General features: G+C 39.6%; 1 protein-coding gene and 1 long non-coding RNA gene across 5 annotated transcripts; one reads left to right on the top strand and one right to left on the bottom strand.

Moving 5' to 3' along the window:
- Positions 1–11,641: 11,641 nt before the first annotated feature.
- LOC5568816 (protein son of sevenless) lies at positions 11,642–56,499 on the bottom strand. Of its 4 annotated transcripts, XM_021845636.1 has the most exons (20): positions 55,563–56,498; positions 45,799–45,918; positions 45,594–45,734; positions 45,370–45,534; positions 35,979–36,179; positions 35,787–35,916; positions 35,611–35,714; positions 35,321–35,547; positions 34,235–35,258; positions 33,995–34,168; positions 33,834–33,929; positions 25,032–25,499; positions 24,853–24,969; positions 24,103–24,787; positions 23,583–23,988; positions 13,625–14,042; positions 13,403–13,549; positions 12,958–13,331; positions 12,491–12,579; positions 11,642–12,432 (listed from the first exon to the last, which is right to left on the bottom strand). In XM_021845636.1, exons 1-20 carry the CDS (start codon positions 55,671–55,673, stop codon positions 12,398–12,400), a joined length of 5,232 nt encoding a protein of 1,743 aa, XP_021701328.1. In that variant the 5' UTR covers positions 55,674–56,498; the 3' UTR covers positions 11,642–12,397. The 4 variants fall into 4 exon arrangements, with proteins under 4 accessions (XP_021701328.1, XP_021701327.1, XP_021701326.1 ...); XM_021845635.1 differs by having other exon boundaries at positions 35,321–35,714; XM_021845634.1 differs by having other exon boundaries at positions 23,583–24,787.
- Positions 56,500–64,464: 7,965 nt separating this feature from the next.
- Positions 64,465–65,201, top strand: LOC110676712. The gene is made up of 2 exons (XR_002500645.1): positions 64,465–64,834; positions 64,894–65,201. It is a non-coding gene; the product is annotated as an uncharacterized LOC110676712 (long non-coding RNA).
- Positions 65,202–71,122: the final 5,921 nt, after the last annotated feature.

Raw genomic sequence — 71,122 nt, 5'->3', positions numbered from 1 at the left:
CAGGACAGTTTGGTTTTGCGTCGTCCGATTGATTTTGCTGACGGATTCGCGTGTTTTCGTCGCCGGAGATTTTTTTCCCCTGTTTTGGAGCGTCTTGCTGGGTACGTATTTGGGAAGGCCCAAGCAAGACGGTTTATTTTCGGGATGCCAAGAAGTTTTGCTGTCAGTGTCAGTTTTGTGTTCAGTCGAGAATGGATTACCAACTGGTGAGTTCGTTTCATGCTTATGATAACACATATTTTCTTGAACGCGTAACTTTTATGTAATATTAAAACAAACTTTGTATGGTTTGTCCACAGACAAACAGACGTCACACTCTCATCATTGTCCATCGACCACCTTTTCAACGGTCAATTCAAAAATATTGTAGGTGGCTTATCCACCACCTGCAGCGCTCGCGTCGTTTTTGTTCGTGTTTGACGTTTACACACTACCGCCATCTGTTGGCCTGTCGGCCAAACACACCGATTTTAGCATTGGGCGTATATGTCTTCGTGACTATGATTTTGATCGAGATTTGTTCTAAGTGTTACGTCTGTTTGTCTGTGGTTTGTCACTATAGGTGTCGGCATTATGCTTTTTCTTATACAATTTGAATATACATATATTTTTCTCTTTTTGACATTATTAAAAATTATCTTTTGAATTGTTCGACATTGTGAATGTTGACGTATTTTCTAAAACTTCTACCATATCGAGACAAAATGCACAGTAATACTCATATGTAATTTTCAAACAAACTATGTATGGTTCGTCACTACCAGACATCGTGTATACGCGCTTCACATCAAGAGCTTGAGATCAGCTTGCCATGAGCGCATAAAAATAACCGCGCGCTTGAGCACGTGCTATGGTGAGACACATTTTTTTAGATCTCATGTAGCAATGTACTAGCTCAAACGATCACATCTGCACTGGCTCATGCGCCGTCTCATGAGAAAATCTCAATGTGACAGTGCATTTGATCCTCGCAGGAGAAGGTTTCAGAAGCAAGGAAAAGGGATTAAAGTATGGATCAAACTGCCCGTAGGCAGTTTCAAAGGACTGACGTGATTCAACGCGGTTAAGATTCTAGAATCTGAATTGAAAAACTTGGGCTGGCCACCGAAGAAGCATAGGCATAGACCGAATTCGTATGCTTCCGTGGGGTCATTGCATGAAAGTACTCCTAGTAACCGCATGTGACGAGCCTCACGAGATGTCTCATGAGACTCGCTCACTAGGATATATTTTGTACGTATCTGCATCTCGTGTCTCACATTATCTGTGAGCTGCGATATGGAATATCGCATGGCACACTAGCTCATTCAGGTATACATGAGAAATACGACACTCTGGTCACTACAAGTGTCGGCATTATTCCTGTTTCATATAAGTTAAAATATATACATGTAATTTTCAGTTTTACTGTTTGCTGGATTTCCTATTCACATGGGACAATTATGCGTTTATGGGCAGTATACTGCCGTGAATCGCCAGTCAGTCCCATCTGTAAAAAGTAGAAATTGAGCAAATGGGCTGTGAAGTTTTCAAACTCGTTTTCCATGCGAATATTTAAAAAAAAAATGTATGAAAAATTTAAAATTTTTGTGAGCCGTAACGCTTGAGCATACTCTCCCCTCCCCCTAGAGCGTTACGTAATTTGTGGATGGCGCCTAAACAAATTTGACAAAAATAGAACAAACTGCTTGCCTTTACTCTCAATGAGATTGTACCAATCTAGATAACAAATGGATAAACAGCAAAAATCTGTGAATTTGTGAAGTTTTTTAGCACCTAAGCAACCCGACCAATCGCAACAGTTCTTTCAGAAAATTTTCATAATCTGCTTTTGATATTTCTATTTGATGAAATCATTTTTTAGGAACTAACTAAGAACTACCTACTTCCAAAAATTCCTACGGCAATTCTGAATCAGCCAAGAACTTCAAGAGAGTCTGATGTGGGCAGTGCTGTTAAATGTCAAAATTTTGGAAATATTTAAATGCTTTTAGCTCACTTGCATGCGATATATCGCATCAGCAAATATTAGCAACCGATGGTAATTCGGAAAAAGTCACCAGGAAAAATATTTTCCGATGACTTTATCCACTAGGAGCGTTGATATGAGCAATATTCAAATGTCAAAGTCACGTGAAATTCATGACATTTAACAGCTCTGGATGTGGGAGTTCTAAATAAATTGCACTAAAAATCGTCAAGAAGTTCAGCAATGCTTAAGGGAAGTATGCACTTTAACAGAAAAGTAATCGCCTATCTCGATGTGTAAGAAATTTCTTGCAAGAAATGCTCAAGAAAAGCATTTTTCTTTGATCGCAGTACGCAGTTGAAAAGAAATGTAAATTCACTGTAGAAAATTTCTTGACCATTTCTTCCCGCAGAAATTTTTACTTTTCTTGAGCGGAACAGCATACCTAGCTTTAGTAGATTATATCGAGAGTAATCGCACGTTCAGAAATCGCTAGCACCACCACATTTTACTGCTTCCAAAGATTCTACAAGTATTTTCGGATAATTGCTGTGACTGTTCTATCCAGGTGTTTTTGTGTGTAGTACATGTTCTATCCACTTCCCGCGCCACTGCCTCAAGCAGTCATCAATATGAGGTATTTTTAACTGCTTTAAACATTTTCCACTACCAAATTGAGATAATGACTGCTGAACAACACCTAATTATGATATGAATCAAAGTATACTATCAACTCGCATCTATCTATGCATACCATGTTTTAGTATCATACCATAATTAGATATTATTCTGTAGTCAATACCTAAAATTGGTATTATTATGGTATTGGAAAAATTGTTTAAAACAGGCCAGCTCAACGTACGGCCCGCGGGCCACATCCGGCCCGCGAGCTCATTTTGTGCGGCCCGCGGAGGGTTTGAAGATTATTTTAGTATTTGGCCCGTTAACTCCATCAACTTGAAATTTGAATATAAATATTAAGGCTAACTATTTGAATTCTCTGTTTGGCTTGGAACTAATATTTCAACTTGGTAATTATTTAAATAACATTTTTAAATCTTCTCGGATATGATATATGATTTCAGGAATCATTCAAAATCTTCGTCTTGTCTTGGATATTTTGCAGCTAAATTTCAGACACTTTCCGATTGGAGTTTTAATAACGGGTAAAATTGTGCGGAGATCAATTTGAAGTGAATTATGAGAAAAAATCAAATTGCAAGATTAATCTTGTTCGGACTCCTATCCATATCACAGTGCAACAAAAATGACATGTTTGCGTGTCTCAAGGATCAAATTATGTGTCTCTAGTAGATTTGGGGTTGCTGATTCTGATGCCATTCTCAGAAATGTTCCAGCACGTCACAATTTTTAGCCACAGGTCGCCAAAGTTGCATAAAACACTGGTTTTATTGATGTTTACATAAATTTTAAGGTTTATCAAACTTTTTTATGATCTTATCCACCAAACATGCATAATAGGACTCATACTTTCATTTTAGATGTAATTTGGTTGAAATTGCCCGATTAAATTTAGATTAAACCATTTTTTTTCGACATGCTTGCTGTCTCCATACAAAAATTTTCGTTTCTCTTATATGGGAAACTACAATACCTATTAAAATCACCAAAAAATAACTTTTCCGCATAGAAAGTATTGTAAACTTTGTTGATAGGTATTGTTACATACATAAAGTTTGAATTCTGTGACAAATTAAGCAGATAAATTGCCTTACAAGCTGGCAAACTTGCATGCAAGTTGGCTAAAATAGTCAATTTAGGCATTTTCAACAGCCAATTGGGTTTATTCTACGACTGGCGTGAGGTGACAATTGTCGGTGTCGTATGGCTAAGTGACAATTCTCGACTCGAGTGAAGTGACTCTCCATTTGATTTGCACGGCGAGTCACTTCACTCGAGTCGAGAATTGTCACCTCGCTATACGACACCGACAATTCTCACCTCACGCCAGTCGTAGAATAAACCCAAATATCTCCAAAACTAGACGTGCTATGATATTTTTGAAAACGGCATTGGATTCAGCAACCCTTAATTGAGTGTATAGCGGTATTTGGGTGCTTGAGACAAAAACGTGTTCCGCAGTGTATTCGATGAATAAAGCCTAAACAAAAGTCATTGCTGAAAGGCTAACATAATTTTACAGATTCAAAGAGTTGTATTCTCCCAGAATTCTGGAGAAATTAATTTTACCAACTCCTGGGAGTAGAAACGCAGTATCCTTGACAGGATTATAAACAAATAAACAACTTTTCACAAAATATTGGACAGGATTTGCTATGAATTCTGGACGCAATTTCCACGGATAACATGGGCAAGATTCTAATAAAATGTTCAATAGGATTCCACAGGATTGTTCAGGATTTTCATCGATTTCAATACGTTGTTTTTCTAATCCTGGCCAATGTTGAAATGAGTTCCTGGACAGCATTTCTTCAGATTTCAAGATTTCGAAATGAATATGCGACGCGATTCTGAAGGAATTCTGTTCTCGTAAAATTCTGGACATAATTCTCACTTAATTCTGACCAAGATTTTCGCAACTTTTTTTAATTTCAAATGATACTAGGTGGTATGGTGGCAGAATTCTAAGTATGATTATTAGAACATTTTCGCAAGGTGCAAAATTTATGAATACTCTTCTAAATATCATGTGTAAGATTATTGCATAATTTTGAAATAGACTCTCTATATATCCCTCAGAAAGCTTAGCATTATTTATCTGTTTTTTTTTTTTTTATTTTAAAAACCATTTGCTTCATTTACTGACTTTTGTCAAATTTCATGCGAATATATGGGCATTTGAAGAAAATGACTAAAAATGATTCGGCGATTTGTCCCGCGATTCAAAAAGGTTGGGCAGGCCTGGTTTAAAACAATAAAAATAATTGAAGGAGTTGGCACGTCTCTCTCATCCGCCGTACCGATGAAATTTCTCCCGCTGCCTTGGTCCTCCTCCTCTGCACCATTCAGGTGTTCATCGTACTGCTGCTTCCACCTTTCAATCACCTCACGTTCGTCCGTCAAAATACCCTCCTTCTTCTTCTTCTTTCTAGCGTTACGTCACCACTGGGATTGAGCCTGCTTCTCAGCTTAGTGTTCTTATGAGCACTTCCACAGTTATTAACTGAGAGCTTACTATGCCAATGACCATTTTTGCATGTGTATATCGTGTGGCAGGTACGAAGATACTCTATGCCCTGGGAAGTCGAGAAAATTTTCAACCCGCAAAGATCCTCGACCGGCGGGATTCGAACCCACGACCCTCAGCTTGATCATGCTGAATAGCTGCGCGTTTACCGCTACGGCTATCTGGGCCCCTATCCTTACCATTCTTATCACGGCTCATTTCGACTCGCGGCACAAAGCCTTTGCAGGATGCATTGAGTTTCTTGTAGAACTTACGCGTTTTTTGAGAACGATATTGTACACCCAAAATAATCTACACGTCATTGTTACGTGGAAACATACGTGTTTTTTTCATCGCTCTTTTCACGTAGCAGCTACGTGAATCTCGACGTGAATCATGGGTAGTACAGAATGAACACATGAACTCGTGTACTTCGTTTGATCCACCAGAGTTTCACGTAACTGCACGATTTCTCTCATTCTTTCTTTAACACTCTCGTCCCCACGGTAGCTCCAGAGCTCCATTGATTAATACAAAAGTAAACTAATTGGTTCAATAGTGAAACTATTGATAAACAATCAATTTATTATTGAAAGACAACTTAAAAAATAAATTGATTTCGAATGTTTAATGTTGCAAAACCACGCGTGATTCAATAGTAAATATCTCTGATCGAGACAAACATAAACAAGATCTCCAAACTGAATTCGGAAGGAAAGATATTTTGAAAATTTATATAGAAAAATAACAAATATGTTATTTTTGTATCTCAAAAATACATAGAAAAACATTCAAAGGTTTCTCAGTAAACTATCAAAAAATGTTTATATATTGCCCCAGACACTTTCCCATGGAATAATTTAAGGTATCAACGAGAGTTCCAAAAAATCCCTTTGAAAAACTTTTTACTGATTTTTTTGTACTTTACTCAATAATAATATCGTAAAGAGGATTTATCGGAATGACTTTCAATTTAAATACATTGGATCGTTAAAGACTAAAAAATTCCAACGGAAAATCGGTAAAAATTTGAGTATAATTTCTAGAGATTTTTGTGCCAAAGTAATGGCTTTTAAAAATTTCAGACGAAATTCGAAAAATAAACATAGTTGTCGATATGATTTTATTAGTTTGGATGCCATGTGTCACATGTGTATGAATATTTAGACCTTCCTTTCTATCTTATTTTTCTTTGTAGTTACAGAGCGAACAAGGCGATCTCACTACTGTTAAAAAGCACGTAATGAAACATCATGATCAGATCGAGAAAGCCTAAGACGCAAGAACTAGGGTGTGTAAGTAAAAAAAAATGCGGGACTAAAATCTCTAAAAAAATCAAATGTTGACGACGTAGTTAAAAAATCTCACTGTCAAGCACATTTTCCGCATAATTAAAGCAGTATTTTTATGCACTTGATGTAGAGCAAAACTCCAAATAGGCCTGTTGCAAAATCAGATTACTGCAAAACACGTGTGAGGGTTTGGGCGAACCTATTGCCCGAATGATTGAGGTACTGAACCCCAGATTTCTGTCAGTGTCATTTGTAGAATTATTGCATCAATATCGACATAGGGGAAGATGCTCATAAATTTCTATCGCTACCCGTTTCTTCGTATCGTTGTTTAAACATATTGTTAAGTGAAAGGAAAAAAATACAATGATGACTGCAATTTCCATGTTATGATCGAAATAAAACCACCCTTGCATGGGAACTGATTTCGGAAAAATGAAAATACGACTGTTGTTTCTTTTCACAATTGTTTAAACATTTATGTTTTTTCTGCTGTTTTGAATTTATTATTTCTGTCCCGCTTTTTTTACATAAATCCATATATGCATCATACAACGATGATAAAGGTAATCCTTCGACTCATTTACTCACTTGTATATTATCTGCATCTAACTTTTACTCTTGCTCATGTTTGTTCTCACAGCTTTACGTTTGCATTCTTTCTTTCTGTCTTGTTGTTTCCCTATTAAGTTTGCACTCTTCCTGTTCTGTCTTGCTTGGCTAACAACATAGTTTTTTTTTCTTCAAACACTGGTTTTGATATATGTACATTGTTACATTCACGTTTTTTTTGTTTAATTTTTGCAGTTATAATAATATATAATTTCCTCTGATTTCTTCTATGCTTTATCGCTTCTCTGTTTATACTTATCTCTGCTTTAAATCAATCACATTTCTTTTCTATATATATTGTATCAATCTATTTTTTCATTATTTTTTTTGCGCTTTGTTGTATTATATACTTACAGTAACATTTATTGTTTATGCTCTTTACTTGCATTTGTATTATACCTGCGTGTACATTCGCTGCAAAACGTTCTACATTTCTTGCTTTTATCTATACTTTTTCGTTTTGTTTCATTTATCACTCTCTCTCTCTCTCACCATCTGCACACGCTACTATTCGAATCTTCGGAAAATATATCACACTGAATCTCTCTTTCTCACCGTCCTCCGCGCACACAACTTTGAACGACTTCGACCTATGCCCACTTATAACGAGTTGTGTGTATGCTTATTCGTTTTGATTACCAAAACATAAACTAAGTGGTCGGAGCTTCCAGCAGCCCCGTGAAACACGCATTACAGTTGGTTTCATCAATATTTAACGATTAGTTCTGTTTTTTTTATTCTGTCGCATTATTTAACGATGGTTGCGGTTAACAATTTGCATTTCCTGTCTTCGGTGTTGTGCGAACTTTGAATACTGACAATTGCTTCCGACGGCTATCTGATCTTGCCTATTTGCCTACCATTCTGATCCTGATCCCATTAGTGGATTTATGAATGTGGGTAGTTTTCGGAAATTATAGCGATTTTGTATTGATGGAAGGGATAGGGCTAGTTTTTAATCGAAATTTGAACTTAAACTTTGTATAAAGTATGTCAGTCCAATTTCAACTTGTTAGGAAGGGTTTTTGAAGTAATTATTCGATTACTTTTTCAAATCGACGTAAGTAACTTTCATACGGTTTTGAGAAAATTAATTAGGAAGAATTACAGCATGTCTCCTAAAACTGTTTTAAAATAATTCTTTTCACCATTTTTTCGCCCTGTAGATCGCTTATATTTTGCGTATAACTAGCTCGCGTTCAATAACTAAGTAGTTTCTATTATTTCCCACAAAATGATAAGCCGTTTCAATCAGTTACTTACGACGTTTTTGTACCAAAGTAAAATCGTGTTTTGTTTTGATTCGTGGTTAAGCGGTACATACAAAGGAGCGGTGAAAGTATCGGTTAGGTTGCGAATGTTGAGAATCTTACTTACGCCGTTTTATAATTCCGGAAATTAAACATTCTAAAAGTAAAATATTGAGTTGGTTTAGAGCGGAACGTGTAGAATTTCGTCTGCGAAACACGTAGGACCGATAAAGTAAATTTATCTACTTTTCTGACTTGAGACTGTTTGAATAAGTTTTCGATATTAGGCTTTTAATTTGAAACAATGTGCTTTGTAAAGTAGTGCTACTTATTGCAAAGTTTAAGTCAATTTTACCGAGGAAAACCTTCATACCAAAGTAAACCGTGGAGATGCCCAAGTAGTACTTTATTATATCTAAGGGCTTCCAAATAAGGGTCGTTTATGGTCAAATATAAGGAATCTATTAACTTGCTTGTGTTGCAAAAAATCATTGGTTCAGATGTTTTTGAAATTGTATCCAAAGAAAATTCCTTGTATAATTTTGGCTTGCTCCTTAAAAGATATTGCCAGATTTTTTCTTGGTAATTCTGTGGCGAAATATCAAGGGGAATTCTAACGTCAATATTTCGACGAGAAATTCGGAATTCTTCATTGTTTTTACTCAAACTATTGGCGGAATCTAATCAGCATGTTTTTTATGAGAATTTTGACTGATAGTGTTAATTGAGTTTATGAACAGCATCATTGACCTATCATTGGCATCCAAAGGCTGTATATCGTATAAATGTAATTAGTCAAACTAATAATTCGTCTTCGTATGTCAAGATATAATTTCAAGAGAAGCGCAGCATTGGCTTAGACTGCCGATAAATCGTGAATTTTTGGCGAAATGTTTAACGAATTCTTTTAACGGTCGTTAGTCTACTCCTAAGATGTTCATCTGCAAGTCTCTTGAAACATTCAAACCATATGATGCTTAGTGGATACTTATCATATATTTGGACAATTTGCTGGTGAGAACTTCACTGGTTTCGGTGTACGTCATGCGGATACCCGAAGAAATCTTTCAAATTTATTAAAATATTTTGCAATCATTCTTTAAGAAGTCATCGTACTCCAGGGAATACACGCGACAAGCTATTTTATTGACAAATTCGAACAGAGTCGTGGCCTCAAAAAGGTTAGGAACCACTTCCCTGTTCTGCATTCTGCAGTTTGAACTCTGTAACGTTGCTCTTGAATGATCGTGCACACACAATTCCATAGAAAAATTCAAAAATTATAAAACTCGCCATACGTTTTTTAGCGTTGCTGAAGATGCCCTAAGAGCTCTGCAGATGTCCTTTCTTCTGGTACAAAATGGCTCCAGATATATCAGCTGTTCAGACATCGACTCTTGTAATTTGGTAGGTGAAACGGAATTTTCCATCTCCAGAGTAGTCTTTATTATTATTATTATTATTTGTATTTGATCCATCTGACATAAAATTTGTCTTCATGAATATAAGTAAAACTAACAAACAAAACGAGCAACAAACGACAACATTACACGAAATGCGCACTTAACTATGTCTAAAGCGTTCAGCCAATCGATTACGAAGCGTTGTCATAGTGATGTTAAAATCGAAGAGATGGTAAATTTCGTTGCCATACATCTAGTTGGGTCATGCTATCCGTATAGTATTCTGCCGAGACTGACAAAATTCCATCTCTCGAAACGATGTCATTGAAGTGGTAGTTGAACGTGAGTTCCTCGTCTAACCTAACGCCCAAATCACGGACACGTTGTAGTCGTTCAAGCGCTGCACCAAATACAGTGAAACCTCCATGAGTCGATATTGAAGGGACCATCGACTCATGGAACAGCAATCCTTTGGAAAGCTGTTTGAAGGGACCATCATAGTAACCATGAAATTTTGTTTCCAGTATGGTTCCATGAGTCGATATCGAGTCATGGAACATCGACTCATGGAGGGATCATTGTAGCGTGTATTGGAAACGAATTTTGTTCCGCTTTCGGTTAAACGATATAACTTGGCATTTTTCAATGCTCAACGTCATGCAGTTTCATATTGGCAGTCATCCAAGGAGTTGACGATCGTGTAGACTTTGGTATCCCAAGGCCCAAAGGCCCAAGATTGCTCCCTTGTAGCACTCCGGATAAATTCGTGAATGAGCTCGACTCACTAGAGTCTATTTTTACGCATAACGTTCGGTTGGTCAGATATCATTTGAACCATTCGATGAAGCTATCGGATATGCCACATTTGCGAAGTTTTTGTAGAAGGATTCCGTGGTCAACACGATCAAACGCATCCACCTGTTTACCAGCATCGATCGCTCGTATACATTGCGTTGAAAACTCAACGAGGTTAGCAGCGATCGACCTTTTCGGGAAGTAACCATGCTGATCACTGGAGATGTAATGTTTGCAGCTATTGAATAAGGAGTCGTTGATGATAACATCGAATACCTTTGAGCAGACACATAGAGAAGTAATTGTGCTTATTCTGCGCGGCGTGTGAGGTGACACGAGTCGAATGAGGTGACAATTGTCGACTCGCTCCCATTTGATTAGCATTAGTAGTTTCACGTCACCCGAGGTGAGAGCGACTTTTCTCGACTCACACGCCGCGCAGAATAAGCACAAATACCACGGTAGTTACTCACGCAACGTTTGTCAATTTTTTAAGAATTTCGAACGACATTTTCCAATTTCGTGGAAATAATCGGCATCCAAGTGGACGATTGAACAGCTTCACCAAAGGTTCAAGCAACGCTGAGCATCTTTTAAGTAGCGCTGGTGGAATTTTGTCTGGTCCAGGAGTGTAGGAAGACTTCAGCTTGGTTATCGCTCTTGCTACTTCTCGTTCAGAGATTTTAAACATTTCATAGCTGAAGACATCACGAGTAGTATCATCCAATGCAACATGAACTTGCGATATCGCAGCAACGAAATTGTTGAAAGCAAGTTGGAACTGTGCCGCAAAGAGTTCGCATTTATCGCTGGCGCAGTCGGCTGACTGTTCGTCTAGGTACATAGATGTCGGTAGGCCGTTTTCTTTCCTTTTCGAATTTATGAACGACCAACATTGTTTTGGGTTCGTACGGAGGTTCTATTCAGTCCTTCGTTTATAGCGAGCATACAGTAAAGCATTATAATGCCTATTGTAATAGCACCGAAGTGCAGCAGAACGTCGGCGCCTAAGCAGATGTAATTGACTGTTAGAAAAAGTCTTGTTTTTAACGCAAACTGATCAAAATTTTTAAATTGGTCAACCAAATTTTAAATAGGCAACTATTTTGGAGTTTTTCATGTATGTACGAACCAGAGATTGTGGTTTTCAGTAAAGATTGAACCCACTAAGATACATGTGGAAAAGGCGCTATATTCATATTTTCAATTAATCGCAACGCTTTACTCCCATGGATAAATTACTTTGTTACGTTTGGCGGCGAATTGATACAACAGTTGAAAAAAAGGTACACGAATGGTTAATAGGTAGGCGAAGGCTAACTCAGATCATATCCTGACTATGTCCAATCTACGTCATTCCAGCTAAATAGTAATTTAAGCAAATATAGGAACACGATACAGTTGCGTCAAATTTTTTTTTTTTTCGTTTCGGTACTGGAGATGGCCTCATATGTGTAAGAAAATTACGGAATCTATATGTTTTTCTTTATGTTTTCAACGCGAGAAGCTGAAAAAAATCTCAATCTACCCTCTAACTATGGCACTTTATTATTTGTTTTGTATACTTTCCTCCTCGCTATCGGCTCTGCTCTAACATAAAGCGTAACAAGACCTACGCACTCTGTTTTGAAATAAAATGATAAAATTCGTCAAACTTGTAAAATATAACCGTTATAATAATTATAACATATCTAGGTGCTTGCAGTTGCAGGTTTACTTTTGTGTTGTCCTTCACGTCTCCCACTTAGAATCAAGCATTTCAACAACAAACCCATGCCCTAGCTTCTCATTCGCGATCGCAGATGTCGTCCATCCGTTTGGCTGTGACGAATGCCGGATGTTCAAGTTTACATTGATCACCACCCCAACGCACACATCGATTTACCATTTTACCGTAAGAAATGCCGCCCGCAACCTTTCCCGTTTGGTCAGTTTGTGCTCGGATAGGGGAACATTGTTCGATCTGTTGACGAGAGAAGTAGAGTTAACATGATCGCTGCAGTTTCAACTGAATAACTCACCTGAATGTGATGACAGATTGGTTTGCTTTGGCTTCGGAGGTAATTTAGGTGTGGTTTCTCCGGGTGAAAATCTCGGCGATATATTCGTACTGTAATGGCAGAAGAGTGAAGAAGGAAAGCTTTACTAAGAGGTTCAACATTCTGGTTCTTCAATTTGGTGAGATATCCACAGTCATTATCTGAATGTTTTAATTACCAAATGATACGCATTTTTGCATTCGAGCACAAAGCACAGAGCAGAATTTTCAAAAAAGAAGGAGAGGAGACACTTCTACTATATCGAAATTCGCACTCTACTGCTTTCGGTACATGGGTTTGCTTTAAATTCCGTGCCCTTATCATACTACCAGATGTAAATGTTATATGAATCGAATGATATAGGTATCTGTTTGTTGTCTGCCCGCTGAAGTACCATTGCAATGGTTCTCCATTTCCAGCAAAAAACAGTTGAACAAGTTCAAACTTACCTAGGCCGTCGACCGCAAACTGCGGGTTGTTGCTGCTGCTGTTGCGATACGGGTGAGTTTTGAACTGATTTGTTCTTCGCTCCACATGGCGGTGGTGGTGCGCTAGATGAGGATAAGCTGACTGGTCCACTACTCGCCGTACTTCCACCGCCGACCACACCCCCCACTGTACTGGAAAGTCCGGATAGCGACGGCGATGCGGTAATGTTGGACACTTTCTCCTTCGATGCCCGATCCATGGCGGAGTTTCGTCGCATCATGATCGTGCTGGTATGCGGTAGCATGAGTAGCCGCTGTTCGCTCATGTTGTGCTGGTTCAAGTTGTCGCGGGTCAGCGTCGACGACGAGGATGATGAAGACGGAGATTCGTCCTTCTGTTTTGGGAAGAAATAGAGATACAGTTAGATGTTGGGGAAATATTTTGACGCAGGGCCAAATTACTCACCGGTAATACATTAACGAGGTTGCAGCTGTCACAAGCTCCTACGCTGTGTAACAGCTGATGCTGTTGCTGGACATTCCCGCATATCTGATGCGACGGATTGTGGATACGTGGTGGTACCGGAGGTGGACTAATATCTCTCGGAGGAAGCTGAAACCAGGGAGAGAATGTCAATTAGAATAGGTAAAATATGATGAAGTCTGTAATCAGTGAAAGAATGCTTACCTTGGGTGCATCCGGTGCTTGCCGCACCTGCGAAGATTGTGACGACTCCCCGGAGGACTCTTTTCGTTTAACCCTAGGAGGTAGAGGAGGTGGCATAGGAGGAGGAATATTGTGTGTATTTGGTACGTTAACGTGCGGTGAGTGGGGCGGGCCCAAGTCGTTGCTCGCCGCCGTAGTGTTGAGGATCATCGAATCGGCCGTCGTCGATGAGTTATTGTACGTCGTCTGGTACACCGAGGACGTCGACGAAACCGAGGTGGACAGCGTCGGCGAGATGGCACAGTTGTTGAAATCCATCGTAGACGCCGTGCCACCGTGAATGGGATGCATCTGCGGGCTCGAGGGGAAAATCGGCGAATTGTCACACGACGAGCGGTTGCCCGCGCTGCTCGCCGTCGTAAAATCACAGTTTTGATTCCTGAGGGAGAAGAGATTTGATAATCACATATAACATAATTATGTCATTTATGGGTCTTTTATGTGAATTTGTGATGGACTCTAATTAGTTCTAGTTCTTCTAACAATTATAATTTACGGGGCTGGAAGCGACTGAATGTTCTAGAAATAGGTACTTTTAAGACCTCATGCCTGAACCAACAAATCAAACAGGAACCAAGAAAACAAAAAAAAAAAATCAAACGGAATCATGAGGATATATCAAAGAATGGGACAAAGCATTTCACTAAGGATTAGGAGTTCGCTCAAAATTTATTTCAGGTATCATTCTTCAAGATTCGTTTCATGAAACTCTGCAGAGATTTTTTACAAACTTCCTAAGTAATTGATACCTACAGAATTTAGAAGGATTCAACCTATTTTTTTCTGCCAGAAATTAATCCAGAGATCCCATCAGATTCTTTTTTCAAATATTTCAAAAGAACGTCGTATGTTTTTCAGGAATCCAACCAGTATTATTCCACCGATTTCTCTAGGGTCTATGATTTTACAAAGATTTTCTTGGACATCTTTAAGAATTCAACCAACAATTTCACCACAGATGCCTCTAGGAATACAACAGAAATTAATTAGGATTGCTGTGAAATTTAATTTAGGGGAATTTACATATTTCCGTCAGTCTAAGAGAATGCCGCGCTTCTATTGCAATGGATCATTGAAGATAGTTTTTGTCAGTGCTCACCGTATCAAAACAAAGGCGCCACTGTATATGGGATTTAACATTCTGTCAAACACACAAGGCTACGGTGGCGCTATCTATGCTTTCCATAGCGGCCATTTTGGTTAGCGGGATTTGGGGCAAGTGTGCCACCTTAAGCAAATTGTTCTCTAACTTTGTCTAAAGCTTAAAAAACCCACCAATTCAGCCTCGTGGTGTTAGTTTCACGCCTTCCCATAAGCAATATGCCATTTAAAAAGAAAATAATTTCAAAAAGTATTAGTTTTGGAGCTCCTCAAATATCATCCAAAATAACCTGATTTTCAACGCTATGAGGGCAAGTTATCCACCCTTATGGAGCAAGACGGCCACCGAATGAACATTCATGTAATTCTACTTGCAATGAAATTTTCTTTGTTTCCTGTTAATATTGCCAACAAAGCAGAGCCTAATTGATAATTTAAAAAATATTTTTATGTTTACCGTCATGAGCGGATGCTTTATAACAAGGTTCCTTACACGCGGAACTCTCTACTAGTCAATTCGAAAAACTATAACACAGTTCGACAAAAAAAGTCGTTCTGAATGCACAGAGATCGGACACCATGGGCTTGAAAGTATAAAAATAAACAAAAATAATGGCGTTTTCAGAATTCTCGTGTCTGCCCCAGGTCATTTTTGCATTTTTTATTAAAATATCTAATTTCATCAATAACCGGACACAGTGTTTGGAAGACTCATACAAAAAACGTGACAAAGGGGTGGGAGGTAAAAAAACGTTGAAATTTAGCGTGACATAATTTGTGTACCATCCCATACTTTGAAGCCGTCCATAAATTGCGTTTTCATTTTAGGGGGAGGGGGGGGGGGGCAGGGTGTCTGTTCAAAGGTTACGGTTCATATAAATAAAAATAAAAATTTGAAGAGTTGACCACAAGGGAAAGCGGGATGAAATTACCTTTACGAACTTTTCACTTATTTCTATCAAATTATTTGCTAGTGTGATGGGGCTATATCATCTTCGCTTCATTTCTCATATATGAACAGATCAATATCATTACATCATTTGGTTATAATTGTTGTAATGTCTTCTTCTTCTTCTTTCTGGCACTACGTCCCAACTTCTCAGCTTAGTGTTCTTATGAGCACTTCCACAGTTATTAACTGAGAGCTTCCTGTGCCAAATGACCATTTTTGCATGTGTATATCGTGTGGCAGGTACGAAGATACTCTATGCCCTGGGAAGTCGAGAAAATTTACTTTACGAAAAAATCCTCGACCGGTGGGATTCGAACCCACGACCCTCAGCTTGGTATTTCTGAATAGCTGCGCGTTTACCGCTACGGCTATCTGGGCCCCTATGTTGTAATGTCATTGTGGCCTTTTAATTGTTATTGAGCATTTAAGCATTTTTACATATATAAAATATATACATTTTAAAAACGAATTCATTTATTGTTCACGGAGATCTACAATTCCTTGAGATAACATTAGAGTTTGTTTGCAGTTACATTATCTTCTGCTTAATTTTTTATACTCTTGCTACAATTAAATCAGAATTTCAGATTGAGAAAAATAAAATGGCATATATGTTTTATGATACTTTTGCTTAACTTTTTTTTTACATGTATTGAACAACAAAATATCTAGTTTTGATTGGTGATTGACTTTAATGTTCTTCTGGATCTTTTTGTCGGACTGATCCCCAACAATATGGGAATATGCATTGCATTGACGTTATTTTTCCCTTCAAACCGTTGTTCGAAGTCATTAAAATCTTGATGTGCTCGCTCGCCCTGCTCGTCTGAAAAACTTCCAAGGTTTGAAGAAAATCTTTCAAGTTGACAAATCAGAGAATGCATTCTCAATGTAACATTAATGTTAAGCTTATTATAGCTAGCCATCATGTTATTTCTAAGTTTTTTTGTAATTGTTAGCTCTATAGTTCCCCTGAAAACCAGCAAAAACATGATTCAAATTTTAGTTAGCAGATTTTCCATCAATTGTCAATATATTATCAAAAACAGTGCTTTTGAATATATCTCGAATTTCAGGCCCATCGAATACGCTCATCCCCTGTCCTTTGGTTCAGAAAGGGGTATGGGCGCGTTCTGCCAACTCGGTCGAGGCAGATTTCTTGTGTGAACAAGTTACAACATGGACGTTCTAAAGTGCCAGAATGAAGTGTAGTGCTTGTGAGGAGCACTTGAAGATGGGATGGAAGGTCATTACTTCGCGTTCAAGGTGCTTTACTTCTGCTTATCTAAACAGTTATATACAATAACCGACCCTTAGCTTAACTATCTAAATTAACAGTTGCAAATACAATAATCGTTCTGAGCTTACTAACATGTCGTCGCGTTAATTTCATTATGATGATCTTTCATCTACATCCGTCGAACCATTCTGAATGGCCGTTGTGAGAATATCACCAAGAACTTCTCACATGCAATAAAGCTGAATTGTCCTACATTGAAACTTCAAGGTTTTCGCTCCTTCGGATTCATTTTTTATTGTTTATCATTAGTTTCAGGGATTGTTATCGTGGGAATCCAAAGAGCGAATTTTGTTTGACTTCAATGTAGGCCAATACTGCAATAAAGCATGTAACAATCACTAACATTCCTTTTCTCTTTATCCTTGTTTTCATATCTAACCCGTCATAATATGAGGAACAATTTAACGGAGACGACGAACATCCCTTATCATGGCAGCGTAATGGCCGAAAAAAAGATGAGTATAAAGTTTTTATAATCATTCTTATTACTAATTGAAAGGTAAATCAGATTATCGTATTATTTAACTAATAACACATTTGTTCCACAGAGCGATTTACAAAACACCACACAAAATCCCTCCATCCCCAAATCCTTGGGCAAAACACTTCACTACCGCTATATGTATGACTGATTCATTTTCTTTCGATCTTGCATAATTCATACGTGTAGTGGAAGTCTAGAGTAGAAGCAAAACTTAAAGAACCTTCTGGTCAAAGATGTTGCGTTGCCTACTTCCCATACTTCAAAATCCCCGGTGTATTATGGAAGGTATGAGTTTTTAAACTTGTGCTGGAGACTTGGACCCTGACCCCCTTGTACATCAATAAAATAAAATTTCAGGCCCATCGAATACGCTCATCTTAACTTTAGAATTTTGAGTTTTTTTCTCCCTCAATCTGGAACCCAACAATTCAGATAAGTTTGAAGACAAATTTAGATCCCGGGTTAAATCATCAAAGGTAGCTTGATTAACCAAGTCGGGATCATCAGCATGATCCGCCGTCGTAGACGGTTGTGGATGATATGATAAACTTGTTGTAGGCGTCGAGTCTATTAGCGGTAACTCATCCTCGTGGATATCAGGACAAGCAGTTTCCTCATCCTCAGCATCAATCTCGTCAGATTTCATTACAAATTGATCATAAGTATTGTTTGTTTGAAATAGCTCCAATTTCAGCATTTTTTATCGTTCAGTGTTTAATACCCAGAACAAAGCAGTTTACGGGCACCATATCGAAAGGATATTCATAAGAAGGTATAGTTATCACACAAGCATAGGATTAATTAAATCTAGTTAAAAGTCCGTTGATCTGTCAGGGAACATTCATAAACCACTGTATATGCACTTTTTTTGGAAATCAAGATCCTTCTCCTCCGTTGTGGCCTTTTGCTCATATATAAATTAAAAACCGGCCACGTGATTTATGGAGAGTCCCTTGATCTAAAAAAATCTATATTTTAAACATGAAACATAATAGCCTGCAAGAACCCTCCATAAACCACGTGGTTAAATTTTTGGTATTTTTCATTCCCTTCCCCTTGTGGTCAACTCTTAAAATTTTTATTTTTATTTATATGAACCGTAACCTGTTCAAAGATCCTGCCCCCTAAAATGAACACGTAATTTATGGACGGCTTCAGAATATGGTCAAAGGGTTATTCATAAACCACGATATATAGCTGGTGGATTGTAATATCACTAAAATCGCTTATTACAACCATTTATAACAAATTTTCCATAATTTGCCATACGTTTAAAATGGGGTGGGTACAAATAAAGGGGGAGGGGGGGTCCATGCAAATCATAGTACAACTCTTCATATTGAATTTCAAGTTTAAAACATAATATGGCTCCTGAATTCTGCTGTCCTGAAAATAAAACACTGTGTCGGGTTATTCATTAAATTACATATTTTAATAAAAAATGCAAAATGTTCAAGTATATTTTAAAAATAACCTGGGGCAGACACGAGAATTCTAAAAACGCCATTATTTTTATACTTTCAAGCCCGGGGTGTCCGGTCTCTGTGCATTCAGAACGACTTTTTTTTTGTTGAACTGTGTAATCTTTATTTTAGTCTCCATTCAATACGATATATTAATTACTCTTTCATTACGGGGGATCTGTATAATATTACACTAGATCAGCACTAAATAACAGTAACATATTGATGAAAATAAGTAAAATGGTTCTTAAAACGCACGTGAAAAATAGATCATTTTTCGTCATATTTTGACTATTGTATTATGAACTAAAAGGGAACATATTGTTAAGTTCAAATAAAAAATATAGTTTGTAGTTTTTATAAAAATCAGGGGTGACACACTTGCCCCAAATCCCGCTATTTTAATGATCCGTTGTCTCTGGCATACGCAGATATTATTTGTTTGCCTGTTTACAAATTGTGCGCTAGCTAATCCTTTATCGATTCACATCGACAGAATTGTCTTGGAATTGTGTCAGGGTGATGCTAACAGTGCAAAGAATCATCTGAATGTATTCGTTGGACTATTTTGATAGAAACATATAGTGAATGGATCATTGAAGGTAGTTTTTGTCAGTGCTCACCGCATCAAAACAAAGGCGCCACTGTATATGGGATTTAACATTGTGACAGTATTGCTGTTATGTCAAACACACAAGGCTACGGTGGCGCTATCTAAGCTTTCCATAGCGGCCGTTTTGGTTATTTTAATGATCCATTGAACGTTTAATTTTTGGTTGCCAATAATAGTCAAATGGTGCTAAAGCCGTAAATCACCCTATTAAAGATTTCAACAAGCGATTTCTGTAGGAATACCTTCAGGAAATACTTCGAAGATTCCTCATAAGGTTTCTTCAGGAATTTCTCCAGAGACGGTGCAAAACCACTTGGGCACTTCCATGTTTCACTTTGGTATGTTTTTTTTTCGGCCGAATCGTCTAAAACTTAAGAGAAGCGCTTCAGTACGACGCATATTGTGGCCAAATGTGAGCTCTGTAACTTTCAAAAAAACCACTGTCCTAGTGAATCAAAAATTCCAAGAATAGGATCCGGCTCCCTATGTCTGCACGAAATTTTCAAATGCATTTCTCATAAATTCCAGGAAACATCCAGAAAGTATTTCAAAAGGAAACCCTAGAGTAAAATCTGATGAATTTGTATAAAAAAAATCCTGATGAACCTCGTATCCCTGGAATAAATGCTTGAGGGATTTTCTAGAACAATATCTCTGGTAATTATAAGAAAAAAAAAAAAAAAATTCGCCTAATATACTGCAGCATTTTCTGAAAGAATTCCTTGTAAAACATAGGGCGAAACCCGCGAATAATTTGAGATCGGAGGATAAATTAGAACAATTAATTTCGTATTTCCTGGTTTTGAAAACCTTAACCCTCTAATACCCAGGCGGGACGGGGTACACTTTGGAATTTTGTGTATTTTTTCGTAGCTCGGAAATAAAAATGATTTCATTTTTGGCCTAAACCTTGACTCATAACACGCATATAAGAAAAGTTTTTTATGATTTTTGAAACTTTTTTGTATTATTAAAAATTGTTTGAAAAATTGTATTCTTGTATAACCTACAAATGCCTGGGATTCATTTAACGTGTATTATAAAAAATCGTACCTTTTAAATTTTTCTACGATCAACCTATCACAGAAGAAGAGCCTGATGGTATTGAAATGATTTCAAATCTGTTTTTCCGTTAGTTACACGGAAAATAAAAAATGTTCCAGAAAAAAATTAAAAAATTCATATTTTCAAAAGTATAGTAAAAACTCAAATTTTTATTATTGTCAAAAATCAGTAACCAGAAGAGGCATCAAGAAAAAATTAAAAAGGATAGGGGTGTTCAAAAATAAAAATATTAAAAATCAAAAACCAAAATTCATGAATTTGCGAGAAAAAATAAATCATTGCCCAAACCGTGTTTAGAATGATTTTTGATAACGAAAAATAATATTTAGATCGAAAACAAAAATTTGGGTATTAGAGGGTTAAATGTATACTAATCTATGGATATTTTACTTGATAAATTGGAAGTACTGCATCAGAAATTCCTGAATGAATATATTCTTCACGAATACTTAAAAAGTTTATTGGTTTTACAGTCTCTTCCTGAAGGATGTTTTCAAAAAGATTCTTTCAGAATTTATTCGAGAAAGTCCTAATATCATCATCAATTTACCTTTTACTTCCTTTAAGATTCCTTTGTAGAACATAATAAAGGATAAAACCAGAAATTTCTCAGAGATACATACAAATTTTTTCTTAAAATTGTAGTTTAGGATTTCAACCAGGAATATTTCCAAGATATCTCTAAGGATACTTTCAAAAAGTACACCAGAGATTCTTTACTCCAGGAATTCGTCCAGAAATTTCCCAAGAAAGTCTTCGAAAAATGTCTCCATGCGTTCTCACAGGGAAATATAAAGGCGATTGTGTTGTAGAAATTTCACTAAAATCCGGGTATTCCTAAGAAAAAATCTGAAGTAAAGTCTGATAAAACTTGTGTATGTTTAAAAGTCACTCTAAGATAGTTGATATAAAATCAAATGAATTTCTCGATAATATCTAGCATGATTTTATAAAGGAATTTATTGAAAAACATTGAACTCTACAATATTATGTCAAATAGCTGTTGTAGTGCTCTAAATTTGCAGTTGTAGCGAGAACTTCTGCAGGAATGTTTGCAAGATTTCCTAGAGTAACAACTGAAATAAATGATAGAATAATAAGTGGGACAATATCTGAAGAAATTCTTGGGATGATGATCTCTGAGAATTTTCAGAGTAATCCCTATGGAAATTACTGGAGGCAGTACCCAGACAACCAGAAATCGCATGAAAGTTCACGTTAAAACTCGTTTATTCATACTAATTACATCAAACCCGCAAAGCACCGTGGATAAACTCGTCAGATTGATGAGTTTCCTCGCATAAAACACTTTTTTTCTGAGTTCATTTGTACATTTTGTTTCATCCCGTACACTTGTACAAAGTAAGTCGAATCAATTCGTAGCAGCTGTCAAATCAACATTTGTTATCATAAGTTAAGTCGCATAAGATAACAGGTTAGTTCGAGAGAATATTTATACACTCGCATTGTATGTTATTAATCATCACATAATATATGCACGCATTTCGCCTCCACTTTTGTACGTAGAAGGCCTTTTCGCGACATCTTATGAGTGAAATTTTGCACGTACAAAGCCTCCAGGTGATTTCGTTATGCGTACCTTTTGGTTGTATGGGTAGCGTTGGTTCCGGAAGGAGCTTGAGCTTGATTGGCCGCCTGTGGTTGCTACTCCAGTATCGCCAGATCAGCAGCACTTACACAAGGAATCAAGCAGAAGATCGCTTGGGATTAACAGACACCCTCAGTGAATAATTGCTAGTTTAGGCAACAATGGCGGCTGCCACGTCAGAATGCTGACCAATGAGGGGAAGGGGGAGGAATGTTGCATTTGAAAACTGTCCCAAAATAGACCGGATATATCCCTGTATCTACGCCAGCTCATGCAAGAAGGTATAGGGGTAAGCTGTATTTTTTTGCTTTTGATTAGCAGTGTGATAAATTAAGAGTGGAAGATAGAAGCAAGTGGGAGATACAACTACATAGTGCGCAAAAGGGGACGGACCAGGGATGGAACCCACGACCTTCTACGTAAGAAGCAGAAGCGGTAGCCATTAGACCATAAATCCCATATTCTGGAAGGATCTCCGGAAGGAGTCTAATTGTATTCCAGAAAAATCTCTGAAGAATAGAAGCACTCTTAAAGCAATTATCTCTGAAGAATAAAACCATTCCTCAAGCTTTTTTTTTTATAAATCTGAAAAGAAATAGAATAATCCCGTAGGACCCTGTAGAACTATATAGTAATCTCTGAGGTTTTCTCAGGAGTCTTTAGAATTTTGCATTAGATTTCACTGCAAGCAGAATAAGGAAAAAAGTGACTTAAGTTGCCATTTTGGTTAAAATAAAAACTTTAGGAATCTTTCATTAAAAATAGACATGCTAAGGCTCTAAGATCAAAGACCTACCAAACCTCTTCCTGGAATTCCTGGACGAATTTTTAGAGCAATTCCTCGGATAAACTGTAGATTAATTCTAATAACAAATAAAATCGGGATAGAAACTCCTGCAAGTATTTTTGTAGGGTTTTCTGGAAAAACACCTTACATTTTTTGAAGTCCTGGAAAAAAACCTTTGTGAATTTTCTTAGAAGTCCTGTAAGAATCTTTGGAAGATTTCAGTAACTGGAGAAATTGGTGGAAGAGTTCTTGGGCCATCCAAAAGCAATCTTTTGAGAAATCATTTAACAATTCGTGACCTTTTGCTAGAGTAATCTGAAAATAAATTGCAGAAGAACCTGTGAAAAGTTTTTCTGAATCCTCTAAAATTTTACAGTAGGATTCACTGGAAGCAGAATGATGAAGAACATGACCTATAAGCATTTTAATTAAAAAGAGACGTTAGACAGCATCTATCAGAAATAAAGACATGGATAACAAAAGTGATCAAGTCTCTAAAAATAAAACCCACTTCCAGTCCTGTCTGAATTAAACCACATACTTACTTTCCAATGTTGGATGAACTAATCCTAAAGTTACAGCTAGTTGCTAGCGGTGATGTCGGTAGTCCGGAAGTGTTGTAGCAAAACTCGGTTGCCCCACCTCCATGGTTCCGTAAGGGTGGCGGTCCCGGCGGGTATACCGGCTTGTCAGTGCGTGGACTAATCGCAGGTGGAATGTCGGCAGCACCGGACGATGCTGGTGCTGGTGATGCAGTAACCGTTGTTCCCACGGCAGTCACGGTCGAGGACGAGCTGGCCGATGGCGAAGACATCGTCGTACACGGCGAGATGGCTGTACCGGTGTTGGGTTGAGGAACGGCTGAACCCTCACTTAGCGAAACAATACTAGCGGCGTTGGTTGCAGACGAGCTGCTCATGCTGAGACTTCCTCCGCCCCCTACACCAGACGCTGAAAGAATCGAATGGGGACTGTCTTCAGCACACGTATTGGCAACTACTTTGTTCTGACTAAGCAATGGCGTATGTTTAAAGCTAGCAGTAGTAGGATTATTGTTGCTGTTACCATCACTGTTCGATGCGCTCATGATTCCATAGAACGAAGAAACACTTATGCCGGAGGACGAAGACGAAAGCGCACTCATTGATGACGATGGATAGCGAGGGCTTGGAACGAGTTTACTGCCACCACCGGTATTACTGCTGGATTCGGATAAGCTACTATTGTTTAGGTTGTACTGTACTTGGGACGATAGTGAAGGGGTAAGGATAATACTATCGGAACGTCGTGGAATCTCCGGCGCCATCTGATGGTCTGCCGTTGATGCGAGATTGACCACTGACTGGGACAAGTTGTGCTGATGCCCGTGATGATTATAATGGTGATGGTTTTGCTGCTGGCCACCACCCGACTGATGGTGGCCCGGATAATATTGCATCGATCCCTGCGAATGATGCTGATAGTTGTACATTTGTTGCTGATGGTGATGGTATTGATGGTGTTGTGATGACGACGAAGAGTGAATGTTCACAGGAGCAAATATCGAATAGTCGAGCACGGAAGACGACGATGAACTGGCTGTTGGTGACTGCTGTTCCGCACCGGTATCGTTGCTGTTCCCAAGCGGCGCTTTGTTCGTAAATGGCAACGTACCCGTTAGATTCAATGACGAGTTGGCCGAACTGTTGTGTCGTCTCGAAGAAGGCTTGATGCCGGGAGACTTTAGTGAAATATCTGGCCACTTGCGTGCCTGGAACAGAAAGGTGAAAGTGAAGATCTGATAGAATTCTACAAGATTGATCATGCGATGCTTACGAATTTTAACGGTTGGCGACAATTTTTCGGCTCTATCCTTTTACTTTCCTCGTAGAGATAGTTTTGGATCTCGGTTACACTCATGCCTGTAAAAGGATCTAAATTTTCTAGAAAATGCTGCAAAATTTTAAACAATTGATTAGTATTTAAAGTAATTTTATATTGCGATCTTCACTTACCCTAATGCTAGGGTCAACTTTCAAACAGTATGGTTGATTTTGATATTGCTGTATTTCACCAGTGATTTCAGCTACACGTCTTCTCTTAGAGAAGTTAATTAGTTTCGTCTTTGGTAAAAAATCTGGATTCCCTTCCTCTATATGTAAAATATTGGTTAAATACATTCCAAAAAATGGCACACAAGGTGGATTTATTGAACGCAGCTTTTCCTGATACTTTTTGAAGTGCGAATTGTTCAGCTCCCGACACTCTGCCAGCACCCGCTGGTAGCTCTTGGGGATTTCCTCCAGCGTTAGCTTGAGCCGGTGGACGGCCGCCCCCTGGAAGGCCGACACGATCGACAGCACACCGTTGAAGTTGTTTAGATCCTGCAGAACCATCATCACCTCTATTGCACGTGATGCCATTGCCACACGTTCGTCGAAATTCTCCGCCTCGATAATTGATTTCTCAATCCAGCGGGTGAACTGAAATTATTGCAAATTATTGATTACCTAGCAACATAATATGGAAACGAGTCATTTGGCATAATGTTACTTAGCATAATGAACATTTGGCATAATTTCTAACTATGTGAAAAGTAAGGATCATTCCTAACTGCAAAAACTCCAAAAACTTGTTCCCAAAAGTCAGTGTGGCATTTGAAAAATTTCAGCTTCAATATTTCACTTGATTTTTGGAATATGTCGTCTATTATTAATTTCACCTTGATAAAACTTGGCTAGCAGTATTTCACCAATCCACTCGGACCATGGGCGCATTTCTTTCTCTACTGATGCATTTGGTTACTACACGTACCTCGCTGTACGCGTACGCACGCCTTCTTGTTCCGACCTAATTTAAAATGATCATTGTTTCAGGGTTATTATCTGAAAGTCTTACAACATGTCTTGCTCAGACCTTTCCAGGCAGGTTTACTGTTTCAGTCTGTATTGCTTCACGTTTTGCCGCGTGCCGTAATGCAGCATGGCAGCCCGGGCTTGTTTTTCTCGTTGAACTAATTGGTCCTGAAGCTTCGTTCCTCGTATCCGATAATTCTGGACAAACGTTTCAAAAGGGCACATCGACATTGGTAAACATTGGCTTTGCAAGACGCTGTTGAGCCCAATTCAACTCGATCACGCTCACCAATACCACTACCAGGAACAGCTAACGCCAATCTTTCTGAAAGTGGTGTTAGTTTGCGTAGGCGGGCTAAGAAGGGCTCAACAGCAACGTTTCTAAAAAAAGACTCAAGACCTCTTGGGCCCTTTTCAAATGTTTGTCCAGAATTATTCCGGCAGTTACATGGCCTCAGCAGTTCTCAAGAGGAACACCATTGAGCTCGTCTTCACCCTGTCCCTCAACAATCTGATTGTTTCAGTCGCGTTATATTGTTCCGAAGCGAACATACCGTACATCGTTGATGATGGATGTTGAGGTGGAGTTTGATTTGCGATTTACGATTCTGTCTGCTGTGGTGATCTTCGAATGTACCGATACGGGATTTTGTGCAGAAAATAGGTGCTACGAATGGCCAAATTATTGGAGGCGGTGAAATCTATCAGTCGTAGTTCATTCTCGTACGCCGACCGGTGAAAACTGAATCGTCCAATCGTCGGTCTAAATTCCTCCTTCTGGCAAATTGAGCGTTTAGATTATGCTTCCTTGCCATAATCAGTGTTTCCAGAGTGTGTACGTTAATTGTACTAAAGATGAAGAATCGGCCTTTAATCAACATGCAAATTCTGTCGTTGATCGGCCAACACTCGATCGCGCGCCTCTGCATATAGCCCATCAGCTTAGCTTATCTTAACTTAGACTGACTACACTATCGATGGTTGCTATTCCGTGACTGACCGAAGTCAGTGAAGTTGCACAAAGAATCAACTAGAAATTTGGCTGGGATTGATGAATTTTTAAAATATTCAATCATTATGATAATGCCTGGAATAAATGAAAAATCGGCGTAGGAGTTGTTGTAAGGTTCTTGGAAAAATGCAGAAAAGATGTTTTTTTCGAAGACTCCAGAATTAACCTTTGTAAGAGAACTCGTGTAGGATCTGTGGGAAATCATTTAGAAGTAACAACTGAAAAAAACCTCTGAAAGAGCCAGTGAAAACGCATATGGAGGGAATCCTGGGATATTTGCTAGAATTTCTTCAGAGTAATCTCTGGGAAATTAAGTGGAGGTAGTAGCGTTGGAGTGCTCTAGGATTTCCTGGACCAAATTCTGAACAAATTCTTCTAAACATCAGGTGCTTTAAAAAGGTGAAAGTATTCCAAAAGGAATATTCAAGGGCTTTTCTGAAGATTCTAAAATTTTGCACCAGGATTCACTGCAATCAGATTAAGACAAAAAAGTGAGTTGGGGACCATTTTTATAAAAATATAGGCTTTAGAGACCTTAGGTACGTCAAAAATAGACTTTTCGGAGACTTTGCATTGAAATAGCGATTTTTCATACCTGTTGTAATTTTTGCTCTTTCCCTATAAAGTTTTTTTTTTGTAGAATAAACGAAAACACATTCTTGTAAAAAACACATTGGAATGTTCTCAACCATGATTCATATGCTCATGAATGACATTCAATTGCAACTGGGAACTATTGACTTTACCAACTTGGCAATCTTCTATACAGCTCTTTGGTAATATCTACAATGTATACCGCTGTGATCGCAGCACCAGAAATAGACATAAGACATGTTTCGGTGGCTGTCTCATTGCTGTTGGTCAGCAGTATCCTAGCTCATTGACTGAACTAAGTCACTCTCCGTTAGATATTTCCGTGGCTGCTTCATCAACGCAACGTAGCATTTCTAGTCATCGAGAATCCAGAGCTAAACTATCGTCGGCTCGATTTTGTTGCGCTTACCGAGTACTTGTCAAACGTAAATTGGAACGAGTTGTTGAATGTACAGGATGTGAACGAAATGACGGAGCGTTTCTGTCGCGCTATTTGCTCTTGGCTTAATGACAACCTCCCTGTAAAAAGGCCACCAGTTCAACCAGTATGGAGCACTTCAGAACTGCGTAGGTTGAAGCGTGATCGGAATACCAAACAAAGAAAGCTTCGTAGACATCGGTCTGCCGAAAATCAACGAGCCTTCAAAACAGCTGCTGACTCTTATCATCGGTTGAATACTATCTTGTATAAGTCACACGTTTCGCGTGTTCAAGCTGGCATTCGTAGATACCCGAAAAATTTCTGGGGATTTGTGAATTCAAAACGAAATAGTCCGTCCATCCCGTCCAACGTTTATCTCGACGAAACTGAATCGGCTTCAGTGAAAGAATTTTGCGAGTTAGGGGAACTTACGTATTCTCGGCAGCTTAAGCCGATGCCGTGCTTCTTTTGTAATTTTCTCGGACATCATCAGATAAATTCCGTGTTTGTCTATTTACATTTATGCGTTGCTCAATCCTCTATCGATTCACACCGACTGACTTGTCAAAATGCTTTTGGAAACGTTTTTACAACGCTGCGAACATCCCTTGTCAGTGTGACTATTGTCGGCAGCCTCATTCTCTTCGGCAACATTCCCATAACAACTGCAGGTGAATCACTTCGGCAGCTCCAAATCAGTCGCATTTTGAGGCGTGCTCATTTGAATTGATGGTATCTCCGGCGATATCGTTTGTTTAGTCTCGAAAATCTCTCCAGCGGGAAGCGGGCAGAATAAAGAATCATCTGAATGTTTCCACTGATGTGTTTTGATAAAAAATACGGTGTATTTGGCGTTTGAAATTTGGTTGCCGATAATAGTCGAATGGTGCCGAAGCCGTAAGTCTCCCTATTTGCCGAGTTTTTTGCATCCGTTTTCTCACCAGGTAGTACTTCTCAACAGGAAGCCGATAATAAATCTTCGAGCTGCAGCGTCGAATCTTCCTACTGACGCTGTCGACATATTACGTCAGATATGATTATCACCGCCTCCAGGAAATTAAAAAGTTCGTACTCACCAGGTCCAGATGGTGTGCCTGCAGTAATTTTTCGTCGCTGTATTGCCTCTCTAGCCGTTCCCTTAAGTCGTATATTCAATACGTCTTTTGAGCAGAAAACCTTTCCTGATATGTGGAAACAATCTTTCATGTTTCCCGTTTTTATAAAGAAAGGTGATAAAAGAAATGTGAAGAACTACAGAGGAATAACAAGCCTTTCTGCCGAATCGAAGCTGTTTGAAATTATTGTCAGCAGTGTCATTCTCAACTACAGCAAGAGCTACATCTCAGTGAATCAGCACGGATTTATGCCAGGGAGATCTGTCACATCAAACTTGCTCGATTTCACCAGCGCATGTATCTCACAGATTGAAACTAAAGTGCAGGTTGACGCTGTGTATACGGACTTGAAGGCCGCCTTCGACGTTATAGATCACCGTATTCGTCTGTGTAAACTTTCTCGCATTGGCATATCTGATCGACTTTTGTCATGGTTGGAAAGCTATTTATCTAACCGAATTCTGCGAGTTAAGCTTGAATCCGCTGTTTCGCGTGCATTCAGTAATAGTTCAGGTGTCCCTCAAGGAAGCAATCTTGGCCCTCTGCTTTTCGCATTGTTCTTTGACGATGTTACACTTCCTTTGGGTTCCGAATACGTACTTCTTCTTCTTTCTGGCGTTACGTCCCCACTGGGACAGAGCCTGCTTCTCAGCTTAGTGTTCTAATGAGCACTTCCACAGTTATTAACTGAGAGCTTACTATGCCTATGACCATTTTTGCATGCGTAGATCGTGTGGCAGGTACGAAGATACTCTATGCCCTGGGAAGTCGAGAAAATTTCCAACCCGAAAAGATCCTCGACTGGTGGGATTCGAACCCACGACCCTCAGCTTGGTCTTGCTGAATAGCTGCGCGTTTACCGCTACCTTAAAAATACGTACTTATATATGCCGATGACCTGAAAATTTTCTTACTGTCAAATCTGTTGAGGACTGTAGGCGGCTTCAAGGTCTGATAAATACTTTTGCAGACTAGTGTAGATTGAACAAGCTTTTAATAAGCGTTTCTAAATGCATGGTTATAACATTCCATCGATCAAAAAATCCCATCATCTTTGATTATCGCATTGAAGGGAACGTACTTGAACGAGTCGATCAGATAAGTGATTTAGGTATCATCCTGGATGCTAAACTCAGCTTCAATCAACATATTTCGAGCATGATCTCAAAAGCATCTCGTCAACTTGGCTTTGTTACAAAAGTTTCTCGTGAGTTCACTGACCCGCACTGCCTCAAAACTCTCTACTGTGCATTAGTACGTCCAATACTCGAAAATGCTTCGATTATATGGACTCCTTATCATCTGTCATGGAAAATCAGAATCGAGCGTATTCAGCGCAGATTTATCCGTATTGCGCTACGAAGTCTGCCTTGGCGAGATCCACAAAACCTACCACCGTATCATGAGCGATGCCGGCTTCTAGGACTTGATTCACTGCAGCGACGGCGAAGTATCCAACAATCTATTTTCGTTGCTAAACTGCTGAATGGAGAGATCGATGCACCTGCGCTTCTAACTCGTGTCAACTTCCGTACAATGGGCAGGCAAATGAGGTCTTCAACTATGTTGACAACAAGATTTCACCGCATTTCTTATGGCTGTAACGAACCACTGAACGCATGTTTGCGAACCTTTTCTTTAGTTGAAGAGCTGTTTGACTTCGGAGAGACTACTGGATGTTTTAAAAGGAGGGTGACTAGTTTAAGGATGCTACAATAACTATTAAGTATATTCATGTAGACAACTGTCAGATGAATTAATCAAATAAATAAATAAATCTTAAGTTCTGGCTCATTGTTTAAACATGTTTAATACTAAATAAATAAAAATGACTGAAAAATTGAAGGACTGAACATCGCAAGTAGCGTTATGATATGCGTCACTGAAAACTTTTTTGATTGAAAAGATTTTGTGTCGCAAAAAGAACATATTCTAGCAGGTATTACTAATTCAAAATAATTTCCCTGATTGTGGAAGAAATTTCTTGAGAATTCCAGTTTTTCCCAGGTTGAATAAAATTCCCTGATAATTCCAGATTTTCCAGGTTTTTTCCAGGTAGTAGACACTCTGAGCAGGGCCTTCGTTAGCCGAGTGGTTAGAGTCCGCGGATACAAAGCAAAGCCATGCTGAAGGTGTCTGGGTTCGATTCCCGGTCGGTCCAGGATCTTTTCGTAATGGAAATTTCCTTGACTTCCCTGAGCATAAAGTATCATCGTACCTGCCACGCGAGATACGAATGCAAAAATGGCAACATTGGCAAAGAAAGCTCTCAGTTTATAACTGTGGAAGTGCTCTTAAAACACTAAGCTGAGTAGCCAGCGCTGTCCCAGTGGTTAATGTCAAGAAGAAGAAGAAAACACACTGAGTGATGAACCATTCAAAGTTAACACACAAAAAAATTCAAAGTTTGTTTAACGAATAGTTAAACGCACCATTCCTACAGCTGTCAATCATTTTTTTCTGATATGAAAAGTAAAAAAAAACTCGATTGGCTGGACCATCACAGAACACTCTTATGCCGACACTTACAATGGCAAACCATTCAAGCTGTTGAATAAAGTAAAGCTTTTGCAAATCTACACTCATAGTGTCGAATCATTCAAAGTATTTCTTTAATGGATCATTGAAGGTAGCTTTTTCGGCACTCACCGCATCAAAACAGCGGCACTACCGTATATGGTATTTACCATTGTGACAGCATCGCTGTTATGTCAAACACACAAGAATATGGTGGCGCTATCTGTGCTTTTCACATCGGCTGTTTTGGTTATTTTAGTGATCCATTACAAAACCAGAAGGAAAAAGAAAAGGGACGTTTTGAAAAAAAAAAAAAAAATGTGTTAAGTAAATAGTTTATGAATAGGAGTTTATGCCGACACTCATAGTGACGAATCGTTCATAGTTTGTTGAAAAATCATATTTACGTCTCACCGCTGAACTATCAAACGAGGAGTCATAGAAATTTCAAAGATTTGAAATAAAAGCATAAAACGAGCTCACCAATTAATCCTTCATCCTTGACTGAGCAGCCACAATCCACTTTCAGCTTCAATCCGGCGACGCAACGAAAAAAAACCATTCTTGGTCGGGCTCTTCAAACAGCACTGTCCGGCAAACGCGAAAAACTCCGTGCCTATGCATATTTATAGCCCATCACTATAAAACCAATTCCCAGCTTACGAGTGCGGCTGCAGCTCTGGTAGATGGTATGATTACCTCTAAACGTCAGCACCCCTGATCCTGTCCAATTCACTTCCAGTGGAACTACTTTTTTGAATCTCTCAGTAGATCAGAGAATATAGGTATGTGCGCTTACGATGAATTTGAGAGATTTACAGTTCCATATTGGTTAGCTGATAGGTACCGGACAGTACTACGAGGTAGGGATAGGAGCTGATTGGCAGAAAGCTAAATACCACACAAGAGGATCCATTTTGTTTTATTTTATCTATTTTTCTTCAGGTATGAAATGTAGCAAAGATACCATGCCCACACAGTTACGGATCACCCACAGTGACGGATCACTTTGGCGTTCAACATCGGATAACTCGCTCAAAACATAAAAGTTGATGTAAAACATATTTTTCCCAAGTTAAACTATTTGTCTTCTACCATTTGTAGTGTTATGCACAACGTTCAACCGCTAAATAGCGGTGTATTTGACAAATGTTTAGTTGGTAACACACAGCTATCATTATATGTTCGTTTTCTGTAAGAAGTGCCGTCAGCATTCATAAGCTCCCACAGCTGTGCACAGATGGTAAAATTCAAATGTTATAGCATAAAACATACTCATTCGTTTCGATTGAGTTTGAATTCATCTTTGGAAAACATTTTTCTCGATTTATGATTCTAAATATCGAATATAAGCACTTCTAACTAGTGATCCATAATATGGATCAGGCAATGATTGTTTACCACGGTTATGGGTCACTTCCAAAGAATCTAGATTTCTGCCATTTTAAGCATTGGATTCGACATTTTCAGACAATAGCACTAAGGATAAAACTAATAAAACGTCAATGTTTGTAAATTTAATTTTTAGCCGACAAAAATGGGTGAAAAACTTGGTGTGGTGTTCGTTCATGTCTCAGTTATTACAATGCAGCATCACAAACAAAAGGCATTTTACCCTTGTTTCCAGCTCGAACACTGCTATTTTTTGCAGTAATATATGACGCATTGTTAACTTTCGTCAAAACATGCAATACATATGTATTGAGTTGAAAATCTCTTGATTTTGCGCACTGATCCGTAATATGTCACAAATTGATCCGTAATATGAACGTTGATCCATAATATGGTTTTCAGAAACCGATACAATTTTTAATTTTTATGCAATCCTATGTAAATATTATACTCAAAATAGTTTACTAACCGAAGTTTCAATTTGAAACGATTCGATTCGTGCTTTTAAATTACCATTTTACGTTTTCCATGTTGTTTTATTGAATTTTATAGGTTGGACTCCACACTATTTGATCCATAACTGTGGGGTCATGGTATGTCATGTCCAGCATTTACTAATCATGATTTAAAAATCATGTATTTAGATTCTTTTTTTACATTTTCGATAAAAAAATATCGGAGAAATAGTATTTGGGATAGCAGACCCAGCTTTTCCTATAGATCCAAATAATTATTACAAATTTTCATCATGCCAAATATCTCTTACTTTACAAATGGTTTGATATTATGCCAAATAACCTTTATTTGACATATAATTAGATATTATACCAAATGTTCGTAATAGCAAATGACCTTCATTTTTCATATAGTGCGAAAACAATATTCATCCCAGATATAATTTGAATACTTACATTCGTAGTGTGATGCATAATTCTTAATAAATTAGGACTAGTAGTTTCTTTATCTTTCCCGGTCCACACCGAACCGACCAGTTCCGATGGTTTTACCTGAAATACAAAGAGACACGACGAGTTAATTCGCGAAGCCGTCAGCGCAACGTCGATAAACTTACATTTTTATACATTTCAAATTCTAACAACGTTAGCTGACGGGCAAGTTCCAGGGGATGCAACATCAGCAGGTTATATTCCTCCTCACCAATAGTCAGCGGTAGGTGATGCTCGATCGCCGGTGGACTATGGCCGAAGGCAAACGTTATCTGCCGATGACTATCTTCGCTTTCGGTCTGTAAGAACGATAAAAAAGAAATTCAAACATCTCAGCTTGTTTATCATGCTCGCCAATTACCCACCTTCCGTTGCACAATCTTCAGCACTGAGTCAACCCACTTTCGCATCGATTTACCGCGTACCGTTTCAAGGAACTTTAACAACTCTTCCAGAAGCTCGGAGTCACGTTCAAAGTCGTAAAAATGATGGTCTACCCAGTGCCGAAGAACGTTCAGTACCCGGAACTGTACCGGTTGGACATACTCCTTCTTATAGCGTTTCCAGTCTTCCCGTTGTGAATTTTTATGAAACTTGTCCGTGTCTGGCCCTAGATCCTTGTCGCTGGCACTGTCGTACACTAGTGCCGGATCCGGTATGTCAAACCGTTCCACCAGTAACCTAAGAAGCTCTGTGGGCGAACAAAACGATCGGTACGTTGTTAGGAAGGTACGCACGAACATTGGATCGGCGTAAATGTGATAGGTAAGCCGTTCGATCAGTTTCGTTAGAGTGGCGCCCTTGATCAGTGGAACTCCCGTGCCTTCTCGCTCTTCCAGCACTATATTCGAGGGCGAATCAGGCACGGCAAATGCATATATGTCCGGACTAGGTACTTTGAGTGGATGTTTCTTTTCAATATCTAGGAGAATACTGTCTAGAATGCGTTCCAACATGGATTTCGTGTTCAGCATAACCAAATCAGCCATCCAGTCGTTTTTGTGTTGCGCATTTTTAGCAATAAGTACAACGCTAGTCGGCTCCCGGGGTGAGATCTCGAAAGCATACTTGAGCTCCTCGGTGTCAGGCCGATCGATGATCTCCACCTTTCGCATGAAAAAGCGTTCCTTCAATCGGTAATCGTAGTTGGTGCCAGGCACAATCTGTCGTCGGGTTTTACACAACACCAACAACCCATCAAATAGGAACACCTTCCGTTCGGTTTGCCGCCTGCCGGAACTGAGCTTGGCAAGGGTATCCTCCCGAATGAACTCGTTGCAACACTGACCCACGTCCTTGTCCCAATGTTCTACACTGTTTTGTAAGTCGCGAGTCTTCTCAATTGCCGACTGACGTCTAGCTCGACTATTTACCCTAGCGAAATATTCCCTGTAGACATAAATTATGCTTATTAATACATTCAAAATGCAACCTGTGAATAACGGTCTTACTTAGGCAGCAGTGAGGATATGCCTTGCAACTCGCACTGCAAGGGTTTTAACAAACCCTGAACCTGCTCGAAGCTTTCCTTATCCTCCTGCGAGGGACTAAGCTGTAGTAAAATTTTAATATAATCTAAATACAACTGTGCATGCCCGATAGGCCCTAAAAGTAGTTTTGGTAGATAGAACTTAACCGCTTCCCTGAAACCGTGACCAGCCGACATCAGTGAATTCGCCTGAAATAGATCGCATGGGTTAGGATGACGATTATGAATTCTGAAACTATTGCTATCTAGTACCTCTGGCCTAGACAATAAATTTGCTAAGGCTTCCTTTGCCTGAACTGACGTGATATCTTTCGCATACTTGGCGTACACATCAAACTCTGCCGCTTCCGCTAGTTCTGTTTGAGTAAGAGGTCATAACCAAGTTATTCGGGCAGTCCCGACGAATTGCTACGACAAGTCATACAAACCTTCGAAACAGCTTCCGATGCATGGTGGAGTTTGCTCCTGCGACATCTCGATCACATCTTCGAGTGAACCCAGTAACGTTACAGACACTTCATAGATATCCATAATGTTCGAGAAGATAGGGTCAAGTTCCTGCGGAGACAGATATTCCCGTAATGCACACCATTAATCATTACCGGTACCATGACACGTACCTTGGGGTCCTTGACGATTTTGACCAGCTCCTCGCGAAACACCCTTATGATCATGTGCAGGTCCCGCTGGTACTGCTTCTCGTCGTGAATGAGCTCTTTGACCACCTCTTCGTAGCTGAGACTGGTACGAGGCGTCGGCGGCAACGGGCTCGGTGCCATCGAGCTCGAGTTGTCACCCTGGTAGAACATGTCCATGAGCACCTGTGGAAAGGAGAACGGAACGTGGTTGCACAAACGAACGGTTTCGACGTGCTGCTGGTAACTGCACGCAAGACATAGTATTTTATTTTTTATTTTTGGTAGACAAATAAAGTAGAACATGCCGAAAAGTAATGGGGTTTCCCAAACTAAAATGTACCAAGCCTCCATAGTATGCAGGTGTTGTTGTTTTCGGTGTACACTTGCTGTGGAGGTTGCAGTGGCAAGATAACATGATCACTAATAGTAAGTACATATGTTCAAAAAAGTGCAAAATTCCAGACACGTTATATACCAGGAGGCAACGATGGTTGATCAATTTCAGAAGCTTAATTTGTATGTAATCAATTACTTTGAAAATTGCAGGTGGTTTGTTAAGAACAATCGAATTTATTGAGAACAACAATAATATCAGCAAAGATTTGTAAACAAGTCTACTGAAATTGCGTTAATCAGTCCTGGCTGCAAAGAAGGACTACGAGAAAGCCAAGGCACAACTTGGCAAGGTAGAAGGTAAAAGAGCCACTAAGTCGTGCCAGACTAAAGTGCTTTCCTACACAGGCAACGCGAATATATCTGATGATATTATCCGATAGACGATGCGAAAGAGGAGACCTTCCGAGGATGAATACGTGGCGAAAAAACGTATGTTTGCTAAGGAAAAAGTGAACTACGCGGCCGTCCTCCAGAGCGTAAAAACTGGCACGAGCCAAGCTCCGCGATCCAGGGGACATGGCAATACTGGAGATGCCAACATCAAGCCTAAAAGGCCAAGAAAGCCAAGAAAAAAGAGTCCCGGGATTGCTCGAACCAGGCAGTGCATCCACAGGAACCGAGGGCGCAAGCCAACAGCAACCCGTGGATACGAGTCGTAGAAATTTAGGCGAGGTCCTCGTTATCAACACGAAGGAAACGAAATACGCCGAGGTTTCGAAGGCGATGCGAAGCACGGAGAAGTTATCGCCATTGGGCGCAGATGTGCGTAGCATAAGGCGGACTAGGATTAGTTAAATGATCCTAGTCTTAAAGAAGGACGCCAAGCAAAAGGGTGCAATCTATAAGCAAGTGGCACAAGAAGTACTTGCAGGCCATAGGGCAAGCGATTGTGAGCAAATCGCTAAATGCCTAATTTGTGTCGACAGAGCAGACAACGGACACTTAACGGGCGGACCTAAATGTCCGGGCACAAGCATAGTATCAAAGCAGCCAAAACGGAAGTAACACAGTTAAATTTAAACCACTACTGTGATGCAGCCCAGTAGCTGCTTTGGCAGTCAGTCTCGGAAACCAAGACTGACGTGTGTAGAGAATAAGATGAGTGTATTATCAGGATATTCAGAAAGTTTGATACTGTTACATAAAACCATGTTTTGTTAGAAAGAATTAAGATTTGGCAAGTAGGCATTGATTTTGAGTTGAAAAAAATGTTGTTAGTTTTGTGACAGAATTTGTAGGAGAAAGGTGAATAGAAATACATTGGAGAACAAGAACGCGAAAATTGTTTAAATTGGTCTTATGGTCCGAGTGAGAAACGTTCCGAAGTCTCCATCAGTGTTCTGGGTCACGACAACGTGGTGTTACTATCGGACCCATACCGCATACCAAGCAACAACGGGAACTGGGTGGCGGATAGGTCTCAACAGCTAGCGGCTATAGGAATTACAGAACGATACCCAATTCAATAAGTAGTCTCTATCTCAAATGACGGGTTTGCGATAACAAAAATCAACGGCGTGTTCTATTACAGTTGCTACGCGTTCCAAAGGATTGTGCTACTTTTCCCCGAATGTCGGTTTCCCGAACGCCAGTTCCCCGAATGACCCTTTTACCCGAATGATGCAGTTCCCCGAAAAGTGGTACTGTTCGAATAGGAGCTCTAATAGTTTTTAGTAGCAAGATGGTGAACTAGAAAGAACGATAAGCAATGGAAAGAAGGATGTATTTGGTCTTTCTCGACTATACACATGAGGACGGTAAAACTCCTAAGAACCGCCAATCAAATAAAGAAGGGTGCATATCAGATGACCAGTACGTTCACTTCCCTGAAATGTAAAAAGTTATGACAATTATGATTGCCAAAAACTTTTCGGGGAAGTGGGTTATTCGGGGAACTGGCATTCGGGGAAACAACATTCGGGGAAAAGTAGCACAACCGTCCCAAAGGTAGTCGATTGAGGAATTTTCTCACATGGTCGACAAGATGATAACCGAACTAGCTAATCGGCAGCCAGTAGTGAGAGCTGGCGATTTTAATACATGGGCAGTGTAGTGGGGTAGCCGCTGCACCAACCAAAGAGGCCAACTATTGTTGGAATCCCTGGTCGCTTTAAATGTAGAGCTGGCAAATGTGGGTACAGTGAGCACGTTCCGCAGAAACGGTGCAGAATCGATTATCGACGTGACGTTTTGTAATCCTAACCTTTTAGGTACCATGAACTGGCGCGTTGATGAAGCCCTGATGCGCGAACGGAACACTCTGTACACGGTGAAGAGCTAGTTGATGTGAAATCACGAGCGTGTAATGCTTCCATGCCGAGAAAAGCCCCTCCTAGAGAGAACAGGCCGCCGGTGTACGAGTGGAAAGAATCAATAGGGCGATATTCAAAACTGAAAAGCCAATAGATGGCTCTTTTTCAGTGGTAGTAAAAACGAAATCCTGAAGCAAAGAAAGCACCACGGAAGATGAACTAAACACAAAAAGTTATGTATTCACTTTACGCTTGATTTCTTATGACTACTTTTTTGATCCAGGTTCCTAATTGCAAGTAATTTACGTTTTTCATTATTTTCCATACGTTTTGACAGTTCTCCGAGTACCATTCTTCCATGCGCTTGTGTTGAAAGTTTGAAAAATTTGAGAATCCACCATAGCGCGATCAGTGGGTGGAATACAAACAACAGTGCCGTCGCTCGGCGGCCAGTGAAAGAAAGTAAATGTTCGAAAAATTGTTGCCTGTACTTTTTGCCGCTGGCGCCAACTGTTAGCGGTTGTGAACGAAATAAACAGTCGTTACCCTATTGCAAATCTTCGAGCAATCTGCCTTCGGGCTAGACGAAAATTGCAACACGCACGCACAGAAGCACAAAGAGAAGAACGCGGAGCAGCATTTAGAAAAAGGCAAGTTGGCTCTCAAAAAGGAAATCAAGAGTCGAAAACGGGCATGCTTTGATAATCTATATCAGAGTGCCAATTCGAGTCCGTGGGGTGACGCCAACAGAGTGGTAATGGCTGAGACCAAAGGTGCCATAGCGCCTCGATAATCGATGAACTCTTCCCGCATCATTCCACAAGCCCATGGCCCCCAGCGCCGCATGCGGCAGATGAAGGAGAAGAAGTGAAGAGGGTGACGAAGGAAGAGTTGGCAGAGGTCCTGAAATCATACGCGTCAAACAAGGCTCCAGGACCCGATGGTATACCGAATGTTGCCTTAAAAGCGGCAGTGAATGTAGATCCGGACATGTTCAGAACCACGATGCAAGATTGCATAGATCAAGGAATCTTCCTGGATGTATGGAAGCGACAGTAAGCAACTAGCAAAGGCAAAGAAACCATCAGGTGAACCGTCGGCGAATAGATCTATCCCTAGATATGACGATTGGAGAGGGTGATCCTCAACAGTCTTGTACCACATACGGAAGGTGCAGACGGCCTGTCCAACAACCAGTTTGGATTCAGGAAAGGTAAATCTAATCTGGACGCTAATCAGTCGGTCGTTCAGATAGCTGAGGTGGCAATCGAGCATAACAGGAGGGCCTCAGTTACTGCGCAGTTGTCACTCAGGATGTGAAGAATGCATTCAACAGCGCAAGCTGGGAAGCGATAGCCCACGCACTTCACCACCTAAAGGTACCGGTGCAGTTGTGTACGCTTCTAGAAAGCTATTTTGATGGTAGGATTCTACTGTATGACACAGAGGAGGGGTAGAAAAGCGTTCGAATTACCGCGGGAGTACCTCAAGGTTCAATCCTGGGCCCGAAGTTATGGAATGCGATGTACGATGACGTACTGAGGCTGCCCCTTCCGACGGGTGTTAAGATTGTTGGCTTCGCCCACGATATCACCCTAGTGGTCTATGGCGAATCGATGGAAGAAGTAGAGTTGACAGCAGCGCACTCTATTTCCATAGTTGAGGAATGGATGAAGTCTAGTAAACTGGGACTGGCCCGGTTGTCAACAACCGCAAGTCCGAGCAACGGGCGCTTAACTCGGTAGGTGATTGCATCATAAAGTTCAAGCGATCCCTTAGGCATCTTGGGGTAATGATCAACGACAAGCTCAGTTTCGCCATCCACGTTGAATATGCCTGTAAAAGGTCAGCTACGGCTATAGCGGAGCTTTCGAGGATGATGTCTAACAGCTCTGCTGTAATTGCCAGCAAACGCAAGCTTCTGGCAAGTGTGGCGCTATCCATACTAAAGTTTGGAGGAACAATCTGGTCAAAAGCGCTTAGAACGGACAGAAACCTAAAACGGTTGGAAAGCAGAATAATGTGCTTAAGAGTAGCAATCGCATACCGAACGGTTTCTAAAGAGGCCGTGTACATCATAGCCGGGATGACGCCCATCGCGCTCATCATCAAGGAGGAGTCCGCAACCCGTGTAAAGAGACAACGCTCAGAGGTTGGTAGCCACTCTTCGGCTATCTTCTCTACACTTAAGCGTCGCCTTCTCGTTTAACACACGTGCCAGCAGCCGATGGATATTCTCCCCAGCCTTTTACTAAAATGTCTTCAAATAACTGTTTTAACAGATCGCAATCCACTTTTGTAACAGTGGAATCAAACGGGTTTTACAATAATTTTGTGGAACTCGAAAGGCTGGTCCACGATCAAGCACCCCTTGTGATTGCATTACAAGAATCCCACAGAGCAACGTCGATGGCGAAACAAATATTTTTGGACGTCCAAATTTGGTCGAAACATCTACCACTCCGTGGCCATAGGAGTTTCTATTGAGCTACCATATGAGTCTGTTACGGTCAATTCTGATCTACCGCTAGTTGCTGTCAGGATAACTCTGCCTTTTGCAGTTACGATAGCTTCACTATACATCCCAAATGGCAGAATACCAAAACTGAAAACCCGTCTAAGGGAAGCCTTTGACACAATACAGAAAGCAATCATCCTGGGAAACGAGCATCATGAAACTTGAGGGGACAATTCGAATAACATTAGAGGACGAATTATTCTCAATTTCACTACGGATATGAACCTCTCCATCCTTAATGACAGTTTGGAAGAGCTGTTTATGAAAAAATACCTTAAAACTTATGATGAAGTTGAGCCTGTACAGAACCCGAAGCCAAACTACTTCAAAACTGATCAACCTTCGCCAACTCTGTTCAACTCTCATTCAATATAAACTTATTTCATGCATGAAAAAGGACTCCTAAAGACGTATGGTACTCTACCTTTGCTCTTTAACCTACTTTCTCCTCAAATTTGCAATGGTAGAGGACCAACATCATTTTCATCATCTTACTATCTACACTTAATCGTTGAAACAAGATTGCAAAACTCGTCGAACAGATAGAATTGAGTTTACAGAATCGCAAAGACAACTACTGTTCACAATGCCATGCACAGACATACAGATGAGAAGTTCCATTCATGAATGCTACGAAAAGGGTGAATTGGTGAACGAAAGATGCAGAAATGTGCAAATTCAAATAATAGCAGTGGAATGAAGTAGTGAAGGAAAGATATAAAGATAATAAATATAAAAAAGAAGCAAAATCAGAAAATAACCGAAGGTCTAGAGAGACAGCCTAAACTCGCATGAACTTCCCGAGTGACAAAAGTAGAACGAAATGGAAGACAAAACTCAACGGATCAACGGTAGTGGTTGGAAGAACTGTGAAATGTAGCTAAAGGTCTTGCTCTCGTAGAGGACAGTATCCATTTCTCTACAACATTTCCGCACAAAACAAAACAAACCATTGAAATCGGACGGCGATTGGCCGCGGAAAAGGCAAATGAAATCTTTAATTAAAATAGGACGTTGAAACAAACACATTAATTGAACGTTAACTAAGGACACTGAAATCTATTTAGATCGGCTTTGGTTGAAAGAAAAGGAGATAGTGGAGGATATCAAACGAAAACACTGAACTAAAAGTTTTCTTCATACAAGGAAGACTCGAAAGATAGAAGAGAGAGATAGTAGCGGATCGAAATCAATAGGGGAGAGGTAGATTGAAACAAGATCAAATCGTCTCAAAAAAACTGTGGGACTTCTTTGTTACTTTGACAGAGGAAATAAATTTTGAGAAAATTAAATTTACATACCACCTGCGGTGTTTTTGGTTATTTTGATTGGATCGAAATGAATTTATTTGTTTGATTGTTTTGTTTGTTTTTGGGACAGCATGAAAGAACATAAATCGTATTTTGCAACATATGTTAATCAGAAATCAAAGCTTATATCGGTTCGAGTGTCAAGAATGTGGTACTAACGAAAATGATACGAATGGGAAAGCGAAAAACGAAAGTAATTGATGAACAGAAAGCTGATTGGCGGCACATATTGAATTTTTGCTTCATTTTTATATTAGGTACGTCGATTGAATTTACTAAGCGTCACACAAAATTGACGATATTAGACAGTCCCAGCAAATTCAAACCAACGTGAGTGTAGTGAGTATGAAATGTAGACAAATATAATGAATTCAAATCATTTCTGATGAGTTTTGAGGTTATATGATGCTTTATGATGCTGGCAATGAGCGTCGCTTCTAATCATGAAATAATCAACGCATGATAATCATTAACGTACGCCTATTCTAAGATTGGAACTAACGATGCATTCACTGTTTTGTATTTACAACGAATCGTGCCGAATGTGAAGAACTCAACCTACAATTTTTTCATACATAACTTGCCTATCAGTCGGTGACGCTTTGAAATGTCTCACTACAATAGCTATTTAAGTTCGAGAGCACTACAACGATTTAAAACAGTACAACGTTCGCTCAGGTAAGTCAAAAACAATTCAAGAAGGTAAAGATCCTGGACCATGGACCTATAGGGCATAGGTACAAATTTATACGCATCCCAAAAAGGACTGTTTACAATGAGGATTTATCGGTATCTGCGATATCATATTGATTCTGACTTCGGATTATCGATAGTCGGAATTTGATTCATCCAGGGTTCCCACCGACAATGCTTCGTTTGATTATGGATCAATGAGCAAATACACCAGGATTTCTTTCAAGGATCCCTGAATGAAATTCTTCTGAGAATTATAAGTAGGAAACTCACCTAGGGCAAACAATATTATTACATACAATATAAATCATAGGGGCCGAGATAGCCGTAGCGGTAAACGCGCAGCTATTCAGCAAGACCAAGCTGAGGGTCGTGGGTTCGAATCCCACCGGTCGAGGATCTTTTCGGGTTGGAAATTTTCTCGACTTCCCAGGGCATTGAGTATCTTCGTACCTGCCACACGATATACACATGCAAAAATGGTCATTGGCATAGAAAGCTCTCAGTTAATAACTGTGGAAGTGCTCATAAGAACACAAAGCTGAGAAGCAGGCTCTGCCCCAGTGGGAACGTAACTCCAGAAAGAAGAAGAAGAATATAGATCATAATAATCTTTTATTTGTTTAGGCTTATGCATGTGCCCAAGTAGTTCTTTATCCTACATTGCACTGATTTCTTATAACATATAATAATTTAGCGTTTCCCAGGGATTCTAATGTAAATCCATTACATTTCTACCTTACAAATTGCTTAATGGAATTCTAAAAGGATCTCTTGAGAACTGTTAGACATTTTGGAGGAGTTTCTAAAACAACTTGGTGGATTTCCTCAATGGATCTCTTATTGAATTTTGGTAATCCGAGAGAAATCATTGTCTGAAAGACTGTCTGTGGCTTTCGAATAGTTTTTTGAAGAAATGCTTTTAAATTCCAAAAAAAAAACCATAAAAAGGTTTCGCTGAATATAAGCCACAATTAACTCTCTCTTTCCTACGACTTTGATCGACTATTTCTTTACGAAAAAAGTGTTTTTATCAAAAGTACTTGAACAAACAATGTTGCAAATGGTCTTAATTTTTCGAATTCGGTAAAAAAGTTTTTAGTTGTTTTTCAATAGTAAATTGATTGTTTATCAATAGTTTTAATATTGAAACAGTTAGTTTACTTTAGGATTAATCTGATGAGTATATAAACATGATCTAGTAACTATTACTAAGTATTCATCTAATTCGGGTTGTCTCCAGTTCGTCGAAAACTAGTGGAGCTCTGGAGCTACCATGGGAAAGAGAGGGTTAATGACAGAACAATAGACAAATAACAAGGAGTAATGTTTAAAGAGACACCAATCTTGAGAATCCCTCAAGTTCTTGAAAACAATCTTGAACTGATTACTGAAGCAAAAACATTGGCGGTATTCCCTAGAGGTAAACTATTTAGAGAAACCTGTGGAAAAATTACTGGAGGTGTCAGATAGAGAAATCAATAAAATCATTGGTAAGGCTCATGAAAAATGTATTGTGTTTTTAAGCAAAATAATGGAATACTGTCAGGAATTTTCGAAAGAGTTTCTAGAAGAGTTCCAAATACTCTTGAAACACATGAACTATTGGTCATGAGATCAATTTCTGATGAATTTTGTGTTGCTGAATTCAATTCAAGAGCACTGTGAAAAACGATTGAAAGATCACTGGAGAAATACTTGATTTATTTGCCAGATGCTATAGGCTTGTTAGGGAGAAACCAAGCCGTTGCTCACTGGATGAATTGAACATGGAGGTGAATTTAAAATAAGGTGTCAAAAATAATCGTGAATTCCAGGAAAAATCTTTTGAAACTTTTTTAATATATTATTATCTTATAATTGTGCTGTTAGATTAAGTTTTGCAACATCTGGTTTTGTTGAGTACGTCAAGTTCTTCACATTGGAAACGATCGCACGCGAGAATTCATTGCCACAACGTATCAGACCGAAATTTGTTAAATTAACTCATCATACCTTATATGTAAGTTATATCATTGAATTTTATCCGTTCTTAAAAAAGCGGAAAAGAGAAACGATATTTTCATCGAACAAAACGAAACCATAACTCACTTAACACTTAGTAAAAGAAATTGATTGTTGTAGTGTTTCAGCAACAAATTTAAGAGAAAAAAATAATGATAAATGTTGAACAAAAACAAAACATGAAAACAAAATGCTCAAACCTTGTCAGCGCACATGGCGACCTCGATATCCTCCCGGGATATCTCGATGTGGCGAATGTTCTTGACATAGTTGCCAGCTAGTTTCAGGATGTCCGCCGAAATGTACTCCAGCACTGCCACCAGGAACAATGAAACCGAACTATCGATTTTGTATTGCAGGACCTCCTGTTAGGATAAAAACGATTATCGCAACGATGCTCTGTATTACACTTCAATTGACTTACCTTTTGCAGCAAGGTATGGACTCGGTCAACCGGTAGCACCGATTTCTTCTTTTTGGATTTGTCTATTGTCTCACGTGCCTCGCTCAGGGCCCATTTGTCAATGGGCGTAGGAAACGTACGCCCAATTCGTTCTTCGACGTCCTATTAGAAGACACTTATTAGTAAACCGTATCTTCCCTTGAAGACTTTTGTAAGCTCTACTTACCAATACTGTATGCGGTGGTGGTTTTGCACACAGCATCGCTAACAGACGCAAGCATAAACTTTCGACGTAGAGCAGAGCATCCTCGCGGGCTTGCAACGACGGATGCACTTGCTCCAATACCTGAAAATAGATGGAAAGAGAGTTATTAGATTAGATTAGAATTAATATTTTTTTGAACGAGTGTACATTATTTGGCATACTGCTGTTTTTTAATTTTGTTTTTTTTTTTTTTAACAAGGAAAAAATCTGCAAACAGGTAACTCAGGGAATGCGGGGATGACGCACCAACGACATGACCCTTGGCCTCAGATCCTTATCTCCCCGGAACCACCTTACGGTAGCAATACATGTAGCAGAAGTAGCCAAACTGCTTCTCCTAAGCGACTTAAACATTGTTACAAGGGACCACCCTCGGCAGGGCTAATCTTCTGCAGCCAACTCTTGGTTGGCACGCCATAGACGCTGCAATTCTAACATAATGTAAGTGACAGCCGTAGTTACTGCATTCCAACACTCGGCATCCGCACACATTCTCTCTATTATATTGTCGAGGGACGTGTTCCCTCCGCATGTAGCGAGCATCTGCTTCTTTTCTGGCGTTACGCCCCCACTGGGACAGAGCCTGCTTCTCAGCTTAGGTGTTCTTATGAGCACTTCCACAGTTATTAACTGAGAGCTTACTATGCCAATGACCATTTTTGCATGCGTATATCGTGTGGCAGGTACGAAGATACTCTATGCCCTGGGAAGTCGAGAAAATTTCCAACCCGAAAAGATCCTCGACCGGTGAGATTCGAACCGACGACCCTCAGCTTGGTCTTGCTGAATAGCTGCGCGTTTACCGCTACGGCTATTTGGGCCCCTGTAGCGAGCATGCGACCTCTGACAACAATGAAACGGGGACAATCGAACACGACATGCTTCGCTGTTTCCTCTACACCAGCACAGTTGGGGCACGCAGGAGATTCTGAGTGCCCGAACCTATGCAGGTACTGTCTATCACGCAGAGAAAACAATTTAAATTTTAAATATATTCTGTATCATTACAACAATATATCTGTATTATTTGCCGGCTTATAATTGCCTTACATTGTTTCAATAACAACTCGTAATTTGGTTCAAAAATATTTATTGTTGAATTTGACATCTGGGTTAAATGCGGGGCAACACAAATATTTTTTGTTTCGACTTTCTTTTCTTTTGAAACAACAATTTTCTGCATTAAAATTAAACCTATAGTTTTTGAAACAATATTGCACTGTTTTTTGGTGTGATAATGTTTTTGTTTGTAATAAAAACTCATTTTTATTAATCTCAGTCCCCCGAAATCTTTGTTTTTTTTTTCTTTTTATAAAATAAACAACGATAATCGTTCTGTTAATCAACTTTATTTTCTCTTACGTAAGAAGTTTATGAAACTTGCTCTACGACAAGAAAGAATGAAATCATCAGCTCGTGTAGGAATTGACTGCAATAATTTAGAATGCATTAGTGGAAACAACAATTTAGAAAGAATGGCCGAAACTTACCAAAAACAGTTTCGATTATGGTTTATGGATACTCTGAAACAGTAATGAAAAAGCGATGACCTAAACTCCTTACACAGCAGTTTTTGCACGTTTTTCACTTAAATACAACGCACCGAATAAATATTTTCTACTTTCGTGCCGTTTCAAATGATAACCAAAATGGCGGGACAGTTTTCATGCTACACGCATGGGTAATTGAACCAACAGTGAGGGAAATTAAAACAAATAAAACTTTTATTGTAATGTAATGATTTTCTTTTGTTGTTTCAACAAATTTCTAGTTAGGATTGCTCCCATTCAATTCAACAAAATTTTTGATTTATTCTGATAAAAGATATTGTTGTTCCAACGCATTTTTGAATTGCAACAAATAAAAAACAACACAAATATTTATTATTTTGAATAGCTGTTAATTCTCTGCGTGATAGAAACCATGTCCTGACAGAAACTGCGTCAGGAGGAAGTTCACTTCCCCATTGTTTCTACTATACCAATCTGACACATTTGGTATTAGCCGGTGGGTCCATCTACCCTTAGTGGGGTTATCCCATTCCTGCTGCCAGCTTCTGAGCGTTTCCTCTTTACACATGTCGTGGACTACTCTGATACCCCTTTGGTTGAAGCATTGAACATCTCCCTTGATGATGAGCCCAATGGGCGTCATCCCGGCTATGATGCACACAGCCTCTTTAGATACCGTCCGGTATGCACTTGCTACTCTTAAACACATGATCCTGTACGTACTTTCAAACCGCTTTAGGTTTCTGCTCGTTCTAAGCGCTTTTGACCAGATTGGTCCTCCTCTATATCAGTATATATAGCGCCACGCTTGCCAGTAGCCTGTGTTTGCTGGCAATTACAGCAGAGCTGTTAGACATCATTCTCGAAAGCACTGTTATAGCCGTAGATGCCCTTTTACAGATACATTCAACGTAGCTAGCGACGTTGAGCTTGTCATCGATCATTGCCCCAAGATGCCTAAGGGATCGCTTGGACTCTATGATGCAATCACCTACCGAGATAAGCGCCCGTTGCTCGGACTTGCGGTTGTTTACCACCACCACCTCAGTCTTGTGACGGGCCAGTCCTAGTTTCCTAGACTTCATCCATTCCTCAACTATGGAGATAGAGTGCGCTGCGGTCAACTCTACTTCCTCCATCGAATCGCCATAGACCACTAGGGTGATATCGACGACGAAGCCAACAATCTCAACATCCGTCGGAAGGGGCAGCCTCAGTACGTCATCGTATATCGCATTCTATAACAGCGGGCCCAGGATTTAACCTTGAAGTACTCCTGCGCTAATTCGAACGCTTTTCTGCCCCTCCTCTGTGTCAGTAGAATCCTTGAGGCGGTGCAGTGCGTATGCTCGATTGCCACTTCAGCTGTCTGAACGACCGTCTGGATAGCGTCCAGAGTACCATTCCTGAATCCAAACTGGTGGTTGGACAGGCCGTTATGTCACTTCGATACACGTTTAAGTAGGCTAGGAGAATCAGATTGCCTAGGCTACTTCTGCTACATGTAAGGTGGTTTCGGGGAGATAAGGGTCTGAGGTCAAGGGTAATGTCTGTGCACTCTGTACACCACTTGAGTAAATCAGCCAGAATTGCTCATGTACAGTGCATGGGCTTGTTTTAGTTACAGTTACTCTATTCACAATAAGGCAATCCATGAGACAGCTGCGATCAGCTGTTTTTTTGTTTATCATGAGGTTTTGACGTTTCGCGATCGGAGTGACCGGTCGATTACAAAGGAAAATGTAAAGCTCCGACAACACTCTCATGCTTTGTTTACCCTGCCATTTCTGTTACATGTACACTTTTAGCTTTAGTCCTCATGGATAGCCTTATCTATCGGATAGAACTAGTAATCCTTTATAAGAGAGATTCGCGGATGCTGACATTTCTGTCAAAGTGTGAGCCAATCGAGCAGCGAGAGCTGTCAAAATGTGAGCCAAACGAACATGCGTTATGTTTGTTTTGAACTTTTCTTGAGGAGTAATGTAATCCGCTTGAAATTATTTCGGTAAAAGTAATTTTGCATAAAGCAAAAAAATGAAATATTTTTGTTTTTTAAATTTTTGTCAATACGATTTTTAGTTGTTGATTTTTTCGGCTGTTTATTAGTTTAGATATGTAGCTCAAAGATCTATAACGAAACAAAACACACTTTTTAGCAATGAGGAAGTCATGTCCGTGTTACAATATTGTTCTCGACGCCGAGCAAAATCAGCACTGCTGGTCTGTTGCAAAATCATTCCATTTTATTTCCGCTTATCTCTCTATAAAGGATCACTAGATAGAACCACAGACAAACAGATGTAACACTCTCATTATTGTCCATCGACCACCTTTTTAACGGTCGATTCAAAAATATGATAGGTGGCCAATCCGCCACCCGCAGCGCTCGCATCGTTTATGTTCGCGTTTGACGTTTACACACTACCGCCAACACACTAATTTTAACATTGGGCGTACATGTCCTCGTGACTATGATTTTGATCGAAATATGTTCTAAATGTTACGTCTGTTTGTCTGTGATAGAACTATAGGAGCCAATCGAACATGACAGGTAGAGAGTGCTTGAATCGATGGGCAATATTGTGATCAAAAAGATATTCAAATAAACAAAATATATCAAATAATTCTCGCATAACTTGTGATCTCGCCCTAAAAGCCAGTGGCAACCGAGTGAGTATCTTGTAGCTACCGAGCAAACGAATGGATTTACACGTTATTTAACAATGCTATGATGAAGAGGAGATCCTCCTCTATCTACCAGTGGTGATAGTTTTCATCCAGGTCCATTAATTTGCTTAGAAACGAGGAGCTACACACTCGGTTACCAATGGCTTTTGGGGCGTAATCTCAAGTTATGCGAGAATTCGCATTACAGTAAAAATATCAAAACTTTATTGGTATCAAAACAAAGTGCAGTTTAAAAATAGTCGGCGAAATGTTACTTCAATGAAACTCATTGGTTGAACGAGAAAAAAATATTATTTTGTCACTGTTCAAACAAGAAAGTTACTTGAAGGAAGGCTTGAACAATGTGTTCAGTTGCGCGCGATTTTAGTGAGATTATTATTGCTGTTTGCGTTTGACGTGCAAATCTTGTTCAAATGCGTTCCAAACGCGGTAACACAAACTAAGGACACCTAGCAATCGTGACCCAAATCATCGCCAACCTAGCAAAGAAAAGCTATCTTGTGCATTCCTTGTGAAAAATGTTACCGCGTTTGGTGTTCCCACATTTGATATTTGCATTTCAAACGCACACAGCAATACGTTACCAGTACAGGTCGGACTCGATTATCCGGGATTCGACTATCCGTAATTTTAGACTCGATTATCCAGAATATATTTTTTGATGTTCTTTTTTTCAGTTTCTATGCATAATTCTGAGATAATTTAGTATTGCAATATACAATATGATGAATGATTTAGTAATTTTGGACGTCGATAGGAAAAGGGGGTTCGAAACAGAGTTTTTTTTTTGTGCCGGTCAAAAATTTATTTTTCTTTACAAGACCCCTAATATTCCTAGATATGATTTCTGGCTACGCCACTGCTTCATATAAATAAAACAACGAAAAAAAGATAATATTTTAGTTCTTTTATAGCAGATTTTAATTTTTCTTTTAGTGGTTTGATTATCCGGAGGATTCGATTATCCGGAGTGAAAAAAAAATCGATGCTCCGGATAATCGAATCCGATCTGTACTTGGGATTTTCTATTCGCCAAACTGTGAATAAAGTGACTGTAGTTTCCAATTGAGATATTTATTTATTTATTTAAATTTTAGTTTAAATGGCTCGTCGGTGGTGCGGCATCCCCACACTCCCTGAGTTATCTTCTCTAGGGTCTGTTTGCAGATTCCCCCCCTTGTAAAAGAAAACTTAAATTTTCCAGTGCGCAAATCTAGAGAACCAGTCATCCTTTCAAGCTGAATACCTAATCGATTGGTCACTAGCTGGTGGTGACCAATCGATCAAATTTTCAGCTTGAGCGGATGGCTGGTTCTCTAGATTCGAATCCTGTTCAGAATGCGGTCAGAAATCCTCCCAAGATCCCTAACTCTGCCCAGAATTATGTGAAAATTTGATTCTGTGAATAGTTAATTCTTAATATAGCTTATTAACTACAAAGAAAAGTGCTGCCAAATTTTCCAGTATTTTCATAATTTATAATTGAATCATTTCAGAAATCAAGTAAATTTAGTAGAATTGAAAACTAACGTAATGACCTTCGTGAAATATTAGCTATTCAATCGAAAGTTTTAGTTATGTTCCAACCTAGTAGTAGTAGCACAATCAATGATGAGAAGTATCTACAAACTCTTCGCGAGCCGCACAAAATGAGGCCGAGGGCCGTACTTTTGACAGGCCTAGTCAAAAAACAGTCTACAAGAACCCGACGGAAATTTTGATAATGTTCGTCGTTCGGACAAGCGCTGTGTAAACTAATACAAAGCGTAGTCGCTGTGTAGCATAAATTGCAACTACTAACGTTTTTCGTAGTCAACATTGCAATTTTGATGTTTGTTTAATAGGCCTCATCTCGGTTTCAATCAAATATAGAAATGAGGCCTTTTTAAGAAGAGGTCGCATTTGCGATAAATATCCTGATTAGCGAAAAATGAGATAGGGCCTTTTAGAAAAAATGTTATTTTTTCAACTTTCATGCGCATTTTTGAACGCATTTTTAATATATAACAGAAGTTCAACTATTTTAACACAATGCGCTAATTGATAGAAGTTTTGATGATAGTATCTTATTTGGGGATGTATTTTAAACTACTCATCAACTTTCAGACTGACACCATGTCCAAACCCTAGTTTAGAAATAGAAGTGGGGCATAGATAGCCGTAGCGGTAAACGCGCAGCTATTCAGTTTGACCATGCTGAGGGTCGTGGGTTCGAATCCCGCTGATCGAGGATCTTTCCGTAAAGGAAATATTCTCGATTCCCAGGGCATAGAGTATCTTCGTACCTGCCATACGATATACACATGCAAAAATGGTCATTCGGCAAAGAAAGCTCTCAGTTAATAACTGTGGAAGTGCTCATAAGAACAGCTGAGAAGCAGGCTCGGTCCCAGTGGGGACGTAACGTCAGAAAGAAGAAGAAGATACAGAAAATTGGAGTAAATTAGGATTGGAGCACGTTTGTTCAATTTTCTATCTCAGATGACTCTTGATCTATTGAACAATTTTGCCGAAGATACCAATCTTTCGGCACATAAGAGTCTCTTGACACGGACATGTTTACACAAATAAAGCCACCTAGCGTTATATTTTTCACCGCTCCGAAAACTAGCTTATTAGGATCTCGAAAACCAGAGAATATTTTTTCACTAGCGCCACCTTACAAATAAAATGCCCATTCAGATTTTTTACTGCCAGATAGCCGTTGATCTGCTGAACGACTTTTGTCGGAGACACCAACCTTCTAACTTATCAGGATCTCAAGATAATAACAATTGAAGAAAAATTGATACTAGCGCCACCTAGTGGACAAATTCTCAAATGAAATAATATTTATCGCTACTAGATAGCTCATGCTCTGCTTAACAACGAAGCAGAACAGCCTTCTAGCTCATCAGGGTCTTGAGCTAACTATTGAATGGATGATTTGGCCAATTTCGGTACCCAAGACAATGCGGAATAATTTTTGTATTCCAATTTTATATAATTATAAAGTCATTAGTGCTGCATGTACAAACACTACAATAATATGAAAATAAAGCATAAAGGACACACAGTGCGTTGAATGTATGGAGGTACGGGACAAAAATCAAATCTGGAAGATCAAGCCATTTGAGCACCTTGTTATGGAAGGGAAAGCTGTTTCTGGTCAAAAGAGCTTCAATTTGCATAAATGACATATAATATACGCATAATCGCTAAACTGTCCTAAGCGCCAATTTAATTATTTTCCAAGTAAAACCTTGCAATTTGTACTTTTATTGCTCATAATGATGTAAGGGACCGTCCATAAATGACGTAGCATTTTTTCACAGATTTGTTATACCCCCCTCCCCCCTCGTAGCATTTAGTCACAAATTCTGACACCCCCCTTGGAAAATACGTAGCTTATCAAGCACCCTCCCCCCTATTTTTTATTTGTTTTCCTCAATAATTAAGTTAAAACGAAACATTACAATCCAAAAATTAAAAACAAAGTTTTGTATTACTTGATAGTTAATTACTGACTGAAATCGTCAGGATAATCTGACGAATAACAGTTTGATATATTGTAGCGCTCAAAAAACATTTGGGAAAAAGTTTAAACTAACTTATTTTCTGTTAAAGTTAAATAATAATGGTTCCCAGTTTATATTTATTTTGTTATATTTAGGTTAAATTTCAATTGTAGTTAACTTGCGTTGCAAAATGTTTGTATTTTCTATCACAAACAACTAATTTTCATAATTGTGCTGGTTAAGGAGTATACTTAAAAATAGTAAAAAATCTCGAAGAGTTGCAGCTGTATACTTCAGACCTTTTAGAGTACACTCTAAGAAATATGTCTGTGCGTGATTTAGGGTGGAACTTGGTGAAAATTTTTTTGAATCGATAATCAAAGTTACGTGTTAGTATTTCATAAGTTTGATTTCATATCCACCTCAACGTGCCGATTTCTCATATTCAAAGTAAAAATTTGGTGTTTTCATCACTTCAAATATACTTTACCAACCTTCAGTCATGTTCTCTTTTAGATTTTGATTGAATAGATTGGTTTTAACACTCTCCGTGCTAGTTGAAAGGATTGCTGAAAACATGCGACAAAATTTAGTTTTTCTGCTACTTCGACAACTGTCTCTTTCGACGCTTATTGTAGATGTTTTAGTGCTTTAAAAGTTATACATACTTGTTTCAATATCAGATGCTATCTATAAACACTTGTGGATACTTATTATCGCCGGATAAAATAACTTTGATTTTTGTCTATGGAGCAACGCACTGTGGAACATGGGGCAAGAGAGACACCCGGGTCAGGAGTGCCACCTCCAATTTCATGTAGTTCAAATCATTTTTCTGATGTTTTACCAAGAATAAGCATACATTGAGTTCTAATAGAGGTTTGTGTAAATATTACAGTTGAATATTTTTACTACGAAAAATTAAATGTATCTAACTCGCCAACGCGAAAATGGTTAAATATTATAAGAATATAAGATTGGAAAATAAGGTTTGACTCCCATTATATTTAAAGCATGATTTTTTTCGCACAGTATCAATGCTTTACGATTGTTTAATATACTTGTTTTTAATTATGAATCGTGGTTTACGGCTAACCAGCCAGGTGGAAGTTTAACAACTATATCATTGAGAACAATAGGTGAGCTTGTCCTTACACTGAAATAATCTTTGAAAATTGTGCAAATTAGCCATGATTTTAACCGATATATCTTAAGGTGTCCTTCTTGCCCCCAGCTCCCCTACAGACTTAAGTAGATTAAAAAACCGAATTTAGTACTATACCATTTAATTCCACTATAGTTTGTATCTTTCGACAGATACGCGTATTTCGACCTCAACTGTAAGGTCGTCTTCAGTATCGTGTACTAGACTCGACTTTACAGACTTGTTTTTATATTAAGCAAAAATAAGTATATCTCAATAAGTTCTTAATTTGCTCTCCATGGTAGCAGAAACTGTTTTCAATTTGCTCTCACTGATAGTAAAAAATGGTTTCAATCTGATTTCATTGGAACATTTTTCTGCTCTCAGTTTTGATATTTTAACCGTTATAACGACGAAATGACAACAAATTGCTCGTCAAAATCTGCGACATCACAGCATCGAAATTAGTTTTCAATGTGATTTCCAACTTTGCTCGGGTAGCCAGCATTTTTGTGAAAAGTGACTATAGGTAGTGACTTTTTGTGGCGAATATGATTGTTCAAGTCACTCTAAAATAACTTGCTGCCAACCCTGTTAAAAGATTCTACAAGAAGATGACACATAATTCTAGTCATACCTTCAAGAAAAAACTTGATAAGACGATTTATAATAAATAACAACCGAATGCTAATACGCTTTTGATTGTCAATAGTCGATGAATCATTTCAATGCAACGAAACTTTGTGTTCCTATATGACAATCACAGCTGGAAGATACTGTCGTCAAGCAATGAATCAGTACCTAGACAGAATCGATCGCTTAAAACAACCCCAAAACAAAACGATTCCAATCTCAATAGGAATCTGTTCACAGGAAACTCACCTTTCTGAGCGATGTTATGAAAACACCTTTCCATTTGGCTGCATTTTCCGCTTTCTCAAAGTCGTAATCTGTCGCATCCGTGATCGATACATGCTGGCCGCCAGCGAACATATTCTACAGACAGAGCGCAGTCAGCTTCCAGTATTGTTTCGTCGGCTGTTTGCAGCAGCAGGTTCTTCCCTTTTTTTCGGTTTCGCGAATGAGGAGCAGCCCTTCTTCTAAAACCAAAACAGTCGTCGTCCTCCGCTCCGTTTGCTGGCTGCTGGAAGATGTTGATGATGAAGAGTAGCTCTGGCTGCTGCAGCCTCAGTGAAAAATAAGCAAAGAACACAAACACATCGGACGACGACGACGACGATTAGCACGGCCAGTAGAAGAAAGGGACAATGGAGGATTCCTCCAATTTTCCATCACTTTGCACTTGAATCAAAGAGGCGAGGGCTCTTCTTTTTGTCCTAGCTTCTAGGGCAACCCGTAATCACTTTATCGAACATATTTTGCCCTCAAAACCATTCACTGAATCCATTCCCCACAAAATCAAACCCGATTCCACGCAAAAACTAATGATTTCAGCACTGGCAATGGATGCCTTTTCTTATTTCCTCGTCTAAAACACCAATTTTTCGCCTTCTTCTTCTGCGCACTCTGGTTCTGCTTCTTGGATTCTTGGGAGATTGCCTGACTTGGTTTTTTTCAACCGCTTTCCTTGGAGCCCTTGGATTAGACCTGTTTCCACTGTTTTCGGGCCCGGAACGGCCTCAACGTGACGCACTTGCACAATCTAGTCCGAAAAGGCAACTTTATTCGCCAAAAAATTACACAAACATTCCGCAACTTCTAAACCGAGCAAACTTCTCTTCCATCTTTTAATTTTTCCTGTCTCGACTGCTGCTCGCTTATGCTCGTTTTTGATGTCTACAAACTACTACTACTACTGCTGCTTTGACGCTAAACATACAGGTTTCGCCCTCGAACGCACACAGACGTGGGGGAATTTCGCCATCAATTTGTCAGCTTGTCATTTTCGACTTGTTTATGTTTTGACTTTGTGGATCATGTGGATAATAAGTAAAGAAAACCATGCACACGGAGAAATCAGACTACACTGAAATAAAACTGGGACAATGGGCCGTATGAATAAAATGTAGTAAAGTTGAGTTCCCGCATAGAAAAATACATTTTGGTTTACATTGCAAACAATACTTTTACTCTTACTGGTATGGTTAATGCATCGCAAACTGTTGCTTTTATGTTGAACAATATGAAATTGATAGCTGTATACTGTAATGAACAGTTTGACTAATCTATATCAAATAATGGTAATATATCAAACTGTTCAGAAATTGTGAAATGTTATAAAGATGAAGGATTATGATAAATGGTTCCAATGTAACATTACCTTTTGTGAAATTGTTGCAATTCCTATTACGAAACATACACACACACGTATGAATTGTACTATATAACACCGTACGTTCAACAGTTTGACAAACTGTTCCACACATTGGTGTTAGTGAGCGATCTAGTGCTAGCGGCAGCTTATTCATTTTCATACCGTTGTACTGACAGCTGCATATTGTCTTGTTTATTTCAACCGAAAGTGACGAAAAAATCAACTAATAATCTGTTGAAAAGTGAAACAATCCTTTAATTGAGTAGCGGGCCATTACAAGTGTGGTTCGCAGTTAGCTAGTTAGCTGGAGAACAAGGTGAAAGTGAAAAATATCCATGGGAGAATGGAAACATTTTTCAGCGACGTCCTAGGCAGCAGCCGCCGGAAGAAAAACATTGAAGAACAATTTCTCCTTGCGATCTTTAGATACTAAGATCGTATGTAATTGTTTGGTAAGTGTCATTATCAATTAGTGTTCCTAATTATACAACAATAAGTTTTTGATATACTTATCTTTCTTCGGTGTTTTCAGAATTAATACCTTCGATGGCGCGGATACTGCCAAGTTCCAGGAAGCCCAAAATGAATTTTTATCTTACACTTAAGTGCAAAAAAGTGAAAAGAGAGTGCATGTTATTTCACGAAATATATTAAAAATGTAAAATTTTGACACGTGTTTTGATTTATTTTCAAGTAAGAAGAAATACATTTTTTTTCCATACGGTAAACACATAAGTGAACAATTCCCTAAACGGTTTAAGGACTATAACGCACCGTAAACCAACAATTACTCATACGTTAAAAAATGTAATACAATGTTATAGTTCAACCATTTTAAAAGTGTATCCCTTACTGTGGATAAGGCAAAATGTGGATAGTAAGTCCATCATTTGGCAAATTGTTTATGAAAAATTTTGTTCGGAGAAATTGGCGATTTTAAATGGTGACATAACTTAACCGCCTATTACCCATATTGTGATTTGACCAATCACAATTTCGCAGATTGTTAAAACCGTTTCCCGTACAGTTGGTTTATTGTTTTTTTCGATGTTTTACGAAATTGTTTAGAAATTGTCTTTAATGGTTCAGAACAATACGAGAAACAGTACCCTTATGGTTGATATTTATTCGGGTTTACTACAATCTCGGTAGTAAACGCTATATCTCGCGTAACAGTTCTAAAGGGCCAATGATCAAATTGTAAACAAATCGGGTGTACGAAAACGACACTTTCCGCACGCGAAGAAGACACTAGGCAAGGTTACTTTCAAAAACACTTCACTTTATTGCACTAACTTTTGAACTTAACACTTTTCACTTCACTTATCACTTGTACATCACTTTTCAAAATTTGAAATATAACTGATTTTCAGCCGCGCACATCACGCGTATTTATATCCCGCACCACATGTTCTAGAAACGCGTAGAACATTTCCGCTGTTTCCAGGCGCAAATGATGACGACGATGACGGCGATGATGATTGATGATGCATGTGTATGCTGGACTGGCGACGGTCACTCACTGCGATGCGCTCGGTCACTCACTGGAAGGCGCTCAGTGAGTGTAGAGCTTGACAGATGTGCGATGCTGCTGCTGTTGTTGTTATTGCTTCCAACCGTGTGTGAGGGGGACTTTATACCCTTTGCGCAGTCTATCCGTGTGTTATGTGGGGTGATGGTGATTTCTAGGGGAATGCCGTTCAAACTGCTTCTTCTTTCTAAACATACCGCCGGCCTTGAAGGCTCGCCTTCAACAATCTGAGTCTGGATCGGGCAAGGGGCATATCTTCGAAACTGATCGTGTATATTCTCCAGTTGATGTTTTAACTGTGACAACTCTTATGCGTTGATCAGCTCCTGGGTGTACCTTGATGATGCGCGCTAAAGCCCATCCTTCCGGTGGTAAATTGTCCTCCTTTAAGAGCACAAGCATTCCAGTGCTTAAATCTGCCGATGAAGATTTCCATTTTGTTCGTTGCTGAAGATGATGAAGGTATTCATTTGACCACCGCTTCCAAAACTTTTGCTTGAGCTGCTGAATTGTTTGCCATCGTGTCAAACGGTTCATTGATAATGAAGTCAAATTGGGTTCTACATTGGATGTAAGCCGGTCTCCGATCAAAAAATGCGCTGGGGTTAGTGGCATTAAGTCCTCAATGTCGTCAGAGACAGGAGCTAATGGTCTTGAATTTAGGATCGATTCAATTTGTACTAGAAGTGTGTTGAGTTCCTCATAGGTAAACACCATTGCTCCACATGTCTTCTTGAGCAAATTTTTGACCGATTTGACTCCTGCTTCCCAAAGACCCCCAAAATTTGGTGACCGAGGGGGTATGAAGTGCCAAATAATTCCTGCTTCGGCTAGTTTCTTGGAAAAATGTTCACCGTTCGACTCGAACATTCGTTTCAACTCTCTCAGCTCAGAATTTGCTCCGACGAAATTTGTAGCATTATCACTGAAGAATTCTGCCACCATTCCACGGCGTCCCACAAATCGACGAAGTGCTGCCAGAAACGATTGCGTAGTCAAGTCACCAACAAGTTCAAGATGAATGGCCTTCGTGGACATACATACAAACACAGCTATGTACGCCTTAAGTTTCGGTGCCTTGCGCAACAAACTGGAACGGATCGTGATGGGTCCAGCGAAATCAACTCCGGTTTTGATGAATGGTCTTGCTGGCTGCACTCGGCTGGCTGGTAAATCTCCCATGATTTGTTTCGCTGTCCTGGCCTTAAAGCGAGCACACACAGTACAGCTTGAACATACCTTTTTGACGAGATTTCTAGCTTGTATAGGCCAGTACTGCGATCGTATTTCGTTCAGTAAAGCAGATGGTCCTATATGGCAATTTTCCCGATGTAACTGCAATGCTATGCGTTTTGCCAAAAAGTTATGTGCAGGGAGTATAACTGGGTGCTGCGAACTGTATGGCAATTCAGCATTCTTCAGTCTTCCACCAACTCGAAGAAGTCCGTCAGAATCGATGAATGGATTTAAAGCGATTAACTTGCTTTTATCCTTTACGCTGTTGTTCCTTTGAAGTTCAGTATACTCATTCTCAAAGGAGGTCTGTTGTACACAACGAATTATTCTTTTCAAAGCGTTGTTCAACTCAGAAGCAGAAAGCGTTCCAGTTCGTCGTGTCTCCTTGTTCGATGGTTTCGAGTTATGAATGAAACGCAATACATACCCGACGACGCCCTTCATTTTCGTCAAGGACGAGTACTTCTCGAAGAATATCGGTTCGGTTATAACAACAGCACAAACCTTACGCGCCTCTGGAATATCCTCATTTCGAAGCTCGGGCTGTTCAGGCCAAAGTGATCGGTTCACAAGCCATGCTGGGCCATTCCACCAGAGCGTTGAATCCATAAGTTCTTCTGCTGCAAGTCCGCGTGATACTATGTCGGCTGGGTTGTCTTTTCCACTGATGTATCTCCAGTGACATCCAATAGTGGAGTTCTGAATCCTCTCGACTCTATTTGCCACAAACTCTTTCCAGCGGTTTGAAGGTGCGGTGATCCATTGAAGCGTTATCATGGAGTCCGTCCACAAAAAACAGCTGTCGACGCTCAATTCCACTGAATCTAGAACCTTTGTTAAGAGTTCAGACAATAAAACTGCTGCGCATAATTCCAACCGTGGCAGTGTAACCTTCTTCAATGGTGCTACGCGTGATTTGGCACACAGCAGACGAACGTATGCATTTCCAGAAACGTCGACGGTTTTGACATAAATGCAGGCTCCATATGCGACCATGGAAGCGTCTGAGAACCCATGTATTTCTACGGCGATTGGCTGTAGACATCCAAACGTCCATCGGTCGATTCGCAGGTTTTGAAGATGCCGCAGACTATCGTAGAATTGTTGCCACTTCTGCACGATATGTTCTGGGAGTGGGTCATCCCAGGAGACATTTAAGAGCCAAAGCTGCTGCATCAAAGTTTTAGCTGCTACGATGATCGGTGCTATCAATCCCACGGGGTCATACAGAGATGCAATCGCAGAAAGGATGGTACGTCGAGAGTAAACCTGGAACTGTTTTAGATGGATACGGTATGTCAACTGATCATTCCTGGTGTCCCAGCTCAATCCCAGAGACTTGACGATTTCGCCGTCGTCAATCTCACACATTGTGCCTTTTTCCATTAAGCTTTCCGGTAAATCCTTCAGCAATTCTGGATCATTACTACTCCACTTCCTCAGCTCAAAACCGCCCTTATGCAGCACTGCGAGCAACTCATCTCTCGTTTTCAGTAAAGCCTGTTTGCTGTTTGATCCATCTAACAAGTCGTCCACGTAGAATCGTTTGCAAAGAGAACGACAGGCATTCGGATAGGTGTCTTTCTCGTCTGCGGCTAGCTGGTGCAGCGTACGAACAGCAAGAAATGGAGCAGCGCGTGTACCGTATGTCACTGTGTTCAGCTGATACACCTTCAGTGGTTGTGATGGTGTTTCTCTCCACAGTATTCGCTGTAAATTCGATGATTGCTGGTCTACTCGAATCTGCCGATACATCTTGGCAATGTCAGCTGTGACAACATATCTCCAACATCTGAATCCCAACAAAAGCGAGAACTGATCTGCTTGGATGTTCGGCCCAGTCATCATAATATCGTTGAGTGAAAAACCTGATGATGTTTTGCTGGATGCGTCGAAAACAGTCCTTAGCTTAGTTGTAGTACTCGTTGGCTTAAGGACTGCATGATGAGGGAGGTAATTTACTAACAAACCCACCTCTTCCAAGCCGTCAGGAACAACACTCATGTGCCCAGAAGATTCGTACTCTCTCATGAAATCTGTATACATTTCTCGAAGTTGGTCGTTTCCATGTAGCCTGCGCTCTAAAGCATGGAATCTTCGTAGGGCTTGTTCCTTAGAATCACCGAGCATTGAAGGAGGCTGAGACAATGGGATCTTCACCTCGTACCTTCCGTCTGATAAGCGCCTGACGTGTTCGAGATAGTGTTTTTCCGCTGGATCCAATTTGGCCTCACCATTTACTCCAACTTGCAGCTCCTCTACTTTCCAGAACTTTTCCAATTGTTGCAGCAGATCAGCATCAGTCATCGAAGTAACCACATTCGATTGCACGTGATCCCGCGAATACTGCTTGCAGCTTCCGGAAACTACCCAGCCTAGCTCAGAGCTCCACAGAATGAAGTCACCAACTTCAATCTTTTCCGGAAGCAAAAGCTTGAAGAAAAGCTTGGCTCCCAGTAGAACATCGATTCTTCCTGGTCTGCTGAATGTCGGATCTGCCAACTCTTCTCTTCTAGTGGAAAAATCATCGCATTGAATGTTTTCAGATGGTACCGCATTCGTGATCTTGTTCATCACCAGCAGTGGAACGTTAAACTGCTTTCCGTTCACACGAGACTCGATAGTAGCCGTCACCTGCCTTCCAACTTGAGCTTCTACTCCACTTACTCCGTGGACGGTGATCGATGTATTGCATTCCTTCAACCGAAGTTTCCGAGCAAAAGCTTGCGTTATGAAATTCGGTTGTGATCCGGAATCCAACAGCACGCGACACGGTAATTTGCTCCCAGCTCGATCGTAGATGCAGACCATAGCAGTAGCCAAAATATCACTCGATGCTTGCATGGTGTGATTTGCCTGACTCGCCATACTCGCATTAACGATGCGCTGATCCTGAGGAACAGATTCTGACAACGATGACACGTGGCTAGATGGCCGTTGTTCCTGCTGATGATGTTGCTGTCCATGTAGTAAGGTGTTGTGCTTTTCGCTGCAGGACTTACAACCTCTGGATTCACATTTACTTACTACATGCTTGGACGAGAAACAGTTGTAGCACAGCTTCCACTTTCTCACCTCGTCGAATCTAGCTTCTGGACTCATGGCTATGAACTTCTTGCAATTCCACAGTGGATGGTTTTGACCATTCTCACAGATTTTACAGCCAGTAGAACTCGTAGAAGCATGAGATAGCTGTGGCTTGAAACGACTGGATTTGCGAAGCTCTTCTTTGTCCGTTGCCAACGCCTCTAGTGTGTGACATCTACCGTTGATGAATTTGACGATGTCTTCGTATTTTGGTGACTCCTCTTGTTGGGTTTGGGTTTCCCAATCACGACGTGATGTGCTATCGAGTTTGCTGGAGATCAGGTACACCAAAATCGTGCTCCATTGATCGGTTGGCTCACCAAGTTGCTTCAGTGCATTGATGTTTCGCTGGCACTCAGTCAACAAGCGACGCAACTCCTTCGGCGAATCTTGTGACACTTGCTTCGTGGTGAACAATGCCTTCAGATGTTTCTGCTTGATTACCCGGCGATTCTCGAACCTCTCAATCAGCAAATCCCAGGCCACTCGGTAATTGGCATCGGTGATGTCCATCGCATCCAACATGCACGCTGCTTCCTCTTTGAGGCTCGACTTTAAGTATAACAACTTCTGAACGTCAGACAGTTGCGTGTTTCTGTCGATAAGCGCCTCAAAAGCATCGCGAAACGCTGGCCAACCGAGATAATCACCGCTGAACGTTGGCAATTCCAATGTAGGCAATCGTACAGCTACTGGTTGTTGCACCATGGGGAATTGCTGGTGGTGAATAGGCATCAAGGCCTGGCCTCTGTGCACGTTTGCAGCCGCTATTGCTGGACCCTGCATCCTCTCGATGATGGAACGCAATGCAGCTCTTGCGTTCATGCACCTTTCCTCAAAGGTGGCACGCTTTTCTTCTTCCTCTTCAACGTTTACTCCTTCCTCCGCGTCGATGGCAGTTTGTACGGTGTCGTACTCATCCCAGCACTGATTGACGACATCCAGTCGTGCCTGAACCAACTCTGCTGTGATTCCGGGCTTGGATTCGATGTCTCGGATGAACACTTCGATCCGTGTCAGGCGTCCGAGAATGACTCCACGCTGTCGTTTAAGCTCCGTCATGCCGAAAGCTGTTGCGATACGTCGTTCCAAACTGTTCCTAAATGCAAATGTACCGCCGGCCGGTGACGCCGTTGAAATCCTCAGCTGCTTGTGTCTGACTGGATTAACAACCGACGACTGACGCGCGCCGAAGCACTAAAATCGGGCACTGTAGCTGTCTTGCTACCAAGTAAACCGACGAACGACGAACTAGTCGACTGGTCGAGACCCACAGTTCCGCTGACTGCGACGGACACTGTCACGACGGTCCCGCGACTATCACACTTTCGCGCACACTAAAACGACTCGCGACGCGACTACTTACACTACGACCGAACGCGACTGACGCGAAACTTGCCTTGCCTTCTGACTTACTAGATCCGCGCGATCCGGCTCGAAGGACCAAATGTACGAAAACGACACTTTCCGCACGCGAAGAAGACACTAGGCAAGTTTTACTTTTTAAAACACTTCACTTTATTGCACTAACTTTTGAACTTAACACTTTTCACTTCACTTATCACTTGTACATCACTTTTCAAAATTTGAAATATAACTGATTTTCAGCCGCGCACATCACGCGTATTTATATCCCGCACCACATGTTCTACACTGATATTAAAACTCCATTATAATTTATGTGCGAAAACCATATAGAAGCAGGTTTTCTGCCTCCAACAATCTTTTATGTGCCACTTTTAAATTTTATTTGTGGACAATAAATTTCAAAGTCTATGCATGTATATACCACTAGCATTGCAATGCATTATAAAGGTTACATTAGTACAACCTATTTAAGCTGCCAATATTTTTGAAGAGCACAAACTTGTATACCAACGGTTGCAAAAATGTATCGCCATCTTATTTCTTCGCTGCTACTGTACGAGTTTTCCCAAAGTATTATCATTAACAGTAATACACATCGCATTTCAGCCAAATATGTGGATGTTCAGTGTATTATATCTGGGATAGCAAGAATAAGTTGTAAGTATTATAAAATGGTTGAAACATTACAGATTAATAAGCTATTTTTTATGTTACAGCTGTCCAAAAAATGCAATCGCGTCGGAATCAAATTCTAAGACGATGAACTCCAATGAACATGTATCCCGCTCATGCAATGACTATTGGTTAAATCATGCGATGCGCTGGACGCAATGGAAGAACACAGTGGTCCCACATTCTCCAGCAGCACTCGTACAGACTCCCACGCTCTTGTTGGTATCATCCCCGTAGCTGCTAACATCAACACGACCAGATAATTTACTATTTCGTGGATTTCTAACTGGATCCCGTTAGAATATGTATTAACTTTTATTCTCCTTAATAAATGTGTATTACTGTATGCGTATTTGATTTTCATCATCATTTTTTTACAAAAAGAAAAATCGTAAATTTTTTCGACTAATTCATTTATTTACTACTCGCGATCACAGATAAAATATATTAGCGTGACCGTTTGAAATAAGTTGCACCTGCATTTGCTTTATGTGTGCACTGCATTTAAAAATGAGCGTGACAAAACTTTTGTTTTTTATGTGCGTGACTAATTAATTGCAAATGCCAAGCTTGATTGCAAAAATCTATGGGTGCTGCACATAAATTCCAATTGGAGATTGAGTTCAGTGTAGAAACGCGTAGAACATTTCCGCTGTTTCCAGGCGCAAATGATGACGACGATGACGGCGATGATGATTGATGATGCATGTGTATGCTGGACTGGCGACGGTCACTCACTGCGATGCGCTCGGTCACTCACTGGAAGGCGCTCAGTGAGTGTAGAGCTTGACAGATGTGCGATGCTGCTGCTGTTGTTGTTATTGCTTCCAACCGTGTGTGAGGGGGACTTTATACCCTTTGCGCAGTCTATCCGTGTGTTATGTGGGGTGATGGTGATTTCTAGGGGAATGCCGTTCAAACTGCTTCTTCTTTCTAAACATCGGGTTTTGATACCATTCGATAGCATCTCCCAACACCCACAAACTATGCAAACATTGTCAACATAATCATAAAACTTACCGTTATAAACTCGGTTTTAAAAACGGCCAATAACCGCTTTTTTCCAAATCATTCATTGGCCCCCACTCGAAAAGGCCAATGATTGGTTCTCGCTCCATCAAGAGGGCCTACAATCGGAAAATTTCGCAAACTGTCATTGGCCTTAGCATGGTGAGAGGCCAATGACTCTCTCTTGCTCATTCATTGACAACCGAAAAGGCCTAGCCTTGGGCCAAGCACGCTAATAAAATTCTATTTTGGCCAATAAAAAAGGCCCATGCCTTGATGAAAATCGAAAATGGGCCAAGCATTTAAACTTGTCATTTTTTCCACAGTTTTGTCAGTTTTCAGAATAAAATCAATTATTAGCGTGTAGTAATAGTAAATCGTCACTCAACTAGCAAGAAATCACATTGATTGAATTGAATACTGAAAAATAGGAATTGAAAATGTGGTGAATAATATTCAAATCGAATTTTCTCAGAGTCAACGATCTGAGGATTGGCCCTTTTGAATTGTTACGCGAGATATGTGGAACACATGTGGAACACAAGTGGAACATGTTTGTGTCATTTTCCTTTCTACACCTTTCGAACATACTACAAACAACGCATTGCTATGAATAAAGGTAGCATTTACTACAAAGCTACTGGTAGTTAGCATCAGAGGTTGCTACACATGCTTTGAGATTGCGGAATTGAATGGAATAATTTACTTTTAAGTAAAAATCATGGGAAAACGATATGAGTTTTGATATTTCGGAAGGTATTTTGAGTTTTGCTTAGGAATTCTGAGGTTACGAAAACATTCGCCCCGCCAATGCTGAGATTCCGGTAAGATTAGCGGCAGTAGCAATTTCTAATATCCGTGTGAATTCTGGCATTACGATAATCATGTTATTTTCTAGGAATTTTAGAATGTCGGTAGGAATTCAGATATTTATAATGTAATTCTGAATTTTACGTTTAAATTCTAACATCTCAGATTTCCTTTTGAATACCGGAATTCCTGTAGGAACTTTGAGATACCGGTAGGGATGTCGAATTTTTTATGATAATTCTGGAAGTATAAATACCATTCTAGGAATATTGCGGAAATATTAGGAATCTGGTTAAAACTCTAGAATTGAGGTGGGAATGGGATTCATAATATTAATCTCTTGGAATTCTTTGGGTATCTTTGAGACGGTATTTCTGTAAGAATCTATGATATTGCGGTGGGATTCCTGCGAATTATTGTGTGAATATTTGTAATTCTGAAAATCAATCTTTGTAATTATTGTAAAAAGATTCCATTGATCTCCAGTTCCGTTGGAATTTCAAAGCATAGCTTCAATATAAACGTTTTGAATGTCGGTAAATATTTTATAGATTTCAATGGGATTTTTTGTGAAATCGATAAGAATTTTAATAATTTCAAAGGGAACCATGGTGTTTTAGGGGAGATCCTCATTGAATTCTAACGACTACCAATGGAATCACTACAATTCCCATAAAAATTTCGACATTCTAAGTTCTAGAAATTCCAAGGATACTATCAGAAACCCCACCAAAATAACGAGAATATCACAGAAACACTTAGAACTTCCGGAATTCAACATGCTGTTAAGAAAACACACGGGGAGCATCAAAATTCTACCGCAATTTCACCAGAATCTCAGTACTGGTGCTAGAAAATATGTGGTTCTAAATTTGATAGATGTAATCTCAAGATCTCTTCATAGATGTTAAGCTAGTATTTAAAAAATCATCAATCCGAAAACTACCCAGAAAATTATTTGATGTACCGTAATCCGGGGTATCATTGATCAGCGGGGTAACATTGATCGGCATGACTCATCTCATCAAAAATACGTATTATCATTTATTGATGAAACATTTCCAAATTATGAATAGTGCTTCTCTTTCTTATATTCATGAGCTAATGAAAGTTAATGTTTTTGAGAAAATTGAGTTTACCTTATACGTAAATTTATCAACTTTTTGAAATAATGATTTTAATTGTTAAGGATGACACTACCGAAGATTCATGTCTCACACAAGTTCTGCAAAAGATATAAGCAAGGAAAATGTGATTCTTACTAAAAATGGCATCGCCGAAAACGTTTCCGTTGTCAAAACTTTTATAAGTGTGCTCAATTAGGCAACATTACCGAATTACTGTTAAGAATGTAGAATTCCCTTAGGAAATTGCCTACCTTTAGGCGTATTCCGTGGTTCGAGGTGTTTTTAATTTTAAAATAACTCAAAAAGTAAATGACTTGTAAGTGTTTGGCCTTCATATTCGGCCTCAGGGGCCATGGTTTAAGTAAGTAACGACATTTTCAGTATTACCGAACTTGGTTTATACATGTGATCAATGTTACCCCATATCAGATAATTCAAAAAATCGCCTTAATCATTTTTTTTTAACATGTATAAATCTTTCAATTAACAAAATACAGTATATAGTTTCGAGCTATGGGTGGCAGTACTTGTTTTAAAAATATAAAATTTGCAACATTTGCATTTTCAAACGAAATATTAAAGAAACATTCAGAAAAGTGATCAATGTTACCCCGGATTACGGTACCATCATCATGAAATCATAGACATAAAGAGAATACCAGACTAATCGCAAAATTACACTACAAATCTTGTCAAATAACAGCACCTTCATGATTTGTGCAAGTTGTCGTGTAATCGATTATATTCCATGCATTTTCTTCATATGCATGATTGTAATAATTTTAAGCGTCACTCTGAATAGATTGTTCTTTACGTGCAGAATCACTCTGCACTCTGAATGTAAATTTCTTAACGTGCAGCTTCAGTCACTGCTCATGTTCGAAAGTAGTAAGTACTACATGTTCGAAAAGTTTTTTATTCATACCAAAAGTGTAGTAAACTTTGTGGATTTTGTTTTTGAGTAGATGCTACATGTAGTAAAGTTCAAAATTTTTTATTCATATCACCCAATATTTTATCAGAAATTTCATATAAATTAAACTCCTCGTTTGGCTCATACATCTCAAATGCCTTCCGATACTTTGTTATTCAAATTCCAGTTTGAAATCAACAGCGCTCATATAAATATGAAAGACGTAAGCTCACGCTTAAGTGATATGCCCATAATATGAGCGATACTAGCTTCGCATATACATTTCACGAACCGGCTTGTTTGTGTCTTTTATATGCATGCGTGTCATATTGAATTAACTATTTCGGCTGTTGTTATTAAGTAAAGTGAGTGAGAAATGAAAGCAAAGTTGCGTTGCTGAAACCGGAATTTGATAAAGTAGCTTTAAAAGCAATAAAATGAGGATGTTTAACAATTACTCTTCAGAGTTAACCTTATCCTTTCAGTGGTGAGTAATCATTATATATATACCTCATTGCACGGTGACGTCATCAGAAAATAGTTCTCTTTCCCTCCTTCGGGAAATTTGAAAACAATGGTGCCAGTACCTGTCAAAGTTGACAGGTACTGGCACCATTGTTTTCAAGTTTTGTTGAAGAGCGAAAGAGAGAGTATTTCGCCGTGAAATGCCTAATTGCCAAAACTAATATGAAAGAAAGACAATTTACACCGTCTTCAGCCAAAGGCTGCACAGACTGAACAATCACGAACATTAGGCAACGGACAACACGGAACACCCAGTAGCCCAGGGATGAATTTTTCGTTTGACGAAAAGTTTCCACCGGCTGGAGCGGGAATCGAACCCACGCTTCGTGGCACATTACGCCTAAACGACTGACGCCGCTAACCGCACGGCCACGAAGCCCACATGTACATATAATATGGAATGATTATATCCAGTGGCCTAGTACAGAATCAATATAAGTCTTTCTATTTGGTTTGACTTCATTGGAAAACTATTGATAGGACGATTAAACCACATTTTTTATCGTAAGTATGAGGTATCGTATCAAAATTGATTGATTCAAGCTGTTTTTTTTCTGTTTCAGCAGATTCATCTTCTTTTTTAGCAGACCATCCCGAGAAATCCAACAACTTAAGATGATCATCTTTATCCGGTGGAGCAATCTGTTTTTCATAAATACATAACCTAAATGAAAATAAAAAGTTTTAAATGAAATATTTATTTGTGTCCGTATTTTATTTTGATAATTATAATCACCATGAAAATAATAATGAAAAGCATCTAGATCGCATATAAAACAAGTTACTTATGTCCATTTCTCGCGTAACTTTTCAATACGGCCTATCTAACAATTCACACATTTCGAGTAAATCGAGCTTGAAGGTTGTGAAAATATATTTTGAAACTGTATCAAAATGAAACAATTTTTCCCCACTATGTTGTTTGTAGAGGGAAGCACTGTAATAGAGTTCAACGTATGAAATGAAATATTGTCAATTTATTTGGAAATTACACTGAAATCTATAAAAACATCAGATAGGACGCTTTGACCAAAAATATGTACATAGGATAAATCACATAGGTCGTTCTGTTTCAACAATTGTTACATTGGACATTCATTTCTGTCATTTTGTTTCAGTTATAGTAACATCGGATATTTTGATTTGAGCACACAACAATCATGTTTTATTTCATTTTGTTTCCACGTGCGTTGAACTGCTTCAACATTCAAGTTGAACTGCTCATTTTGTTGCGGTGTGATAATCGCAGGCACCAGCTGTGCTTTGTTTTGATTCATTCAATCCCACGACGTCACTTCTTCCCATCCGTCTATGTGTCCTATGTAACAACAGAAGGAGGGGAAACGTTGAGCTGTATGTAGGACATTTTGCTCTCTCACTGATTCTCCCTCAATTTTCCCCCCGTTTTTATGACGGTTTCGCCCACATGATCATGTGAGAGTTTCCCACTGCATGACGTGGTGGTGGTGACGGCTGTGTTGCAATCAGCACCAGCCGTCGGTTGAAACAAGAAATTGCGGTGGGGAATGATGACGATGACGACGCCGTCCATCTTGTTGTAGGAACTCGAGAAAGGAGCCCACGTCTAACAAATACATACAGCTTCTCCTCTCTTCGGTGATTGATCGCTCTGCAAATATGTGTGAGCAAGTCGCGCATGTACGTTGCTCGTGTTGCTGCCGGGAAGCATATTTATATGCTTGATCGACCATGCATCTGAATCAGATTGATACAATGACATCATGATGCTCAATCTTGTGCTCAATATCATTCCCCTATATGAACGCAATGCGCTAATAATATGTGAAGAGATGTTGCAGCTGATCCAATCCAGCGAAACGGGAAAACATGGTTTGGCAAAAAGACCAAAATACAGTTTTGTGTAACTCA

The sequence above is a fragment of the Aedes aegypti genome, chromosome 2, assembly GCF_002204515.2.
Source record: "Aedes aegypti strain LVP_AGWG chromosome 2, AaegL5.0 Primary Assembly, whole genome shotgun sequence".
Lineage (NCBI taxonomy): Eukaryota > Metazoa > Arthropoda > Insecta > Diptera > Culicidae > Aedes > Aedes aegypti.
Note: the sequence above shows the minus strand (reverse complement) of the source record. Positions and strands in the feature narration are given on the sequence as shown.

Excerpts from the sequence above, each read along its gene's own strand:
- LOC5568816 (XM_021845633.1), bottom strand. The coding sequence starts at position 55,673 with ATGTTCGCTGGCGGCCAGCATGTATCGATCACGGATGCGACAGATTAC. Across the intron at positions 24,970-25,031 it reads AAGTTGACCCTAGCATTAGG|CATTTTCTAGAAAATTTAGA; the intron begins GTAAGTGAAGAT and ends AAAATTTTGCAG. Across the intron at positions 12,580-12,957 it reads GTTTGCGGTCGACGGCCTAG|TACGAATATATCGCCGAGAT; the intron begins GTAAGTTTGAAC and ends CTGCCATTACAG.